The sequence below is a fragment of the Rana temporaria genome, chromosome 2, assembly GCF_905171775.1.
Source record: "Rana temporaria chromosome 2, aRanTem1.1, whole genome shotgun sequence".
Lineage (NCBI taxonomy): Eukaryota > Metazoa > Chordata > Amphibia > Anura > Ranidae > Rana > Rana temporaria.
In genome coordinates, this window is record NC_053490.1 from 1,936,589 (window position 1) to 2,008,677 (window position 72,089).

The window sequence follows — 72,089 nt, forward strand, 5'->3', positions numbered from 1 at the left end:
GGGTTAACACTAGGGGGCGGGGAAAGGGTTAAGTATGCCTGGGTGTGTTCTTACTGTGGGGGGGGGGGTGGCCTCACTAGGGGAAACACTGATCCTCGGTTCATACATTGTATGAACCGAAGATCAGCATTTCCCCTGCTGACAGGACCGAGAGCTGTGTGTTTACACACACAGCTCCCGGTCCCCGCTCTGTAACGAGCGATCGCGTGTGCCCGGCAGCGATCGCGCCCGCCGGGCACACGCACGGGAGTCGGGGGCGAGCGGGGGGCGCACACGCGCCCCTAGTGGCAGCTGGGAGAGAGGACGTTATACTACGTGCTCTCGCCCAGCCGAGCCAACTTGCCGACGTATAACGGCGGTGGGCGGTCGGCTAGTGGTTAAGGTGTATGTGGATACATATCTTTACTCATTCATATCACCCATCTTGGCATCATACAAATATGCTAATCTGACAATCTGATAACACTCTATCTCTTCCCTGGGGTGATCTTCCTCAGTTCTAATTGTCATTGTAGTACTAATTGTATTTTTACAATAATAGAACATTTGTGATACTTAAAAGGTACAGCCATGAGAGGAATACTAATGGTGGAGGGGTGTAATTTACTACATATCCAACATTTTTCATATCCTGATTTCTGTGCATAGGCATATTTAAACTTCAATAATAACATTTTATCTGTAAAACTTTCTGAGTTTTAATTTCTCTTGTGTCTGACATGTGTATTATTCATATTATTCTGTTGTGGAGTGTTAGAAGCTCCGCAAATGCTCTTTATGTGTCCCAAATCTTCAGGATGATAAATACAGTTAGTTGTCAGCCAAATTGACAGGAATACGATCAGGGCAGCCCAGAATAAGAGGCACAAGGCTTTCCCAGAAGTCTGTGGTGAAATAAGCGACATCATCTTCAGAGACTTTTTTCCACCTGCTTCACTCACTGTTCGAGGATTTGTATCACCTTCTTCACCTCCTTTATCTTTGGCTTGCTTCTTAGGTGTTTGGTTCACCTTCTTCACACGACTCGAAGCTCATCCCTAATCTTCAGTGTGAATCCTCTGGTGTGTCATAAGGTGTGACTTACGTGTAAAAGTTTTGCTACATTCAGAACACTGATATGGTTTTTCTCCAGTGTGAATCCTCTGGTGTGTCATAAGGTGTGACTTACGTGTAAAAGCTTTGCCACATTCAGAACACTGATATGGTTTCTCTTCAGTGTGAATCCTCTCGTGTGTCATAAGGTTTGACTTCTGTGTAAAAGCTTGGCCACATTCAGAACACTGATATGGCTTCTCTTCAGTGTGAATCCTCTCGTGTGTCATAAGGTGTGACTTCTGTGTAAAAGCTTTGCCACATTCAGAACACTGATATGGTTTCTCTTCAGTGTGAACCCTCTGATGTATAATAAGATAATTTTTGGTTGTACAAGCTTTGTCACATTCAGAACATTGATATGTATTTTCTCCAGTGTGAACCCTCTGGTGTATCATAAGGTATGACTTCTGTGTAAAAGCTTTGCCACATTCAGAACACTGATATGGTTTCTCTCCAGTGTGAACCCTCTGGTGTATGATAAGATCATTTTTGGTTGTAAAAGCATTGTCACATTCAGAACATTGATATGTCTTCTCTCCAGTGTGAACCCTCTGGTGTATGATAAGATGAGACTTAAATGTAAAAACGTTGTCACATTCAGAACACTGATATGGTTTCTCTTCAGTGTGAATCCTCTTGTGTGTCATAAGGTTTGACTTACGTGTAAAAGCTTTGCCACATTCAGAACACAGATATGGTTTCTCTCCAGTGTGAACCCTCTGGTGTATGATAAGATCATTTTTGGTTGTAAAAGCGTTGTCACATTCAGAACATTGATATGGCTTCTCTCCAGTGTGTACCCTCTGGTGTATGATAAGACGAGACTTAAATGTAAAAACGTTGTCACATTCAGAACATTGATATGGTTTCTCTTCAGTGTGAATCCTCTCGTGTGTCATAAGGTTTGACTTACGTGTAAAAGCTTTGCCACATTCAGAACACTGATATGGTTTCTCTCCAGTGTGAACCCTCTGGTGTATGATAAGATCATTTTTGGTTGTAAAAGCGTTGTCACATTCAGAACATTGATATGGCTTCTCTCCAGTGTGATACCTCTGGTGTATGATAAGATGAGACTTAGATGTAAAAACTTTGTCACATTCAGAACACTGATATGACTTCACTCCATTATAACCCTTCTGGTGATTGATACGTTTTGCCTCCATTGTAAATCTTTATCACATTCCAACCAAGAAATATCTTCTGAAATGACTCCTCTTATGTATACATGGGTTGGACTTTATTGTAAAGCCATTGTCACTTCCAGAACACTGAAATGACTTCTCTCCTGTTGTCCTCTGAGGCGGGATCGATGTTGAAGAGGATTCAGAACAACATTTAGAACACGTATATGACTTGTGTCCTGTGTGAATCCTCCAGTGAATTGTGATAAAGACTTTCAGTGACTTCAGACACCCATATGGCTTCACTTCCCATGTGACTTTGTTGTATTGATGAAGTCCAACATGACAGAAAACTTGGTTCATCAATCCACCTGTACAGAAAAAAATAAAAAGTCAGAATTCTATAAAAAGAGCTGAATAAAGTTGTTTTCTTTTATAACATTCATTATTAAATGTATCTAATATATAGAAACAATATATACAATATTATTTTACAGAGGACAATATATTATTCCCATTGGCTGATAAAATGTACATTTTATTACAATTTCCAGCGGGAGAATCTCATTCAGAGAAATGTGCTGCATAGTGACGGAGGAATGTTCTTGGGTTCAGATTTGTGGGGACTTTAGGCAAGACGTCTAAAGATCCAAAACATTGCAGAAATTAAATGCAAACCTCATTGAAATCAATAGGAGGCGAATCTTGAAAGTCAATTCTCTGCATTTTCAAAGCAATTAATTATTCCTAATGATCTTCCTCGCCCTTCAGAGATGTGGTGAGATCTTCCTTTCCTTTGATCTCAGTAACCCTGGAAATCCACAGAGACATTTCAGTGGAATAGAAGATCTCACCACGTTTATAAGGTGAATGAGTAGTGATATTTTATATAAAGCTTTAGAAAGGAGGGTCATGTGTAGAGGAAAAGCCGAATAGTCATCTCTCAGGTGTATTCTGGGTAGAGGTTTGGTAAGTCTTTAAATTTCTCTCCACAAAGGGAACAGCAGATATTATATTATATATATATATATATATATATATATATATATATAGTAATATTGGGGGTGTTTAGCTCAAGTGGGATATGCGATTTTAAGCGATTCACGCCAGTCCGGAACTATGTTTAAGGGCTTGTTGGCCCACTTTTATTGAAAAGGCAAAAATAAACAAAAATCCAAACATAGGTTTTCCACGCAGGGGGTTTTCACTGTCCACACAGAATGGTACCTTCAGCCTCCTGGCTTACACGTGCAAAAGAAAATACCGAGCCACCTGGCTCTTGTCAGCAGTAGCACAACTGCTCAGGCTCCAGCATGGAGCTCTCCTGACTCCTGTCAGCAACCTTAGACTCAGGTCTCTGGGGTTTCACACTGCACACCTGCACTCTCCAGCTCTCTAGCTACTTCCGTGCACACCTACACTCTCTGGGTTCTCCCTTCCAAGCCTGGACTCCTCGGGAGGGTGGAGCCCAGAATGCTGGTCCTGAGTCTCCTATCAGGCCCAAACACACACCTGCACAATCAGTGTGCTGATCTATCTGAAAATCTGGACCCAGGACTGGGGATTTCATCCCACCCAGATCGCTACGAAATCCCCGGCTCCAGGTCCCAAAGTGGACTTTAATAACAATTGAGGCAACTGAAATGCCAGTTTCCTCTGTAAACTGCAAGCTTTCTGGAGCCCCTCAACCAGTCCAATTGAAAACCCTGGGTCACCACACCCCTGGGGTACCACACTACTACATATCCCCCCCCCTTGTTTCGACCCCGAAGGGGGCGGAACACCAGCACACGTCATCAGGGTTGGGACACCTCTGTGCCTTTTCCCTTTATTTAATTTGTAAGGGATCAGATTTTTAAACCCTTGTTTAGCGGAAAGCAGGGGCTCTTTTATTGGGGTGACACTGGTCCCTCTCTGAGCTCCAAGTACGGGCACCCACTTACTGTCCAAACTTGGCGTCACTTGTTTCCCCATGTACACTGCATGCTTCATTCTGTCAGTTTCATCACTAAAACCCTCATAAGACTGCAGCCTCGTCCTAGTCTCCCTCTGAAGCACATCTTGACTGTCTTGTCACTCTGAGATTTCTAAGTCATGTGACACCTTGCTAAGCTTTGGGCTATTTCCCTCCAACCATGGTTTACCAGGATCCTTCTCAGATCCTAGACGTTCCTCGAACCTCAGGAAACCTTCCCCAGAATTACCCTTCTGAACCTGTAGGGGACCTAATTCTGCTTTACCCTTTACCCCTGTGTCAAACCTATCATTTCCTGTCTCACTACAATTTTCAGGGTTTGCTACAACCAGATCAACTTGACCAAGACCATCAGGTCTACCATTATTTTTGTTGTCACCCAGAGTAACCAAACCATTAACAATTGCAGATAAGCTGCATTCTCTATCATGATCAGAAATATCAATGCATTTGTCATATTTCATTTCACCCATGTTTGGCAGGGCAGTATCTGGGGAGGAACTGCACCCAGCGGTGTGGTTGTCTATGGCAGCTTCAGTATACACCAACTCCACTGGCATGAGATCCTCTGCCAGCCATTGTCCTGACCTCTGAACATTTTTGCATAACACAACATTTGGACCTTTGACTACAATCACTTCATTTATTGCTGTGCCATCTGGCACTTCCACCAACATTAGCTCATTTGGCACGGCATCATCCATTACCACATCATTAGAACCTGTGTGGATCACAGACATGACCTCTTCTGTGCGTTCGCCATTACTTGGCGCTTCCATCTTGTGAGCAACATCTGCAGCAGCAAATGCACCATTGCATACGAGTCGCTCTGCAGGTCCTTCATCTGGCACTGCAGAAATCATGTCTGCTCCACTTTTACCAACAGAGGCCTTTTCCAACAAAGCCAACAGGCTTTTTGCCCATCTGTCCCAGTCTATTATTTCTGCGCTATCAGAGGGATAGAGTGGCTCAGTAACAGACACCTTGCAGACGTCACTTTTGTTTAAACCAGACTGTGGTAATACATTTTGAACCAGAGCAGACTGCAATACCACACTCTCACCTTCTGGTGGCGCTTCATTAAATGCATGAAGACCTTCACACCTGTCATTGCCAGACTGCATTAACCCATTTCCATCATGAGTGTTTCCAAACATATTAGTTTTAGCATTTAACATTTCATTATTACTATGTTCAGTTACCGTCTTATCCTTCAGAGTGGCACCATGACAGGAATAGTACCACTGGATTGGCGTAGAGCCAATGTGGTGCCTATATTTAAAAAGGGAACAAAGTCTTTACCAAGTAACTATAGCAACAAAAACCTGGGGAATGCCCAGGGAAAAACCAAGCCTACTTACCGACCAGCTTGCAGAAAACCAATTAACCTGTCTACAGTATGCGTTAAAAACAGGGGTTCAGTCCGCACGCATTTGCAAACGCATGCGTGAGCCACAGAGCCGCGCCAAGGCACCCTGCAATATCTGTGGTCCTAACACTAAACAATGAGTGTCCCCACAGTGGAGGCACATGCATTTTAATGGATAGACAGGGGCAGGTGAACTGAAGGGAAGCCACCCCTCCTTTAAAGGAACAAGAGCACACCAAGCACCCAGCATATAGCACAATGGCTGCAAAGGTGTTGGTGCACTGATGGACCAATATAAACACCACAGGTGAAGCATAAACATGTCCACTGCCCCCGTCTATAGCTGGCCATAACAGTAAGTAGCATTGGAAGGCTAAAGCAGATAACAACAAAAACCTGGGGAATGCCCAGGGAAAAACCAAGCCTACTTACCGACCAGCTTGCAGAAAACCAATTAACCTGTCTACAGTATGCGTTAAAAACAGGGGTTCAGTCCGCACGCATTTGCAAACGCATGCGTGAGCCACAGAGTAACTATAGACCTGTTAGTCTAACTTCTATAGTTGGGAAGATACTGGAACGTTTAATAAAAGACCACATGGATGAGTTCTTGCAGGAAAAAAAACTATTTAAGCAGCAGACAACATGGATTCATGAAAGACAGAAGTTGTCAGACAAACCTGATTTCCTTTTATGAAGAGGTAAGTAAAACCCTGGACAGAGGCGTGGCTGTGGACGTGATATATTTGGATTTTGCAAAAGCGTTCGATACAGTTCCGCACACACGGCTCATGTGTAAGGTAAGGTCTACAGGATTGGATATATCAGTTTGTAAATGGATAGAAAATTGGCTGAAAGACAGAATTCAGAGAGTCGTGGTTAATGATTCTTACTCTGAATGGTCCAATGTTATCAGTGGTGTACCCCAAGGTTCAGTGTTATCAGTGGTGTACCCCAAGGTTCAGTGCTGGGACCCTTACTTTTCAATATATTTATAAATGATATTGGGTCTGAGATCAAAAGTAACATTTCTGTCTTTGCAGATGACACCAAGCTATGCAGTGGAATAACGTCCTTGCAGGATGTCGCCAATTTACAAGCCGACCTCAATGCTCTGTCTAATTGGGCGACTGAGTGGCAGATGAGGTTTAATGTTGATAAATGTAAAGTTATGCACTTGGGGGCTAAGAATATGCATGCATCATACATACTAGGGGGAGTACAACTGGGGGGGTCTGTAGTGGAGAAGGATCTGGGGGTTTTAGTTGATCATAAGCTCAATAATGGCATGCAATGCCAAGCTGCGGTTTCCAAAGCGAGGAAAGTCCTTTCTTGTATTAAGAGAGGTATGGACTCCAGAGACAGAGATATAATTTTGCCCCTGTACAAATCATTAGTAAGACCTCATCTGGAATATGCAGTTCAGTTTTGGGCACCAGTTCTCAAAAAGGATATCAGAGAACTGGAGAAAGTGCAGAGAAGGGCAACCAAACTGATAAGAGGCATGGAGGAGCTCAGCTATGAGGAAAGATTAGAGGAACTGAATTTATTCTCTCCTGAGAAGAGGAGAATTAGGGGGAATATAATCAACATGTACAAATATATAAGAGGTCCATACAGTGAACTTGGTGTTGAGTTAATTACTTTACGGTCATCACTGAGGACAAGGGGGCGCTCTTTACATCTAGAGGAAAAGAGATTTCACCTCCAAATACGGAAAGGTTTTTTCACAGTAAGAGCTGTGAAAATGTGGAACAGACTCCCTCCAGAGGTGGATCTGGCCAGCTCAGTAGATTGCTTTAGGAAAGGCCTGGATTATTTCCTAAATGTACATAAAATAACTGAGTACTAAGATTTGTAGGTAAAGTTGATCCAGGGTAAATCCGATTGGCTCTCGGGGGATCAGGAGGGAATTTTTTCCCCTGCTGTAGCAAATTGGATCATGCTCTGCTGGGGTTTTTTGCCTTCCTCTGGATCAACTGTGGGTATGGAGTTGGGTGTATGGGATTGTATTGTGTTTTTTATTTTGTTTATTTTTTTGTGGTTGAACTGGATGGACTTGTGTCTTTTTTCAACCTGACTAACTATGTAACTATGTAACTATGTAACTATGTAACCATAGCTGTCCCAGGCAACCTCCGGCTCCAAAACGCAGAGCCCCATGGGGGTTTCTAGGGACACCTCTATAACCTTTGTCTCAGTTGCTAGGGGAGATAGCACATCTTTAACTGCATTCATAGCAACATTGTTATCTCTAGTGAGCTGCACTAGCCCATTAGCAACTGGACCATCAACTTTAGAAAACACAATATTATCAGTTTTACCCATCACACTGTCACATTCAACTTTACCACTTGCCTCCCCATTGAACAGGGCACTGCAGCAAGGCAAGTCCTTTTCCACACAGACAGTGGATCTCCCATTTGGGGTCACTGCAACTGCAGTGTGCACATTCACATAGTCATTTTTCATGCCATTACCAGCAACAGTTTTACCGATCACTGTAACAGGGGTTGTCATGTTCATTTGAGTACGTTGTCCATCCTTTATCGCACTTTCACTGGCCAACTCTCCCTGGTGGCCATGGGATGAAATTACAGCAGCCATTTCTGACTCCTTAGCACCCCCTGCAGGCACAACAGAAAACTCCTCCTTGTTGCCAGGGGTGACGGCAAATATATTTTCACAGGAAACTGGCTCAGCCTCATTACCTCCAGGTGCACCCCAGAATCTAGGGCAAGACAACATTTCATGCCCCAGCTGGCCACATTCCAGGCATGGTACATTTTTACACAAATCTTTAATGGGACGCCTCTCTACATCTCCACAGTAGCTCCTCCTTCCGGTTGACATTTGATCTCTTGTTGCTAAGGGAGATGGCACTCTTCCAGCTGTACATTGCTGACTCTCCCAAACGCAGCGACTTTGCGATCATTGAAACATTGTTGCTTTCAACTTGCCACGATCCTTTGTCGGCAATACGTTTCTCATGTGGTTTGCAGACTTGATATCTCCACCGTTGCTACAGGCAACCACATACCTCTCAAACTTCTGATCCGCCTTTTGGACACTCCTGGCACTCAAATCAGGTTTTCCAAACATTGTCGCAGGCCTTTGTTGGGCCATGTCACCTTGTCTTGGAGACTGAGACAAAGGGCACTTGGAGAGAACATGCCCCCACTCTCTGCACCGCAAACAGCGCTCTTGCCTCAGAGCCTTAGCAGGACTTCCCCAACTGCATCCCCTTTCAAACTTAGGACTTTGCACATTAACAGCTGGCCTGCTTGTACTAGCGTTACCAGGGGCGACCACATGCACTTCCCCTTTAACTGGAGTTAGATTAGCAAAAAACAGTGTGCAATGCTCTCCAGCAGGCTCAAACCCTTGCATCATCTTTGCAGTCACTCCACCAAACTTCGTCCAGCAAAAAAAAATGAAGCACTGTCACTTTAAAGCAAGTTGCTTTTCACTTCTTGCAAGCTTTACTCAGCTGCACACACAGATTGTGTTGTCTCAAGCACACAAACACAGTTCATAAAAAAGATGAACTTACATTTACAGGGATCTCCAGTTCTGCCAAGGATTCTCCTTTCACAGGTACAGAACCTGCAACATGCAATGCCTTTCGCCTGGCTGCACTTCCACACACAGCCAACAGTTCCTGACGTGAATTTACTGTGGAGCAAGGACCCGGATTCCACCGTCTTGTTGCCCGCTGAATCCACCACTTGTAATATTGGGGGTGTTTAGCACAAGTGGCATATGCGATTTTAAGCGATTCACGCCAGTCCGGAACTATGTTTAAGGGCTTGTTGGCCCACTTTTATTGAAAAGGCAAAAATAAACAAAAATACAAACATAAGTTTCCCACGCAGGGGGTTTTCACTGTCCACACAAAATGGTACCTTCAGCCTCCTGGCTTACACGTGCAAAAGAAAATACCGAGCCACCTGCCTCTTGTCAGCAGTAGCACAACTGCTCAGGCTCCAGCATGGAGCTCTCATGACTCCTGTCAGCAACCTTAGACTCAGGTCTCTGGGGTTTCACAGTGCAACCTGCACTCTCCAGCTTCTCTAGCTACTTCCTTGCACACCTGCACTCTCTGGGTTCTCCCTTCCAAGCCTGGACTCCTCGGGAGGGTGGAGCCCAGAATGCTGGTCCTGAGTCTCCTATCAGGCCCACACACACCTGCACAATCAGTGTGCTGATCTATCTGAAAATCTGGATCCAGGACTGTGAATTTCATCCCACCCAGATCTCTACGAAATCCCCGGGCTCCAGGTCCCAAAGTGGACTTTACTAACAATTGAGGCAACTGAAATGCCAGTTTCCTCTGTAAACTGCAAGCTTTCTGGAGCCCCTCAACCAGTCCAATTGAAAACCCTGGGTCACCACACCCCTGGGGTACCACACTACTACAATATGTACACTCCACTCTAAAAAAAAAAGAGTTCTGAAGCTTTTTTGGGGTGATTGTTGCACATAGGGCAGCCCAGTCAAATGAATGGTCTACCCTATGCGTGACGAGTGAAAATGCTTCAGAATGATAAAAAACCTCATGGGGGGAATGCGAGTTCCCACTACGCAGAGATATGAATGCGCGTGAAAGCTGAGTGACTCCATCACCTCCATCTTATGTACTTATTTAAAGCTGGCCATATACCATGCAATCTGATTGTACAATGTCCTTTAGGTGTACCAGGTTGTATAGTGTATGGTGATCATTACAGAACCCAGGACACACTTCTCCAAATTGCAATATTACAGCTCTATCCACATCAACTGTTATCTGATCGCTCAGCTCCTGCACACTCTGCCAAATAAACGATCTATAGCTGTGTATTTAGTGAGAATGGTGATCACTGATTGCATAGAAAAAACGTGCACCTGATGAGGTGGGTGGAAGGGGGAGGGTAGATGGTGCAGGGTGTGTCCAGGAAGTAAAGGAGAAGTGATTATCCACTTAAGGACCAAGCTTCTTTCTGAGATTTGGTGTTTACATGTTAAAAACAATTTTTTACTAGAAAATCAATTAGAACCCCCAAACATTATTAAAAAAATAAAAATTCTAACACCCTAGAGAATAAAATGGCGGTCATTGTAATACTTTATGTCACACCGTATTAGCACAGCGGTCTTACAAGCGCAATTTGTTGGAAAAAATTTAACTTTTTTTAGTTAAAAAATAAGACAACAGTAAAGTTAGCCCATTTTTTGTATAATGTGAAAGATAATGTTACACCAAGTAAATTGATACCCAACATGTCACGCTTCAAAATTGCACCCGCTTGTGGAATGGCAACAAACTTTTACCCTTAAAAATCTCCATAGGTGACGTTTAAAAAATTCTACAGGTTGCATGTTTTGAGTTACAGAGGAGGACTAGAACTAGAATTATTGCTCTCACTCCAACCATCACGGCGATACCTCACATGTGTGGTTTGAACACCGTTTTCATATTTGGGCGCTGCTCACGTATGCGTTTGCTTCTGCACACAAGCTCGGCGGGACCGGGCGCATTTAATTTTTATTTCTTTATTTTTTACACTGTTCTTTAACCAGTTCCCGACCCCCGCATGTATATGTACGTCCACAATATGGCACGTACAGGCACATGGGCGTACTTGTACGTCCTTGCCTTCTAGCGGGTGGGGGGTCCGATCGGGACCCCCCCCGCTACATGCGGCGGTCGGGTTCGCTCGGGGAGCGATCCGGGACGACGGCGCGGCTATTTGTTTATAGCCGCTCCGTCGCGATCGCTCCCCGGAGCTGAAGAACGGGGTGAGCCGTGTGTAAACACGGCTTCCCCGTGCTTCACTGTGGCGGGGCATCGATCGAGTGATCCGTTTTATAGGGAGACTCGATCGATGACGTCAGTCCTACAGCCACACCCCCCTACAGTAGTAAACACACACTAGGTGAACCCTAACTCCTACAGCGCCCCCTGTGGTTAACTCCCAAACTGCAACTGTCATTTTCACAATAAAGAATGCAATTTAAATGCATTTTTTGCTGTGAAAATGACAATGGTCCCAAAAATGTGTCAAAATTGTCCGAAGTGTCCGCCATAATGTCGCAGTCACGAAAAAAAACGCTGATCGCCGCCATTAGTAGTAAAAAAAAAATAATTAATAAAAATGCAATAAAACTATCCCCTATTTTGTAAACGCTATAAATTTAGCGCAAACCAATCGATAAACGCTTATTGCGATTTTTTTTACTAAAAATAGGTTGAAGAATACGTATCGGCCTAAACTGAGGGAAAAAAATGTTTTTATATATGTTTTTGGGGGATATTTATTATAACAAAAAGTAAAAAATATTGCATTTTTTTCAAAATTGTCGCTTTATTTTTGTTTATAGCGCAAAAAATAAAAACCGCAGAGGTGATCAAATACCACCAAAAGAAAGCTCTATTTGTGGGGGAAAAAAGGACGCCAATTTTGTTTGGGGGCCACGTCGCACGACCGCGCAATTGTCTGTTAAAGCGATGCAGTCCCGAACTGTAAAAACACCTTGGGTCTTTAGACAGCATTTTGGTCCGGGGCTTAAGTGGTTAAAAAAAAGTGTCACTTGTATTCCTATTACAAGGAATGTAAATATCCCTTGTAATGGAAAAAAAAGCATGACAGGTCCACTTACATATGAGATCTGGGGGTCAAAAAAAGTCACATCTCATATGAATTGACATAAAAATGTAATATAAAATACAATTGTCATTTTAAAAGAAATACAAACAAATTTCCCTTTAAGATCTATGGGCGGAAGTGATGTTTTGACGTGGCTTCCACCCTGCTATGGTATGGAGAAGGGTGGGGGCATCTTCCCCTCACTCATCTCCATACCCAGCCAGCAGAAGGATGTGATTGCCCCCACCGCTACTGACAGCTCCGGTTAGCTGCAGAGGGCACGGGAGAGTGGCGGGAGGGGGAGGGCCCTCTCCCGCCACCGATAAAAGTGATCTCGCTGCGAATCTGCCGCAGAGACCACCATTATCAGAAACCGGACCCCCGGCGAAGAGGAGGATACCGGGGTTATAGAAGCTAGCTGCTGCCATAACAGAGATATCCCTCTTCAAACAGCCGATGTATATCGGAGTGCGGAGGTCCGGAAGTGATTATACAGCCAAGTGGGCACAGGTGGGGGGTGTAAGATAAATAGAAATAAGTACATTAATGGTATATTGGTACATAGGGGGGGGCTGGGATTTAGGTGGGGAGGGGAACTTATCCTTGAAGTCAGCAATGTGAGGGGGTGCAATGTTTGGAATGCACAGTGTTTATAGATTAGTGAGGGGTGAAAGGGCACAGTGAGGTGCTGGGACAATAAAAACCGCTCTTGGACAGATTGTCTGGTGAGGTCTAATGACCACAAAGCTACAATATAAAATGTCCCAGAAGGGGGCGCTCTGTCGGGGGGGGTAGAGAAGAGTGATCTGGAGATCTGACCTCGGAACCATGGAGGGAACAGTAATGGGAGGTGACAGGACAGCATGGCCCGAGGGGCCCGACACCCCGTGTTTTCCAGAACAGATAACAGATTCAGAGCATAGAAGATAGGAAAAAGAGTGTGTCCAAGGGCACATGAAGGTCAGTAGATGGAGGAAGAAAAAGGGGGGGTAGAAAGGGGGGGAATATGGAGCACAAAGAAGGGGGGGAAGGGGAGGGGGGAACTCGCGAGCACAGCTCCACGCCGCCTTCCCAAAGCTGTTGTTCTTCACGTCAGACAGTCCAAGGGGGGGTCCTCACATCCCAGTGAATGAATCGTCAGTTGGTTTGGTCAACCCCCCTGAGGGCCTGGCCCTCCGCTGAAAATGTAAAGATGTTCCATAGTTGCCACGTCTTGGAGTAGGATTACTCCTATATTGGCTTGTGAGAATAAAGTCTTCCATCTGGTTGATGTCATCAACCTTTTGAGCCACGTGGGCGATGGTCGGTGCGCATTGAGACTTCCACAGGAGTGGGATGCAGGCCTTTGCTGCGTCTAGTAGGTGTCTGAAGACTGATTTTTTTGTAAATACCGGCCGGGATGTCAGTGGAGTGCAGGACGAAGTATGCCGGGTTGTCCGGGACCTGTCAGTCTGTGAATTTTTGGACTATTCTGTGGACCTCTCTCCAGTATGTCTGTATCCCTGGGCAAGTCCAGAAAATTTGGAGCAAAGTGCCTCTTTCTTTTTGGCATCGCCAACAAATATCTGTAGCCTCAGGGAAAAATGTATGTAATAGTGCCGGAGTCCTGTACCAGCACGTAAGAATTTTGTAATTAGTCTCCTGTATTTTGGAGCACAAGGAAGAAAATGTGTAAATTTAAGGATGTGTTGTCGTTTGCTGGCAGAGAGGTGGCAGTCTAGATCTCGCTCCCATTTGACAAGGCTCGGAAGTTGGAAAGCCTCAGTCGGTGTTATGAGCATGTTATACATCAATGAAAGTGCGCGTGGTAGTACCGCATGTGCCTGTGCAGAGTTCCTCTAGTGTCGTAACAGGGTGAGTATCTGGAGTCAGGGGTGTCAGACGTTTAAGGAAGTGACTAAGTTGAAGTGCCCTCAGAAAGTCCAGTCGGTACTGTCCGTCCGGGTCCGAGAGCTCCCCAGTCGTTTTCCACCTACCCCTGTTGCTGAAATACGAGGCTTGGCAAAGTCCCGCCCTCCACAGGTCTCGGAATTTCTTGTCGCTGATGCCCGGTTCAAATTGGGGGTTCCCTAAAATAGGGCGTAGAATGGAGTGTTGGGAGAAAAGGAAGGGTTGGATATTAGTTGTGCGCAAATCTTCACAGTGGTACCTATCAGCGGGTGTCGTTTGAGGCTGGAGGGTAGGGCCATGAAACACCAAGGTGCCCCTTGGAGGTGAACTTCAGTCTGTGGCTGCTCCAGCTGTGACCAAAGTTTGGTGTCTTTGTGATGACACCAGTCTAAGAGCCTGTTCAGATGGACAGAGTTATAATAAGAATGGATGTCCGGCATTGCCAGGCCCCCGTATTGCTTAGGTAGTGAAAGTATTTTCTTTTGTATGCGGGGTCTTTTCCCTGCCCATAAGAATTTTATAAAGGTCGAGTGTATTTGTCTGAAGAAGTCTGCAGGTATTTGGATAGGGAGGGCTTGGAGCATGTAAAGAAATTTGGGCAGGACCGACATTTTAAGAATGTTGCAGCGGCCAAACCAAGAGTGCAGGCCGCTGCCCCATTGGTCCAGAAGTTTTTGGACAGTTTTCAGGGGGGGGGAATTGAGTTGGAAGAGTTGGGTGAATTTGGGAGGGATGTGCGTACCCAGGTATTTTAGGGCCGTGTCAGTCCATTTTAAGTTGAAGCTACCCCAGAGGTGTGAGAGCTGTGGTTGTGGGATGCCCACCCCCATCGCCACTGATTTGGTAAAGTTTATTTTAAGGTTAGAGAGCCGACCGTATACGTCAAACTCCCGCATCAGGTTGGGGAGTGAGACGGTTGGTTTGGTGTGGGAGAATGATAGGTCATCCGCGTACGCTGACACCTTGTGTTGTAATTTGTCTTACACCAGGCCAGAGATATTCGGGTTCAGTCTAACATGGCACAGGAAGGGTTCTAAGGACAGTGCGAAAAGTAATGGCAATAATGGACAGCCCTGTCTGGGCCCATTAGTAATCTGGAATGGTTCGGAAAGTACTCCATTCGCCCTCACCCTTGCCGACGGGGTGGAGTAGGCCGCAGATATCCAGTGTAGCATGTTGTGTCCTACTCCTATATGGTCCAGTGTCGCAAATATGAATTTCCAGCTCATCCGGTCAAACGTTTTCTCAGTGTCCGTTCCAAGAAACACACACAGTGTTTTATTGCTATTAACTATGTGCAGTAGGTTCAGCACCTTGGTGGTGTTGTCCCTAGCCTCCCTGGCCGAGACAAACCCTACTTGGTGGATTAGATGCGTCAGGTGTAGAGTTGAGCGGACACCTGGATGTTCGGGTTCGGACCCGAACCTGGACTTTGAAAAAAAGTTTGGGTTCGGGACATAACCCGAACCCGGACTTTGACCCGGACCCGAACCCCATTGAAGTCAATGGGGACCCGGACTTTTGACTACAAAAATGTCTCTAAAAAACTAAGGGAAATGGCAGCAAAATGTCGGGAAGAGCATGGCAAGTACTCTGAAAATAAATGTGGATAGGGAAATAACTCAAAATGGCATAAAAAAATAAAAATTAAAAAAAATTCAAATTTTGCAAAATGTCGGGAAGAGCATGGCAAGTACTCTGAAAATAAATGTGGATAGGGAAATAACTCAAAATAACAAACAAAAATCATTTTGCAAAATGTCGGGAACAGCATGGCAAGTACTCTGAAAATAAATGTGGATAGGGAAATAACTCAAAATAACAAAAAAAAAAAAAATTGCAAAATGTCAGGAACAGCATGGCAAGTACTCTTAAAATAAATGTGCATAGGGAAATAACTCAAAATAACATAAAATAAAAATAAAAAATAAAATCATTTTGACCTAGGAGGACGAGGTCCATATGTATTAGGAGGTTGAGGTGAATGTGGCGGTGTAGGTGGAAGCGGCGGTGGAGGAGGAGGAGGAGGAGGAGGAGGAGGTAGCCAACACAGCAGGTTTTGGTTTTTAATGTATGTATTTTTTAAATTAGGGTAAACCCCAAAAGAGTGAGAAAGATCTAGGGTTGCTACCTTATCCCTTTAAACCTGAACACAGAGTTACACAGGTTCTGGGGCTAATTTAATGTCGATAAGGCACCAAGTGAGTTTAATTAGCAGCACCTTAATCAGCCAGAGAACCCGTGTAATTAATATGTTTTGCTTTGAAAGTGATGAGATGGCAACCCTAGAAAGATCAGAAAAAAACAATGGCTGGGTAAGGCCGGCCCGGTGTCTATTCTGCACAAGGTACGGACAACTCCTCTGGGATCCATGCCTGGTTCATTTTAATGAACGTGAGCTTGTCCACATTGTCTCTGGACAGGCGGCTGCGCTTGTCTGTGATAACGCCCCCTGCCGTGCTAAATACACGTTCAGACAATACACTGGCCGCAGGGCAGGCCAGCACCTCCAAGGCGTAAAGGGCAAGCTCAGGCCATGTGCCCAATTTGGAGACCCAGAAGTTTAAGGAGGCATAGCCGTCATTCAGTACGTGTAGGCGTGTGCACACATACTGCTCCACCATGTTGCTGAAATGCTGCCTCCTGCTAAAACGTTCCATATCAGCTGGTGGTGCTGTTTGTTGTGGCGTGCTGACAAAGCTTTTCCACATTTTGTGTAAATGGGGGGGTGTAGTAGCGCTTGCAAATATAGAACTAAATAGTAATAAATTATTAAACACAGCAACGTGTGATGATGGACCAGTATTCAATAAATTATGTTCCACTCCTACTTCCTCCAAGACTCCTCTCACATCAATTGTGATGTGAAGGATGGAAATAGTGAATATTGATGAAAGTGAAATCCAACAATTTATGACTCAAACAAAAATGTAAGTCATATAAATAATGTGTGAAACAATTATATCGACAAGTGATATACAATAAATATTAAATAAACACCGATTGAAATTAAAAGGTGTAGGTGAAAAATGAATAAATAGTCCAAAAGACATGCATAAAAAATTGCACCTCTATTAGTGCCAGTAAATGTGAAAATAATGTTCAGGTAAAACAATAATGTTCAAGACAAAAAACTTTGTGTTTAAAAGTGAAAAAATAAATAAATAAATATATTCATAAAGTGCTTGATGAAATAAGGTGCTTAATGAAATAATTTCCAACAAAGTGCAATAGTGCTTGATCGATGCTGCAATCCAATTCACGATCCTTCCGTGTAGTAGTGCAGATCAAACTTAGAGAAATCCTAGCCTCTCACCTCAAGGAAGGCTATTCAAGCCTAAATGTAGTAAAAATGGAGACCAGCAGGTATAGCTATGGATCCCGGACAGCCCAGCTTGTTTCCAGCACCCGTCCACAGACCATCCAGACCATCAATAAAAGCAAAAAGCAAACTCTATGGTGTAGTATATACGGGTAGGGTTTAATAAACAAAACAGTATCACTCACAGTTAAAATCTCTGTAAACAGCAGGTGGTTACAGGAGGCGTAGTAACAAACAGCTGATCTCCGCTCTCGGCCGCGAGTGGAGATGACGTCACCGACGGCACTTCTCTATCCCCTGACGCGTTGCGCGGCTGATCGACGCCGCTTAATCATACCTATGATTAAGCGGCGTCGATCAGCCGTGCAACGCGTCAGGGGATAGAGAAGTGCCGTCGGTGACGTCATCTCCGCTCGCGGCAGAGAGCGGAGATCAGCTGTAATCAGCACCTGTCATAATGTGCGAAACACGCCGGTCGTTGCGGAGACACTGCAGCATGTAATTGCTCATTGCTGCCCAGAGGCAACGAAAAGCTGTCCCCTGTGGGAGGTGTATCATCTGTGTCCTCTGTATCCCCCCAGCCACGCACCAGTAATGGCCATGAGCTGGTCTGGATGCCATCCTGCTGTGAACATGGTTCCTCCTCCTTCTCCATGTCTTCCTCCTCCTCATCCTCCACCGCGTCATCCTCCAGAACTGTGCCCTTGCTAGACAATTGTGTACCTGGCCTTTGTTGGTGCACGAACCCACCCTCGGAGCCACTTGTGAATGACTGCCCTGAAAGCCTTGGAAATGATCCCGATTACTCCTCCTCCTCCTCCTCCTGTGCCACATCCTGTTCCATCATCGCCCGTAGCGTTTTTTTAAGGAGACATAGTACTGGGATAGTCACGCTGAGAGCGGCGTCATTGGCACTGGCCATGTTGGAGGAGTACTCAAAACAGCGCAACAAGGCACACAGGTCTCGCATGGAGGCCCAGTTATTGGTGGTAAAGTGGTTCTGTTCAGCAGAGCGACTCACGCGTGCGTGCTGCAGCTGGAACTCCACTATCGCCTGCTGCTGCTCGCACAGTCTGGCCAGCATGTGAAAGGTGGAGTTCTACCTTGTGGGCACATCACATATGAGGCGGTGAGCGGGAAGGCCGAAGTTACGCTGCAGTGCTGCCAGGCGAGCAGCAGCAGGGTGAGAACGCCAAAAGTGCGCACAGACAGCCTGCACTTTCTGCAGCAGCTGTGGCATATTGGGGTATGTTCTCAGGAAACTCTGCACCACCAAATTCAGCACATGTGCCAGGCAAGGAATGTGCGTCAAATCGGCTAGGCCCAGAGCTGCTACGAAATTTCGCCCGTTATCGCACACCACCAGGCCCGGCTTGAGGCTCACTGATGCCAACCACTCATCGGTCTGTTGTTCCATGTCCCTCCACAACTCCTGCACGGTGTGTGTTTTTTCCCCCAAACAGGAAAGTTTTAAAACTGCCTGCTGGCGTTTACCCATGGCTGTGCTGAAGTTGGTGGTGAATTTGTTACGCTGACTGGATGAGGAGGCGGTAGAGGATGAGGAAGCGGAGTAGAAGGAGTTAGGAACAGGAGACAAACTGAAGCGCCCTGCAATCCTCGGTGGTGGAAGGACATGCGCCAAACTGCTATCCGCCTCAGGCCCAGCCGCCACTGCATTTACCCAGTGCGCTGTTAGGGAGATATAACGTCCCGGACCGTGCTTGCTGGTCCATGTATCCGTAGTTAGGTGGACCTTGGCACAGATGGCGTTGCGCAGTGCACACCTGATTTTGTCCTCCACTTGGTTGTGCAGGGAAGGGATGGCTCGCCTGGAAAAGTAGTGGCGGCTGGGCACGACATACTGTGGGACAGCCAATGCCATCAGGCTTTTAAAACTCTGCGTCTCCACCAGACGGAATGACAGCATTTCAAAGGCCAGTAATTTTGAAATGCTGGCATTCAGGGCCAGGGATCGCGGGTGGGTAGGGGGGTACTTCCTCTTCCGCTCCAGTGTTTGGGAGATAGAGAGCTGAATGCTTCCATGGGACATTGTGGAGATGTTTGGTGACCCAGGTGGTAGTGTTGCTTGCCGGTCCGCTAATTGAGGGATGGCAGGTGGCACTGTCACTACAGAGGTGGACGAAGAGGCAGAGACTGATGCAGAAGAGGAAGCAGGAGGAGCCAGAGACCTTTCTGGGTTTTTGAGGTGTCTACTCCACTGCAGCTCGTGCTTTGCACTTAGATGCCTGGTCATGCAGGTTGTGCTCAGGTTGAGAACGTTTATGCCTCGCTTCAGGCTCTGATTGCACAACATGCAAACCACGCGTGTCTTGTCATCAGCACATTGTGTGAAGAACTGCCACGCTAGGGAACTCCTTGGACCTGGCTTTGGTGTGCTCGGTCCCTTGCTGCATTGGGCAGTAGCAGGCGTACTGTCTAGGGGACGGACGCTCCGCTTTGGCACCCTGCTCCCTCTACTGCTGTGCTGGTGGCTCTGTGCGAAAACCGCCTCTTCCTCCGAACTACACGGGTCACCTGCATGAGATTGATTCCATGTCGGGTCGAGGACCTCATCGTCCTCCACATCATCTTCCACCCAGTCTTCACCACTGCCCTCCTTGTCGGTCTGCACAATTGCAAAAGCACCAGCAGTTGGCAACTGTGTTTCATCATCATCCAAGACGTGCTGTGATGGTCCCCCCATGTACTCATCCTGAAATATAAGTGGTTGGGCATCAGTGCACTCAATCTCTTCCCCTTCTGGGGCTGGGCTAGGTGGATGGCCCTGGGAACACATGCTAACAGACTCATCAAAAAGAAGAAGAGACTGCTGCATGCTTTGGGGCTCAGACTGTTTGGCTGAATTGCAAAGGGGTGAGGTGAAAGACTGATGGTGGACATCGGCTGCAGGCGCCAACTCTGAGCTTTCAGCACAAGACTGGTTGGAAAACAATGTGAAGGAACTGGAGGCACTGTCAGCAACCCAATCTACTACCGCCTGTTCTGCTCCTGGCCTCAACATTCGTAGAGCTGGATTAGGCCCAACCGAATACCGCTGCAGGCTCTGTCGGCTACTCGCACCTGAGAAAGGTGTTTCACTTGTGCTTGTAGCTGGCACAGATCGACCACGTCCTCTCCCTGTAACAGGAGCTCCACCAGCAGCACCACGACCGCGGCCACGTCCCTTATTTGACGTTTTCCTCATATTTCTCAAATTTAGGGTCTTGCCCTAATTTTGAGAAATTTTAAATACAAAAATAGTGTAATATGGTGAAATAGGTAGAGATTCACCTATATATTTCTCTACCTATAGCAAGAAGCAGGAACCTAGCCCTAAACAATGTACTGCACAGACAGTATATCACAGGGGACAGGTAGAGTGCTGGTGAAATATACAGTCACCTATAGATTGCTGTCCCTATAGGAAAATGTCTGGAACCTGTCCCTCAACTATGTACTGGACACAAACACAGTGTATCACAGGTGCACAGGTGGTGGCAGGTGCAGTGCTGTTGAAATATACAGAGTCACCTATAGATTGCTGACTGTCCCTATAGGAAAATTTCTGGAACCTGTCCCTGAACTATGTACTGGACACAAACACAGTATATCACAGGTGGTGGCAGATGCAGTGCTGTTGAAATATACAGAGTCACCTATAGATTGCTGTCCCTATAGCTGAACAAAATTCCTAAACTATATGAAGCACAGCAGATGTCACAGGAATAAATAGTGCTTGTTTAGATTTCTGAAGCAGGATACACCTCTCTGACACTGTCCCTAAGCAGCAGCAGCAGCCTCTCCCTATCATAACTAAAGCAGAGTGACAATCTGTGCTGTGTGCCTCTATCTAATATAGAGGCTGGTCACATGCTGGGTCACATGCTGCACTGGCCAATCACAGCCATGCCATAAGTAGGCATGGCTGTGATCAGTTCCCAGTCACAGTAGTAAAATGAATGGCGATTGGCTGCCGTGCAGCGCGCCAAAAAGAACCCGAACCCAAACTTTTTCCAATTATTCGGGTTCGGGAAAAACCCAAAGTCCGTACCGAACCCGAACTTTACAGTTCGGGTTCGCTCAACCCTAGTGCTCGGATAAGGGTCTGGTATGGAATTTGGGGGACCCCCACACATTTTTTTTGCCGTTTTTTTCAATGACTTTTATCTGTATTGCTGGAACCCGACAATTCATTATAGCTGCGATCAGTTTTAAATGACTTTTTTTCCTTTAGAAATGTCATTTTGTGCAGGGACTGTTCTAAACACGGGAAACATGCGCTACTTCACAGACATATTATAGACACCCCCAGGTACGAAATTTAAAGGAATATTTCATTTTTATTGTTTCACTTTAAGCATTTTTAAAATCACTGCTCCCGAAAAAACGGCAGTTTTTAAAACTTTTTTTTAGAGGTGCACCGAAATGGAAATTTCAGAACCGAAATAAAAAAGAATGTCAGGCCGAAACCGAAACTGACTTTTCTTTTTTTTTATAATTGTATGTTAAAACACCACCACCACCTCCTCCCACAATCACCTCTGCCGATTGGCTAACTGACATTGATTGACAGCATCAGGAGCCAATGGCACCGCTACTGTGTCTCATCAAATCAGGAGAGAGAGTCTCAGACAGCAAAGAGACTCGTGGACATCGCTGGATAAAGATAGGGCTCAGGTAAGTAGTGGGGGGCTGAGGGGGGAGGGGCACACAGAAGGATTTGTATCTTTATGCATAGAATGCACCTTCTGCCTTTATAACGCCTTTCATTGTATCTTCCGATATTTTACACTTACCTGGCGGCACTTTTATTGGCTGTTCCTGGAAAGTGACATCTCTGTGTTCAGAGGGGAAATCTTCCCTCCACTGCTGTCTGCACATCACCAAGAGACCCCCCCTCCCCCGTCCTCCCACCACTGGACACACCCCCCCGACCAACACACCAATCAGGAAGAGTCCTCCACCTTCTTCTACATTTCACAGGGAAGTCTGACTCCCCAAGATAAGGAAAAGCTTCTCCTAGGACAGCGCCCTCTCCAGATAACACCCTCCATGGGGAGGGGCACCTTCATACACACCGGGGGGGGGGACACAGACAAGAATCACCCCCACTCTATAATATACAATGTATACAGGACATGCTGGGACTTGTAGTCCTCCGGTGTATAATATACAATGTATACAGGGCATGCTGGGACTTGTAGTCCTCCTGTGTATAATATACAATGTATACAGGACATGCTGGGACTTGTAGTCCTCCTGTGTATAATATACAATGTATACAGGACATGCTGCGACTTGTAGTCCTCCGGTGTATAATATACAATGTATACCGGACATGCTGGGACTTGTAGTCCTCCTGCGTATAATATAAAATGTATACAGGACATGCTGGGACTTGTAGTCCTCCACTCTATAATATACAATGTATACAGGACATGCTGGGACTTGTAGTCCTCCTGCGTATAATATAAAATGTATACAGGACATGCTGGGACTTGTAGTCCTCCACATGCATACACACATACTCATAATACTAAGATGAGAAGTGTAACAAGACCCTTGCTCGCTCGCTTCCGCTCTCCCGACACTCCTCTGCTACTATTGAGTCAGCTTGCAGATTGCAACGTCTGAGGGTTCGGTCATCCAAGGCTCCGGGATCCGAACTACAGCTATGTGCCGTTTGGTATCCATTAGAGCAAACACCAGGCAGGCTGTATGTAAGTTCAAAACAGGAAGTCCTTTATTGGAAGCACACAACACACTTTTATACAGAATTTGGAACATCCCGCCCCCAACAACCGCTTTCCTATTGGTCAATTGTAAAGTACATGGAGTCCTCCTTCAGGTCCTCGTAGCCATGCAAATGGGGACTTGAAAATGAGTCAGCAGGGATTGGTCCGATAGCTTGATTAAAAGGACTGTTATGTGTAATGAGACAGAAGCCCCAGGGGGCAATAAATGTACACAATAGCCAGACACAGAACAATGGAGCCGTCTGGAGCCTTAAGACAGAGCAGAAGACCCCCCACTGTGTAACAGATTTCAAGGAGGAACACTTCCGCATTCCAAGGTCCATGACAAAGAGATATACATAATGTTTCCTCCTAATGATGTTACAAAGATGATAAGACAGGTCCTAAATCCAACCTTTGTCTTCTCTTTATGTTCCATGTTGTTGGTACATCGGAGTGGTGACACCCATGTGGGCGGTACCCGGGCTGTCTTCTCATGGCCGTTATTAGCAGTTGGGTCCCCACATAACATACAGGTTCCAGGGCCCCCTGAGGTTCTCAGCCCAGTACTGCCCCCTACATGAATGGAGGTCTATCCTTCCCATCCTCCGGATTGTGTATGGTTAACCCCGTCTCTCCCAGGAGTACTCACACATATCACATCCAAGCACCGAATTCCAGGACTCTGCAGTCCGGGTTCCACCAACCCTCACGTCTCTCCTTCCCCTCCAGGCAACGGCTGTAATGATCGGCACTTCTCTCCTAAATACTCACACCGAGGTCAGATCTTACAGAAAATCTTCTTTACGTGTTTTATAAGATCTTATTCTGTGAATAGTAACCCCAGAGAGACACATCGGTGTCCGTAGTCTCCTTCCATTCTCCGTCTCACAAATCATTATATAGACTGCTGGAGAGGAAAGTCAGTTTTACTAAAAGGAAATATTCGAGGATCTCAGAAGAAGCAGGAACTGGTGAAGACGTGAACAGGAACTTGCGGTTTAACAGACAGCTACTGGTATAAGCCGAGGAGATCAACGGATCTCTATTACAACTGTCTCAGGCGTTCATACATAACAATCCATATATTGGCACAGAGAGTAACGGCCAAACTCATGGCTAAGATCGTAAATCATTACTTCATGCCGGAGAACCTTGTATGTCTAGTGAACAATTAGTCTGATTCTTCTTTTGCTCTCCATATGTCCTCTAGATTCACTATTCTCCTTTCCCTGGAGGTGAAAACCAAGAGAAACACCGGCTCCTGGCCTAGTCTGAACCAAGAGAAACGCCGGCTCCTGGCCTAGTCTGAACCAAGAGAAACACTGGCTCCTGGCCCACTCTGAACCAAGGGAAACACCAGCTCTATAACCAGTCTGAACAAATAGAAACATCATCTCCCATCCCAGCATGAACCAACGGTAATATCAGCCTCTATCCCAGTCTGAACCAAGAGAAACACCAGCTCTATAACCAGTCTGAACCAAGGGAAACATGAGCTTGTGGTCCAATCTGAACCAGGAAAAACACCAGTTCTTGGCCCAGTCTGAACCAATGGAATTACCAGCTGCTGGTCCAGTCTGAACAAATAGAAACATCATCTCCCATCCCAGCATGAACCAACTGTAATATCAGCCTCTATCCCAGTCTGAACCAAGGGAAACACCAAATCCTAACCCAGTAAAAACAAAGGGAAACACTAACTCCTGGTCCTGTCTGAACCAAAGGTAATATCAGCCTCTGTCCAAATGATGGCAGAGATAGTAAATAGTTACTTCATGCTGGAGAACCTTGTACATCTAGTGAATAATTAGTCTGATTCTTACTTTGCTCTCCATATGTTGATTAGCTTCATTATTCACCTCTCTCTGGAGGGGAAAACTAAATGAAACACCAGCTCGCGGCCCAGTCTGAACCAAGGCAACACATGCTCATTGCCCACTTGTAGGGTGACCAAGTGTCCCGGATTGCCCGGGACAGTCCGCATTTTGCAGGTCTGTCCCGGGCACATTCATTCCAGGACAATACAGTGTTCCGGAATGAAACTGACACAGCCACCCCCCCGGGGCCGATCTGATGGCCCCAAAAAAGGCTGCCACATCACTGCTTTACTCACTGACAGTACTTGTCCTGGCCGGGGATGCCTGGAGGAGCACATTCCCCGCCCCCTGCTTGTGATTGGAGAAATCATAAATCCCGCCTCTTGTGTCAAATGACTGTGCTGTGTTACAGCACTAAGGATGATCTCCAGTGTGTTCGCATAGTACACGTGCAGAGCCCGCCAGGAAGTTTGCACGGCGCTGTGCTAATCACAGGCAAGGAGACATTGTCCCGATGCTCGGCTGCAAAGATCGAGAAATGTCTCCCTGCCTGTGATTAGTGCAGTGCCGTGTGGACTTCCTGGCGGACTCTGCATGTGTACCATGTGAACACGCTGGAGCTCATCCTTTGTCACAATCAGGCATCGGGCGCGAAGGCCAATTGCTACAGCAGTTGCAGAGCAGGCATCAGGCAATAGAGTAGTACAGGAACAGGCCGAGGGTCAAACACTGGTGGTTGCAGGTTGGGATCAGGCATCAGAGTAGTACAGGAACAGGCCGAGGGTCAAACACAGGTAGTTGCAGATACAAATGGCAGAAGCGCAGACAAATCACAAGGCACTGGCTGGGAAGGCACAATAACCTGGCAAAGAGGAAGTGCTGAGACAAGGCTTTTATAGGAAGTCTGTGGGAGGAGCAAAGAGTTCAAGGTTCAGTTGCAATCAAGACACCAAGCAGAGTAGTCTAATGGATCAGATAGGTTTATCCAGCAGATCAGGCAGGGAACTGTCCAGCATCTCATATAGCTCAGTGGGAAAAGACAATGCCGGACAGAGAAGAGGTCCCAGGTTCAAGTCCAGGTCCTGACATCCTTATACAGCACAAGCTGAATTTTGGGAAAGGGGGAGGTGTCCCTGAATGGTAGTTTGGAAATGTGGTCACCCTAGTCACTAGGCAGAACAGGGGAATAGCCTGTTTAGAAAGATATTCCCCTGTTCTGCCTTTGCCGACCACAATCGCGGGCCACCCGGGAACATTGAGTTCCCGGGACCTCTAGCACACTCACGAGGCACATGACGCGCGCTGGGAGACAAAATTAAAGGGACGTACAGATACACCCATTTGCCTACCCATGTAATTGTGTCGACGTATATTTGTGTTCGGCAGTCGGCAAGTGGTTACACTCCCTTCCGCGAAAAAGTTTTATCCCTATTGTGGGGTCACCAGTCCGGTATTTGTAAATTGAAATCATATCCCCTCTCATCGTCTCTTCTCCAGAGAGAATACGTTCATTGCTCACAACTTTTCCTCATCACTAATATCCTCCATTCCTCCTCCAGACCCTTTATTAGCTTTGTTGCCCTTCTTTGTACTCTCTCCATTTCCAGTACATCCTTCCTGAGGACTAGTGCCCAGAACTGGACGGCATACTCCAGGTGCGTCCGGACCAGAGTCCAATTTGCATGTATGTGAACACAGCCTTAATGTCCAGCAATGAAGAGAACACTGATACCGAGAAGTAGATTCAGAAGTCCCAGATCAGCACAAAAGTTCCATCAATGTTTACAGAGAGTGGTGACCTTCTTTATCAGGGTGACCGACAGAGACAAAGGCCAGGATTCAGATACATTGGCGCATATTTATGCCGGCGTAGCGTATCTTTTTTACACTATGCCGGAGCAGCGTGGAGAGGCATGCAGTGTATTCAGAAAGCCATTACTCACCAAGATGCGCCAGCGTAACATATTTTCGAAGGCATAGGCCAGCGTAAGTGGGCGTCACCCCATGCAAATGATGGTCCGAGCTTGTCGCAGTGGTTTACGTCAGGCGTATCTTAACTGGCACATGTGCTGTGACGTGGACGTCTGGCCTGCACCCCTCTGCACATGCTCACAACTACGCCCGGCATAACCCCTAAGATACGCCGGCCCACCGCCTATGCCCAGTGCATAAATACACCCGGACATGCGCCCGTTGAGCGCAAAAGTACACCAGCAGTTTTTGGTGTTAGTACTTTTATCTTTGGAGTCATGTCTGCAACAGTGACTGGGAGGGAGAGGAGGAAGAAAAATTATAGTCCTGAGGAGAAGGCAATTGTCATCGATGCCACCTCCAAGTACAATGCATGCCTCCATGGGGCACAGAGTGGCACGACCAGCAAGATACAGAAGGACAAAAGGTGAAATTCAGTGCCAAAAAAATATATATATATATATATATATATATGTATAAGGAATACAAATAAATTACAAAGAAAAATTAAAAAAGCTGCACCTCATGAACAATACTGATTGTAATGAATGAAAATTTAGATAGAGGGCGCTAGACCACTCAGTGATAAATTACTAATAGATAAATAAAGTGATCCTGTAAAAGAAGATTTTACCATAAATAAATACAAAATCTAAAATAAATTGCAAAACATCATAAATGTCTCTATGTCATGAGCACATGACATTAAGTCCCAATCTTGTGTCAAATATTGTGTCACGAAAGTTGGTGTCACAAAAAGGTGAAAGGAATTCTTCTTAGTTGATTTAAATTGCTTTTTAGTGAGAAAAGGAAAATACCACCACCACATTCCAGTCTTCTTAAACACCCATTATCTGTGCTGATGAGAAAAGGATGCGCTTACCAGAGGAGATAGACTAGTTTAGTTAAAAAAGCTAGTCAAATGAGCCTATGCAGGATTGTGCCTGTATACACATCGAACAGGAGACAGATCTTAGCCTCGTCCCAGGAAATTCCAGTTAGGATATGAAAAAAAGGCAATGGAGGTGCCAATAGTGTGATATTGCTTTGATAAAATTGATTAAAATACAAAATAGAAAAAACAAACAAACAGCCAAATTGGCCTCTTACTGTAGGGGTGCCTACCCGGCACTGGGACTGCAAGCGTGTCACCGCTAGCTTGCGGTACGATTGGTGTGTGGGTCGTTCGATTCTAATGCTACCACCGTAGCATAGCCTGGCGTCCCAGCTAACAGCTCCACGAGCAGGGGGGCAGGGGGGGCACGTCACGTGACCGGGTCCGCCTCCGACGTACGTTTCGTTTGGTAGAACGTCTTCAGGGGGGCGTGCCCGATCACTGGTGCATGATGTGGTGGGACATGATTAAGCACTAGCTCAGTGTGAAACGCGTCGGCTGTTCCCCTGTTCCTTTGCTGTGACCTTGTGAAGTGATGCATTTGCTGTTCGTTTGAATAAAAATACAACCTTTTTGGTTATTGGAGTGCGGCTATCCATTTCCTCTCTTCGTATCTCATGCATGGTGGGACATGTGTCTGAGGATTGCGGGGACAACCTGGTGCACACATCTGCTCATGGTGGATTGTGACATCCCAGCCACGACTCCACTTATACGCTGAAAAGATCCACTGGCAAGGAAATGCAGTGTTGCCAGGACCTTGACCAGTGGCTGCACTGCATGTACGCGGCGTGTCTTGCTGGTGATGTCATCATGCAGGGTTGTGGCTAATTCCAGGATGGCAGCAGGGCTTAATCTGAAGATGCGATACACCTCCGAATCCCCCATGCCAAAGACATTCATGCGCGTTCGGTAGATCCTCTCCCGTGCCCTCCTCCGTGCCTGTAGACGCAGTAGTGCTATGACCACCGCTGCCCCTGGCATGTTGGCATACGGATGTGTTGCCCTGCAAGTGTGGTTGCTCAGCTCGTCCGTAACGGTGCTGCTGCAGCTGCTCTCCAGCTGACCTGTGCAAGTGTGGTGCAGAGTTACCCCTGCTTTATGAGGGGTAACTTCAGGCCAGACGTACAACGTACGCGCACCGCGCGTAGCCTGCGCCGGGCGCACGTACATTTCTGAATCGCCGTATCTCCCTCATTTGCATATTTGAATAGGAAATCAATGGGAGCGCCAGATGCGTCCAGCGTAAATATGTACCCACGATACGCCGGCGTAGGAACGTTACGTTGGTCGGAAGAAGCCTATTTTCTGGCGTATCTAGGTTTGTGGGTACGGCGCAAAGATACGACGGCGCATCCATGGACTTACGCGACGTATCAGTAGATACGTCGGCGTAAGTTCTTTCTGAATCCCGGCCAATGTGTGGAAATACTCTCGCTATATATATATATATATATATATATATATATATATATATATATATATATATATATATGATTGAAATGTCTATAGAGCAGTGTTTCTCAACTCCAGTCCTCAAGGCGCCCCAACAGGTCATGTTTTCAGGATTTACCTCAGATGAAATGGCTGTGGTAATTACTAAGGCAGTGAAACTGATCAAATCACCTGTGCAAAATAATGGAAAGCCTGAAAACATGACCTGTTGGGGAGCCTTGAGGACTGGAGTTGAGAAACACTGCTATAGAGGGACAGGAGCCCTGTACCATGAATAGGATATATACCTGACTTACCTGTGTGGTGTGATATGGAGAAAATCTCATGCTGGTGGCTGTGTGTTCAAGATGGAGACTGAGAAGCTGTTGAACTTCCTGGAACCAGATCTAAAATGGCTGAAAACTGGAAAAAAATACACAACGTTACATTTGGTACACGCCCACACTGGTATTTCCTGTATTTCTCTCATAGGGAGGATCACTAAAGTAACAGCACTGATCATTACAGAGGGTGCAGTATGGAGAGCAGACACCAGATGGCGCTGTGTCTAAATCGCTGAAAAGTATAAAACAACACAAAAAAGATAAAAGAAACAAAAAGCAGATAAACAAAAAAGGGAAAAGAAGAAGAGAAGTGTAAAAGACCCCAGTAAAAGGACAAAGCACATTAATAGTTGGGAATCCATTCGAACAACTAAAACAGAAACAAATGGTGAAAGAATAATACATTATATATATAAAAATATTTAATAAAAAATAAATAAGAAAAACAATTGGACTGTGAGCCGAGGCAGCCGTGCCAAATGGAAAAAATTGCCATTGATAAGCACTGTATGCGATCAGTACATTGCGACTAGAGAAGTGAGACTACATAACACATAACTGAGATCTCTGGATGAGACTGTCTCCTTAGATCTGAAGGATCCGTACTTCTACATTCCTATAGACCAACACTTTCAAAAGTTTTTGAGGTTTGCAGCAGGTCAACTCTATTTCATCTCCCTGCCATTCAGGGTAACAATATCACCCGGGGTCTTTTCCAAGGTACTGTTGGCACTAATCGCCCAGTAGAGGAAATTAGGATTTTTCCGTCATACTTACCTGTAAAATTATTTTCTTGGAGTACATCACGGGACTATTGGCAGCTGGTGCTCAAAATTTTGGGGGGCAATCAAACTGACAAAAAAATCATCAATCGCAGCCACTGTGCCCATCAAACGCAGACACTGTGCCCATCAAACGCAGACACTGTGCCATCAAACGCAGCCACTGTGCCCATCAAACGCAGACACTGTGCCCATCAAACCCAGCTACTGTGCCCATCAAACGCAGACACTGTGCCCATCAAACGCAGACACTGTGCCATCAAACGCAGCCACTGTGCCCATCAAACGCAGACACTGTGCCCATCAAACCCAGCTACTGTGCCCATCAAATGCAGCCACTGTGCCCATCAAACGCAGACACTGTGCCCATCAAACGCAGCCACTGTGCCCATCAAACGCAGACACTGTGCCCATCAAACGCAGACACTGTGCCATCAAACGCAGACACTGTGCCCATCAAACACAGCCACTGTGCCCATCAAACGCAGCTACTGTGCCCATCAAATGCAGCCACTGTGCCCATCAAACACAGCCACTGTGCCATCAAATGCAGCTACTGTGCCCATCAAACGCAGACACTGTGCCATAAAACGCAGACACTGTGCCCATCAAACACAGCCACTGTGCCCATCAAACACAGTCACTGTGCCATCAAACACAGCCACTGTACCCATAAATTGGTGCCACTATGCCATCAAACACAGCTACTGTACCCATCAATTGCTGTCACTGTGCCCATCAATTGCCGCTAATGTGCCCATCAATTGCTGCCAGTGTGCCCATCAATTGTTGATACTGTGCCCCGCCTGCCCGGCACTTACCTGTCTTGGTGGGGCAGTGGGTCAGGGGGGTGGCAAATAAGCCGCCCGCCCGCCATCCCGTTCCATGAGGCTAATGCACACCAAGGTGTGTAGGTTTAGTGTGGATGCAGGGGTGGCACCGCGCCCCCCTTCTTCCCCGCCCACTGCAGAGGAGAGAGGAGCAGGGAGAGGTGCATCAGGATGTCAGTACTTTCGGTAGCACCCCCTGATTCTCAATCCGCGGGGAAGAGAAGGGGGGGAGAGGAGAGATGTTAACACTGCACTGGTCACGGCCTCCATCCTGGTAAGCTCACCCTCTCTCAGGCAGGCTTTGGTGAACAGAGACCCCCTTTACACCAGAGTCCACAGCATGCCCCCTTAAATCAAGTTTCCCAGAACACCCCTTACATCAGATTCCCCCTTAAATCAGAGTTCCCATTTACATTAGAGTCCACAGAGCTCCCCTTACAGTGCAAGTGGAAATTCTGTGTGGACTCTGATGTAAGGGGGCCTGTGTGCGGACTCTGATGTAAGGGGGCTCTCTGTGCAGACTCTGATGTAAGGGGGCCTGTGTGCGGACTCTGATGTAAGGGAGGCCTGTGTGTGGACTCTGATGTAAGGGGGCTCTCTGTGCAGACTCTGATGTAAAGGGGGCCTCTGTGTGGACTCTGATGTAAAGGGGGGCCTCTGTTCGGACTCTGATGTAATGGGGGGCCTCTGTGCCAACTCTGATGACTGTAAAGGGGGCCTCTGTGCAGTCTTTGATGTAAAGGGGGCCTCTGTGCGGACTCTGATGTAATGGGGGCCTCTGTGCAGACTCTGATGTAATGGGGGCTCTGTGCAGACTCTGATGTAATGGGGGCCTCTGTGCAGACTCTGATGTAATGGGGGCCTCTGTGCAGACTCTGATGTAATGGGGGCTCTGTGCAGACTCTGATGTAATGGGGGCCTCTGTGCAGACTCTGATGTAATGGGGGCCTCTGTGCAGACTCTGATGTAAAGGGGGCCTCTGTGCAGACTCTGATGTAATGGGGGGCCTCTGTGAGGACTCTGATGTAATGGGGGCCTCTGTGCGGACTTTGATGTAAAGGGGGCCTCTGTGCAGATTCTAAATTAATGGGGGGCCTCTGTGCAGACTCTGATGTAATGGGGGGCCTTTGTGCGGACTCTGATGTAATGGGGGGCCTCTGTGCGGACTCTGATGTAATGGGGGCCTCTGTGCGGACTTTGATGTAAAGGGGGCCTCTGTGCAGATTCTAAAGTAATGGGGGGCCTCTGTGCGGACTCTGATGTAATGGGGGGGCCTCTGTGCGGACTCTGATGTAATGGGGGGCCTCTGTGCGGACTCTGATGTAATGGGGGCCTCTGTGCAGACTCTGATGTAAGGGGGCCTCTGTGCAGACTCTGATGCGTAAATAATAATGTACCAAAAGATGCCAGTCAGCCCCTGCCAGGGGCTCTGGAGGACCACATTGTCCTCCCCCACTCTTGTGATCATGAAGAATCTAGGACTGTTTTCCTCGATCCATCACTTTCCCACGCTCTAAGGGCCACTTGACTGGACTTGCCCCCCAGGCCTAAGGCTGCCAGGGGAGGTGAGAAGTCACTAGGACTTTCGGCAGCACCCCCCCCCCCCCCTCAGCCTCCGCTGCAGAGAAGGAGGGAGAGGTGATATGTCAGGACTTTCGGCAGCACATCCCCCCCTCCCACGCTTCTCAATCAGCGGCATTGGGGCAGCAAAGGGTGTAAATCCGGGCCTGACTGTGAGGCAAATTGACGCCTGCCCGCTCCTCCCGCTCCGCTCCCCAGGTGAGTAGCCTAGCAGCGGCATTCTGAACAAGCTGGAACTTGTGTAAGATGTTCTTAGACACACCCATATACAGGGCATTGCAGTAATCAAGTTGACTATCAACCATTGCATTGACCATGGAGATTTTATCAGAGTCATCGATAAAGCGAAACGTAGATCTCAGGAGTCTCGAGTGGAAGTGGCATGAACTTACCACCTGATTTACCTGGCTACGCAGTGTCAACTTAGAATCAGAGATGACCCCCCAGGTCCCTGACCTTGGTGACTGGTACCGGGCTCGGTTTAAAAGAGTCAGGCCAGTCGGGCATCTTACTAGGGCAATCATGGTTACTGAAGATCATATTTTCAGTTTTGGAGCCTTTAAGTTTGAGATAGTTGGCTCCCATCCAGGTTCTAATCTCCTCCAAACAAGAGGCAAGATCCACTTTCCTCTCGTTGGTCCTGGGAAGGCGAAAGTATATCTGGGTGTCGTCAGCGTAGACGTGGAAAAGGAGGTTGTGGCGACGTATGATGTACAACAATGGTCTCATGTAGATGTTAAATAGGATGGGTGATAATGCCGACCCCTGAGGGACCCCACAGGAGAGAGAGCTATCAGCAGAGTAATACGGTCCCAATCTTACCCGCTGAACTCTCTCCTGCAGAAATGAGGCCATCCATGCCAATGCAGTACCATCAGTGCCAGCCACAGCCCCTAGTCTTTCCAACAGTCTGATGTGATCGATGGTATCAAAAGCTGCCGACAGATCCAGAAGTACTAAGACCGAGGTGTCATTCCTATCCAAGGACCAGAGGAGATCATCCTGAACTTTAACCAAGGCCGTTTCAGAGCCTCTGCCAGGTCGGAATCCTGACTGGAGGTCATCAAAGATGTTGTTAGATTCCAAGTGAGGCTGATACTGCCATACCGCTGCTCTTTCCATGATCTTGGCAAGGAACGGTAAGGTGGAAATAGGTCGATTGTTACTGAGCATGGAGCGCGGCAAGTTAGATTTCTTAAGCAGGGGTATAACCACCGCCTGCTTCAGAATACTTGGCACCACTCCAGATGAAAAAGATGTGCTTACAATGTCTGTTATAAAAGGGGCCAGGGTCTCACAGGCGTCCTTCATCGGCTGTGCAATGCAGGGATCAAGCGCAGAGGACGATGCCCTGAGAGACACAGGTATAGATTCAGAGTAATTCATATTTTCAATATTATCTCTGATACTCTGAATCTTATAGAGCCATGACAGGTCCTCTTTATACTCTTATATACATGTATAGAGCCATAACAGGTCCTCTTTATACTCCTATATACATGTATAGAGCCATGACAGGTCCTCTTTATACTTCTATATACATGTATAGAGCCATGACAGGTCCTCTTTATACTCCTTTATACATGTATAGAGCCATAACAGGTCCTCTTTATACTCCTACATACATCTATAGAGCCATGCCAGGCCCTCGTTATACTCCTATATGCATCTATAGAGCCATGACAGGTCCTCTTTATACTCTTATATACATGTATAGAGCCATAACAGGTCCTCTTTATACTCCTATATACATGTATAGAGCCATGACAGGTCCTCTTTATACTCCTATATACATGTATAGAGCCATGACAGGTCCCCTTTATACTCCTATATACATGTATAGAGACATGACAGGCCCTCTTTATACTCCTATATACATGTATAGAGCCATGACAGGTCCTCTTTATACTCCTATATACATGTATAGAGCCATGACAGGTCCTCTTTATATTCCTATACATGTATAGAGCCATGACAGGTCCTCTTTATACTCCTATATACATGTATAGAGCCATGACAGGTCCTCTTTATACTCCTATATACATGTATAGAGCCATGACAGGTCCTCTTTATACTCCTATATACATGTATAGAGCCATGACAGGTCCTCTTTATACTCCTATATACATGTATAGAGCCATGACAGGTCCTCTTTATACTCCTATATACATGTATAGAGCCATGACAGGTCCTCTTTATACTCCTATATACATGTATAGGGCCATGACAGGTCCTCTTTATACTCCTCTATACATGTATAGAGCCATGACAGGTCCTCTTTATACTCTTATATACATGTATAGAGCCATGACAGGTCCTCTTTATACTCCTATATACATGTATAGGGCCATGACAGGTCCTCTTTATACTCCTATACATGTATAGAGCTGTAGCGCCTGGTTACTTTATAGTACTGGTGTTAGTTAAATTCAGAGGTAGATCAGAGAGTAGTTAAACTCTGATCCAAATTGTTGTGTGCAAAACAGAGTCTCTGTCTCAGCTTGGCTGTGCTGTGGGGTTATTCTGTTGCACTGGGGTGTTCTTCCCACCCCTGTGCAGTAGGTGGCAGCAGTGGAGTCAAGGTTTGGGTGCTCTTCCCCAGCAGCCAGACAGGAGGGTTTGGCCTCGCTGTGCATGCTGGGGGAGGGTATTTATGGGGCAGATGCCATTGGTTCTGGGTTCTTCTTTCGTCCAGTGTGGCACCCACCTTTAGGATGGCCACATCACGGCGCCCCGGCGTTATGACCTACCTGGCCGGGGCATGCGTGCCACGCGGTGTTCCTAGTTTACGGGACCATGTTGGCCTGGAACATTTGAGCAGCGACGTGGACCCAGTGGGTGACTAAGTTCCCACCTTTGAAGATCCTAAGGCCCCGTACACACGACCAAACATGTATGCTGAAACTGGTCTGCGGACCAGTTTCAGCATACATGTTCGGTCGTGTGTAGGCACGAGCGGGCCGAATTCCAGCAAACATTTGCCCGCCGGGCCTTTTCCCAGCAGACAAATATTCCTGGACTTGTTTTAAAACCGTCCCCTGGAATCCTGCCCGCTCGGACATGTACGGTCGTCAGTACAGACCTACCGTACATGTCCGAGCGACGCATGCGTGGAAGCCTTTAAATGGCAGGCCCGCCCACGTCGCCGCGTCATCGCCGTGTCATCGTCGCGGCGACGACGCGGACACGCCCCGCGTATTGTTTAGGCGCGGACTTCTGTACGATGGTTAGTACAACCATCGTACAGAAGCCCTCTGGCAGGCATGTACGGTGAAAACGGTCCGACGGACCGCTTTCATCGTACATGTTTGCTCGTGTGTACCGGGCCTAAGCGTTACAGATGTTCGTGGGGAGTCCTTCTGAGGAGCGCCATTGAGAGGCTGGCGGTCCAAAAGGGCCTGGACAGACCACCGGGGATCAAGGTAGCCAGACACTGAGGGATTGATCACCTGTATCACAATGTACCCCATTACTCATTCACATGGGGGGGCAGGATCTGGGGGTCCCCTTTGTTAAAGATGTCTTCCAGATTCTGATAAGCCCCCCAGCCCGCAGACCCCCACAACCACCGGCCAGGGTTGTGGGGATGAGGCCCGTGTCCCCATCAACATGGGGACATCCTTGTTTCCCTAAATCTAATTGTAAAGACCGGTCTTTCAGGGTCTTTCCCAGTGACGTACGAGGGTGCGTCAGAGGGGGCGGGGTCACGTGACGGGTGGCCGCTTCCCCTATATAAGAAATGTCACAGCTCCAGCGCGTCATTCCGCTGGGCTGTGTCCAGCGGAGAGAGGAGCTCCCCTGCTGCACTCTGGACGGATGGATCTTCTCATCGCTGGACTGGGCCGCTGATCACCCGTCGCTGGAGAGATCATCCGTCGCTGGATAGAAGACAACGTTGGAGCGGGGGCCGGGCCGAGAGTGGATTCACATCGTTGGATTTTTTTTTTATTATTATTATTAAAGGATTTTTTTATACGGTGTTTGTGTGTTTTTTTTTAACTATTTACACTTCCTTCGTGAAATGGTAGAGGTACAGTGTACCCCATTACCAATTCACATAGGGGGGGCAGGATCTGGGGGTCCCCTTTGTTAAAGGGGTCTTCCAGATTCTGATAAGCCCCCCCGCCCGCAGACCCCCACAACCACCGGGCAAGGGTTGTGGGGATGAGGCCCTTGTCCCCATCAACATGGGGACATCCTCCCCATGTTGAGGGCATGTGGCCTGGTGCGGTTCAGGAGAGGGGGGGCCGCACTCTGTCCCCCCCTCTTTTCTGCGGCCGGCCAGGTTAACGTGCTCGGATAAGGGTCTGGTGTGGATTTTTAGGGGAACTCCACACCATTTTTTCCCATTAAAATCCACACCAGACCTGAAGGGCCTGGTATGGATATTTGCGGGGAACCCTACGTCATTTTTTTTTTTTTTACGGCGGGGTTCCCCTTAATATCCATTCCAGACCTGAAGGGCCTGGTAATTTAATTTGGGGGAACCCCCACACACTTTTTTTTTTTCTTTATGAATTAATCCTGTCAGAATTGTAAGAGCCGACAATTCATTATAGCCGCAAAGCCGGTTTTAAATCTTTCAGAAATGACACTTTGTGCAGGGACAGTTCAATGTACGGGAAACATGCGCTATTTCACATGCTGACTTTACACCCCCCCTAGGTACAAAATTTAAAGGAATATTTCACTTTTATTGTTTCACTTTTAGCATTATTAAAATCACTGCTCCTGAAAAAACTGCCATTTTTAAAACTTTTTTTTGCATTGATACATGTCCCCTGGGACAGGACCCGGGTCCCCAAACACTCCCCCTGGGACAGGACCCAGGTCCCCAAACACTTTTTAGGACAACAACTTGCATATTAGCCTTTAAAATTAACACTTTAGATTTCTCCCATAGACTTTAACAGGGTGTTCCGCGGCTTTTCGAATTTGCCGCGAACACCCCAAATTGTTCGTTGTTCGCCGAACAGGCAATGTTCGAGTCGAACATGAGTTCGACTTGAACTCGAAGTTCATCCCTACCAATCACCCCGATGTCCAAAATGACAACCCATCCCGCCTTATCAGCTGGCTTCAATGTTATATCTCACCTTGCTGCTAATGATGGCAATGCCCCTTTCTCTTCAATGGTTACATTATTAGGAGAGGACCCCATAGTTCCTGATTATATCCTGTAATACTTTCCCATCTTTATCCTCCAAATGAAGAGACATTTCTGCTGCTGCATATGTAGTGGGCGGTGGAAACTTCTATTGTGTCTGTAAACCTAAGACAGACCTACTCAGTGGTGTTACTACAGATGATCCCTCAATATCGCCTCTCGGAGAATAATCTACCTTCAATCTATCAATATTCCTAAAATATCTCTACAAGTCCGGTGCCAACAAAAACGTCTTCATTAGAACTTTAGAGCTAAAGGCCAAACCTTTCCCCAGAAGGTCCATCTTACCCGATGTCAGTTCAGCGGAGGAGAAGGTGAGAATTGCGTCTCTTTCTGGTGATGAGGAATCCTCTGTTGGGAAGGTTGGCTGAGTGGCAGATGACTTGTTGTAGAGTTGATGTTTCCTATCTCCTCTGTGGCCGTATCTCTGCTGTTTCCTTCATTCCGATGTAGAAAACCAGGCCGGTGTTGTCCCTCTATAGATCCTAATAAAGTGCCTCTAGCAGAGGAGGGAAGTGATGGGTCAGAGTCTGTAGAAGAAGTTCTAGTGACCCGTCTAGATGGACGAGGTGAGAATGTTGTGTAGGTGACGCTCCAAGAGTACGTCTGATTAGTAGACGTTTAGACTTCAGACATTTTACCTTTAACTCTTTCAGCTTCTCCGCTGACACCCGTGTGATCTGTAGAGCCGGAGCCGATTGTTCCTCCTGGAGGAAGGAAAGAGTTAAAGCTCTGAGATGAATGGAGCCGTGTATAAAACTTGTACAAACAGACCTTTGTCCCCGTTATGTGGAAACTTAGTAACAGTTTAACTTGCAGGGCCCCTTGGAACACTCTGTGCTTTATAATATTCAGCTAAAGTCATGCCATGGAATCCCAATGACACTTCTCTTTTTAGTACCTTCTTGAGGCCCCATACACACGATAGAATCCATCCGCGGATAAATCCGCGCAAATGGGTTTCAGCGGATATATTCTATGGTGTGTACACTCCAGCGGATCTGTTTCCGCGGATATTTCTCCGTCGAATGGCTTTTCAGCAGATCGAATATTTGTTGAGATGTTAAACAAATCTATCCGCTGCGAATCTATCCGACGGATAGATCCGTTGGTTAGTACACATTATCCGCGGATAAGAACCACGCGCATGCTCAGACAAAATAAGGGGATGGGAGCACTCGTTCAGGTAAAACTCTCGTTTGTTTGTGATATGGCACATTCGTCATTTTAACTATATAGTGTGTCGTTTATTTCCTCTTGTTTTTTCCGCGTTCTCTTGCTAGAATAAACCCGTTCTCTTGCTGATGCCATCTATCCAGATGTTTGAACTTTTTTTTTTGCATCCACATGTGAATGTCTTTGTTTTTCTTTTCCAATTTATGTCCCCATTCTTTTTCCTTGCCCATTTTTTACCCTTTTTTTTTGGTTTAGTAAATTATTTTCCCCATTCTTTTCCCTTGGCCATTTTTTTACCCTTTTTTTTATGTTTAGTAAATTATTTTCCCCATTCTTTTCCCTTGGCCATTTTTTTACCCTTTTTTTATGTTTAGCTAATTATGTCCCCATTCTTTTTTCTTGGCCATTTTTTTACCCTTTTTTTTATGTTTAGTAAATTATTTTCCCCATTCTTTTCCCTTGGCCATTTTTTTACCCTTTTTTTTATGTTTAGCTAATTATGTCCCCATTCTTTTTTCTTGGCCATTTTTTTACCCTTTTTTTTATGTTTAGCTAATTATGTCCCCATTCTTTTTTCTTGGCCATTTTTTTACCCTTTTTTTTATGTTTAGCTAATTATGTCCCCATTCTTTTCCCTTGGCCATTTTTTTACCCTTTTTTTTTATGTTTAGTAAATTATTTTCCCCATTCTTTTCCCTTGGCCATTTTTTTACCCTTTTTTTATGTTTAGCTAATTATGTCCCCATTCTTTTTTCTTGGCCATTTTTTTACCCTTTTTTTTATGTTTAGTAAATTATTTTCCCCATTCTTTTCCCTTGGCCATTTTTTTACCCTTTTTTTTATGTTTAGCTAATTATGTCCCCATTCTTTTCCCTTGGCCATTTTTTTACCCTTTTTTTGGGGTTTTGTTTTGGTAAAGTTATGTCACCATTTTATGTAGGCGTGTGTTTTTCCTCTTTTGTTTTCCCAAGTTGGTACGCCAAATTTCCCCCCCCCCCCCCCAAGGAGTTGGTGTCCTTTCTAAATGACACATATTATTTGCTAAAATGTTTCATGCCTAATCACCACAGTATTAAAACACAATAGACAAGGTCTTTCAGTAAATCAAATAACCATTTATTTGGTACATAAACAAAATTAAATTACCAAGAAGGGCAGCACTTGCTGAGATAGCAACATACATGCAGACTTGTGTTCCAGACTGCACAGGCAACATAGTCAAGGACAAAATGAATAACCTTGAGGACCGCATACCGAGAACAAAAAAAGAACAACAAAAACAAAAACCAGGAGCAGCAGCAAGTGAGCCAATGGAGCCCAGGCTGTGGTACTCCAAAAAACATGAAGTTTTTGGGGGATCAAATAGAAGGCCGGCAATCATCGTCTCCTGTTCCTTGGAACACTCCTTGCAGCAGATCTTCCACGGACCCGTCCACGGCCCCTTGCAGGTCGGGATGATGTGGCAGCAGGAGGAGTTAGCAGGTGTTGTGCAGGATAGGCCGGGTCACTCAGCTCAGTGTCATCGGTCAGCCAGCCCTGGTGCAGCCATAAAAGCACCTGGTTCATGAGGTTCCTGGCACGCCTCTGACCGTCCTCCCCCGCTTGGGACAATTCATGGGCCACATAGGCACTGTAGGCCTCAGTGGGGTTGAGGGGGGCCCTCATTAAGGCGCTAGCTTCCCTAATCATTCGGAGGCTCTCATCCTCCACCTGCCTCCTGCGCCTCATTAGGCCAGTTTGCCTGACCCTGGGGGGAGGGAGTTGCCTGGTGGGGCTGACCGTGGGCCTGGGGCCCTCCTGGCTGGTGCTGGGCCCGGCCTCCTCCTCCTGGCTGACAATGACCCCTTCCTCCTGGCTGGCAGGCAGCTCAGCATCATGAGCCAATCTTTCCTGGTTGCTCCCTTCTTCCTGTGTAAAAAAAAGTGACATGTTTAAAAATTTGGCACAAGCAAATCACACACATTTTCATGCTCTAGACTGGTTTGTTTTATCTTACTTTAAACTTGAATAGACTCTCCTTCTGATCCCTGTACTTGGCATCCATCACCCCTATTTTTATGACCATGACTTTTCAAGTCCATTTTTTTGTTTGGGATTACAATATCAACTCAATAAACAAACAAGAATTAGCAGGCCAAAAACATTTTTTAAAATACTCTACCTCATCAGAAGTGGAGAGTCGCAGATTATCCGGCCTGCCAGCCAGCCCCTCACCGTCCTCCTCCTGGCTGGGGTGATCTGTGGAAGGTCTGCTGCCCTGCTGTCTGGGTGGAAGGCTTGACATTGATTGCCGGCCCTCTATTTGATCCCCCAAAAACTCCATCTCCTGGTAGTACCACAGACTTGGCAACGTGGACTGTCTTGCTGCTGCTCCTGATCTTTGCTCCCGAAGTTCTCTTCTTTTTGCTCTGTATGCGGCCCTCAGGTTATTCATTTTGTTCTTCACCATGTTGCCTGTGCAGCCGGGAACCCATGTCTGCATATATCTAGCTATTTCAGCAAGTGCTGCCTTTCGTTGGTCCCGGTTTGAATAATGAGGATGTTTTGAATCCCAAAGTAGGGGCATTTCCCTAAACTTCTCTATTAGCCTAGAAATTATCTCCTTTCCCACGATATTTTCCATTTGTGAGTTTTCGAAGGTAAATTTCTGATGAACACTGTTAAACCAAAAATTTAAAAAATTAAAAAATGCACATCATTCACATTGTATTCATATGTGGCCCCAGATTGATCTTGTACTATGCAAACACAGTGTCTCCTGCAGCCAAAATGCTGGCCAGCTCTGCCCCATTGTTGTGACCCAAAATTAGTTCACATGCAGACCCTTTTTAAAATCATTTTGCTAAATACGTGTAATCTAGACCCATCCACAAATTTACAGATTGAGACCTTTCATGAAGGCAGTATTTAATGTGTACTTAGCCTGCCACTCATCATTCCTGAAATCTAAATACACTTCCTAATAACCTCTGGCCAACCAACACAGAACAATACTTGCATGATCACAATACACCTGGCAAAAAGTAAAACTAGGTAGAGCATTCTTCACATCTAGATTTAAGTGATGTGTAAAAGCATTGTGAGAATTTAATTCAGTTTGGGGGGACACAATAAACATACTAATTTGCGTTAAAAGGCTGCAAACAACAGACAAAACCACAATCCCATGGCTCTCAAGTTTCTAGGCCTCTGCTGATCCCATGTTTCAAGTTTGTACCTTATCTCTAGCTCCTCGTGCAGCTCAATGAAATAATCTCCGCGTAAGCAACGTAATCACGTCGGTTCCCTTTTATAGACTCCGCGTGTGCGTGACACATCGTCACCATTGCCATGCCCCCTAATCAATCTTAATTCTCAAAATCTGGCGTTAACTGTGTTACTGCTGTCAAATGTTCTACAAATCTCCGCGTAAGCAACGTAATCACGTCGGTTCCCTTTAAAAGACTCCGCGTGTGCGTGACACATCGTCACCATTGCCATGCCCCCTAATCAATCTTAATTCTCAAAATCTGGCGTTAACTGTGTTACTGCTGTCAAATGTTCTACAAATCTCCGCGTAAGCAACGTAATCACGTAGGTTCCCTTTAAAAGACTCCGCGTGTGCGTGACACATCGTCACCATTGCCATGCCCCCTAATCAATGTTAATTCTCAAAATCTGGCGTTAACTGTGTTACTGCTGTCAAATGTTCTACAAATCTCCGCGTAAGCAACGTAATCACGTAGGTTCCCTTTAAAAGACTCCGCGTGTGCGTGACACATCGTCACCATTGCCATGCCCCCTAATCAATGTTAATTCTCAAAATCTGGCGTTAACTGTGTTACTGCTGTCAAATGTTCTACAAATCTCCGCGTAAGCAACGTAATCACGTAGGTTCCCTTTAAAAGACTCCGCGTGTGCGTGACACATCGTCACCATTGCCATGCCCCCTAATCAATCTTAATTCTCAAAATCTGGCGTTAACTGTGTTACTGCTGTCAAATGTTTTACTAATCTCCGCGTAAGCAACTGAGCAGAAACGGGCGCATAATCTCCGCGTAACCTACGTAATCACGTCGGTTCACTTTTATTGACTCCGCGTGTGCGTGACACCTCGTCATGCCCCCTACTCAATGTTAATTCTGTAAATCTGGCGTTAACTGTGTTACTTGCAGTCAAATGTTTTACTAATCTCCGCGTAAGCAACTGAGCAGAAACGGGCGCATTATCTCCGCGTAACCTACGTAATCACGTCTTATTCATTCTCTAGACTCCGCGTATGTAGTACCCGCCGCCCTGGTCCCCGCCCATGACGGGACATTTCCAGATTTCCACGCCCCTAATCTCTGTGGGGATGAAAGATGGCGATGACAGGCGAGCATGCACGGAGCTCTCAGGCCAGAAGTGAGGGGACAGAGGCAGGAACGTCCCGATCCCGGCCTAAACGTTATAAGGCAACTAATATGTCCTTTGACGAAATGGTGGAGCTGGTAGACATTATGCGGAGGAAGGACTATGATGGGCAATATGGCCCATACAAGACCCCCAACCGCAGGAAGGGGAAAATTATGGAGAAGGTGGCACGTAAAATGCAGAGGATGTTTGGCATCGCAAGGTCCAAGGAGCAGCTACGGAAGCGGTGGTCCGACTTAAAGCTTCGTGAGCCACATCAACTAAAGAAAATAAAAAAAATACTCAAAAAACGTAAGTTATTTTTTGTTTTGAGGGGTGGGGACAATTTTATTCTTTGAATGTTTGGTCAGGTACATTTCTACATCTGTATCCTTGGCCTGGTTGTACTTCTGAAAATATGTTTAAATAATTGTATTTCTCAAAATCTCATTTGCTTGGCCAACGACTGTTAATAGGAAACCTTGTTCACATCAGGTTGCTTCGCAAAAATACGATGTTGGCCCAGGAACAACACACCTGGACATGCCTCTCTTGCCAAAAACATTGTTTGTAAACATTGTGGTCAAATTTATTAATTGAACAATTAAATCCAAGAATGGGAAATGCAAACAGTGCTACTAAGCAGGTGTTTCCATATCTGTAATCCATAGCACCTGTGTCTCCCTCAAAATCTTACCAGAAAATTTGGATGGTCTCTGCTCTAAATTATAAGGGGGGGACATCCATGTGTGTCACTTTGCTAAAAATGGAATTAATCAGAGCTTGGCCTAGAAGTCATCCTAAAATATAGGTTTGTGTTCATAAGACAACTAAATATTTTTCCAAAAAGCCTCTAAACCTCTATGCAATGTGTGCGATTTATGCTCTACAATATCTTTTGTTTTGTTTTTTTTTCTAGGGGAAAGAAGACGCCAGCAATTTGAGGAGGCAGAGAGGGCCAGACATGCCCGGGATCTGCCATCTGGCCATGTGGAGGAGGAGGAAGGAATAGAGGAGGATGTTGAGGAGGAGGTGGAAGGAAGAGATGAGGATGTTGAGGAGGAGGTGGAAGGAAGAGAGGAGGATGTTGAGGAGGAGGTGGAAGGAAGAGAGGAGGATGTGGAGGAGGAGGAGGAGGAAGGAAGAGAGGATGATGGCGTAATTTTAGATCTGGTAGTTGTTGAGGAGGAAGATGAAATTGAAGAAGAAGATTTAGCAGATTTTGAAGATGGTGGATTGGTGGAAGAAGAAGAAGGAGGAGTTATTGAAGATGGAGAAGTGGTGGAGGAGGAGGAAATCAACACGACATCAGGTCAGTGTCATCCCAGCTTGATAGGGCAAAACAGATGTAGATAGGGTTGCCACCTCATCCCTTTAATCCAGAACACATATGGATTACACATGTTCTGTGGCTAATGTAATGCTGATATGGCACCAGGTGAGTAAAATTACCACCTTTTAATCAGCCACAGAACCTGTGTAATTAATATGTGTTCTGGTTTAAAGTGATGAGCTGGCAACCCTAGATGTATCTCGGCCGGTCAAATGTCTAATTTTAGATTTTTTACTAATTTTGTAGGGGATGAAGATGCTGTTCCCCATTTTTCTCGGGCAAGTGCGGGAATTATAATCCAGCAAGTAATGGAGTGCAGCAGCGAAATGGAAAATATGCGGCAACAGATGGTTCAGATGGAACAGAATGTGCGCAATATAATAGTCGACTGCTGTGCCGAGCTGGACACTATGAGGCAACGAATGGTGGTTATAGAGCAAAACTATAAGAACATCATTGACATGATGGGCCGTGTGAAAGACTAAACCAACCCCCCCCGCCCATCCCCCAACCTGTTTTTATGTCTGACTCAGCAACACGCCAAAATTTGAAGATGCACACACAGTGTGTCAACATGTGCTATCTGCCATCACAGAATATAGAATATCTGTGCTTTGTGGGTACAACCCCCTCCTCGATTATTAAATAATTTTCGAGGAAAGGTTTGCTCCCACAAAACCCAGACATTGTTCACCCATGATGGCAGATAGCACATGTCGCCTTTTTAAAGTCTTTTGTTGTGGTATAACTGACATTTGGCGAAAAGCACTGAATGTGTGCATCTTCAAATTTTGGCGTGTTCCGGTGTGACCTCACACCATGACTGTTTTTGGGAATGCAAAAGTGACACATTTGGGTTTGTATTTTTTGGGACATGTTTTCTATTGTATAGTTTAAAAATGGCTTCCATTCAACAAGCCATACAAAACAGAAAAAGTAAACAAAAATTAAAAAAATAATGTAAAAAAATCAAAAAAATTAAACCAAAAATTTAAAAAAAAGATTGGTTAACACATCGATCCCAAAAATATGATCAATATTTTTAATTGATTTCCAAAAAACACAACACCCAAAAAAAAAAAAAAAAATATATTGTTATAAAATATTTCCCCAAAAAAAATAATAACGATTATTTGGTGAACAAATATGTTTAAAAAATTTTGAAAATATTTTTAGACACAATTACGAGAAAAAATATTGAAGAAATTGTTTGGAACCCAAAAAAAAAAAAAAAGGATACTTACTAAAAAAAATAAAATAAAATAATCAACGTGAAACGTAAAAATGTTGGCATGTTTAAGAGCCAAAAAAAAACCTTTTGGCAAAAAAACAGAAAAAAACTGACAATAAAAAAAGTTGGTTTTAAAACATTACAAGGAGTGGCTTGATTATTTAAGATGCTGAATACCCAGTTTGGAGATGAGTGAATAATGTGCAATTGTGTTTATTTACTAAAACCTGAACCCTACATTTGGCACTAGAAGTGCACTATTTTTTGGGCTAACCAGGAAGACAGAAAAAAATACAAAAAGCAGGAATGACAAACAACTGTATAAAGTCCAATGGTCTAATTATTTATTATTTCTGTGAATATTCCTTTCTTTGGGGGGCCAAATTAGAAAGAAATATGATCTGGCATAGCAATGGCCCCCCGACCCATGAAGTACTCAACATATTTGTCGCGTACCTCACGAGCAGATTGGGTGCCAGTGCCAGCGCGACCAGTGACCAGCCCAGGGAGAGGATCTGAGAGTAGTCTTGCCTCAGAAACGCTGTCTGATAGGTACGTCTGGGAATGCCTGCGTAAAAAGTTGTGCAAAATGCAGCAGGCAAATACAACGGTGTTCAATTTATATTCCGCCAAATGTATCGATGTCAGGAACAGGCGGAACCGGTTGCTGAGGATCCCAAAGGCATTCTCGACTACCCTCCGAGCCCTGGACAACCGATAATTAAACACACTCCTCTCTGAGGTGAGGGTCCTCTGGGGAAAAGGCCGCATTAGGTGAGGTCCAAGCCCGAAAGCCTCGTCCGCTAGGAACACAAACGGAAGTCCTTCCACATTGTCTTCATCTGGTGGCAGTGCCAGATCACCAGTTTGGAGACGATCGTAGAATTCAGTCCGTGAGAACACTCCCCCATCAGACATCCGGCCGTTCTTCCCCACGTCCACATATAGAAACTCATACTGTGCCGACACCACCGCCATCAACACAATACTATGATAACCCTTGTAGTTAAAATAGTAGGACCCCGAGTGGCGTGGGGGCACAATGCGGACGTGTTTCCCATCTATTGCTCCACCGCAGTTAGGAAAATCCCACCGCTGGGCAAATTGGGAAGCCACAGACTGCCATTCCTGTGGGGTGGAGGGTAGCTGTGGGGACAAACAAAAAATGAGATTTACTACTTTGGCACATAAACATTGCAAACATAATCGAAAATCCATCATTGTGCAACATCAACAACAGGATTCACATTTCACACAAGCATTGTGAATTGTTTTTTTTTTTGAAAAAATATAGACCCACTTAATTATCAGACTCCACATCCCTCTGATGATAGAGCAAGAAACTATTTTGGGGGGGGGGAGGGGCAGAGCTACAATTGATTATCCTAAAAATAACCGAGAATTTAGGCTAGGTGGGTTTGGGCCTAGGAAAGCATGCTGGACAGGTTTATGGTGGGTAAGGACAAAATATGCAGCTAGGCCCAAAACAAACATGTAAAGGTTAACAACATGCCTGGGGAGAAAAGGGAACATCCCACACACAGCAGATTACAATCTCATGGTTATTAGGGAAGAAAAAAAAAAAGACTTTCTCACACATTTAAAAAAACAAAATTGTGTTGTTCAAATTAGGGAACTTACCTTAAGATACTCCTCCTGCAGAACATGTATGATGGCAGTACACGTCTCCGGTATGATGACCCCAAGTGACTGGGGAGAGATGCCTGTCGAGAACTTGAGGTCCTGCAGGCTCCTCCCAGTCGCCAGGTACCGCAACGTGGCAATAAGCCTCTGCTCGGCCGTGATGGCATCGCGCATCACAGTGTCCTGCCTCGTGATATAGGGGGACAGAAGTTCCAGCAGACGGTTGAATACGGGGTCCGTCATGCGGAGAAAATTCCGAAAATCATCCGGATTATTCTCCTGGAGTTCCCTAAGCAGAGGCATATGAGAAAAATGGTCACGCTGGCGCAACCAATTCTTGGCCCAGAAACGCCTCCTCCCACTGTTCCTGGCCAAACAACTGATTCGCTGGACATGGCCATAAGCAATCCCATAACCAGCACCAATTCGCGAGAATCGACGCTGCTGCTCCATCATGGATTCAAACCGGCCGGCTGGTCAGTCAAGAACACACTCCAACAGAAAGCACTCGCAAATCCAGCACAACCTGCTAAGCCCGCACGACACACAGATACGAGCGCACAGTACGCGGAAACGTGCTGAAAGCCTGTGCCCGAATGCCAACTGCAAACCCGCAAGCAAACGCACTGAACCCGAGAATACCTACTGTCAAAACGCGGAGAATGAAAAGCACGAATCGGCTCTAACCAAACCTTCACTAGCACGCGGTCACATGGAACTAGCAAAAGCGGAACAGAGGGCGGCGCCGTTGACTTTGGTCTTCCCCTTTATAGTGACGTTTTACGTGGTTTACGTTGCATACGTTCTGGTTCGCGGAGATTTTTGGGCGCTAGTGTGTACGTTCCAGCGGATCAACAGATAAATCCGTCGATCCGCTGAAACCGATCCGCGGATAAATTTCAGCGGATGGATTCTATCGTGTGTATGGGGCCTGAGAGATGATTTCTTCCTATCTGGTGTTATTTCACAAATACTGTCTGGATCCTTGTGTCTCCGCTGTGATATTCAAGTAGTAAATAAGTGATATTGTGCTAAGTGCATATAGAGTAAAGTTATATGATGTAAGTGACGCGGTTGATCCGTGACCGACAGCAGCTCTCACACCAATATACACTTCATAACAACAATTGTAATAAAAAACGTGTAGCGCTGTCCAACCATGACCTTAATGATTACAGTGCAAAAAAAACATCTAATATAATGTAATAAATGTGAAAATGTGAAAAAATGAAAAAGGGAAAAATAACAATTATTAACCACTTGCCCACCAGGCCAATTCTGACATTTCTCTCCTACATGTAAAAAACATATTTTTTTGCTATAAAATTACATAGAACCTCCAAACATTATATATGTTTTTTTTTTAGCAGAGACCCTAGAGAATACAATGGCGGTCATTACAACTTTTTATCTTGCACGGTATTTGCGCAGCAATTATTCAAATGCTTTCAAATGTTTTGTGCTTTAAAAAGATGAAGTTGCTTCTGTGAGCACACGGGGACAGGGTCACTTTAAAAAATGTATTTTCTTTTTTATTGTTAATATTACAAAAAAAAGGAATATGACATGACAGGACCTCTTTACAGTGATATCTGGGGACCCCATATCTCACCTCTAGGCTGGGAAGCCTAAAATCCCCCAAAACAAAAAAAAAAAGATCACGGCTTGTCAGCCAAAACAGCCAAAACAGGACCGGTTTTTAGAATGCAGAAGCTGGGCGTGACGCCATAACATCGTGCCCAGCCTCCGACGATCATAGAGACTCCAGCGACCACCAGATATCTCTATAGTGGACATCCGGGGCCCGGCGGGTCTGTTCTCTGACTCATCGATCGCAGCAGTGAGTTGGTAGAAGCAACGGAGGGCGGCAGGACGAGGGACGTCCCCTCTCGCCGCCCTTAAGAAAAATCAACCGACTGACCAGCCGCTATGATCATCCTTATGGTGTAGGGAATCACCGTCTGAAAACTGCAATATCTGAACGATGCCTGAAGCTGCACCCATCATTCAGATATCACCGCACAAAGCCGAGGACATCTTTAGACGTCCAGCCATCAGCAAGTGGTTAATAGTCCAAATATCCCAATTCCACATCCATAGAGTGAACTCAGAACGAGTGCTGATCCGATGTCCAATTTGTGAAGACACCCGGTGCTCCCCACAGGATAGACGGGGGAAGTATATTGGCTTACCAGATTTGAAGACCCTCCAGGGTCTATCTTCACATTAGTGAGCTTTCACCCCTCACTATGGGCTCAACCACATCCACTACCCAGCCTGCTTAATTGGATTCCACAGGTGTGTATTCCACAGTTATCATCAGTTAAGGAAACTTCAGAGTCCAGTCACACATTCATCATATGAAAGAGGAAGATAAACTCATTGCGCAACTGTCACAATCAGATGTCGGGATCGAAGACCAATTGCTATACCAGTTGCAGGACTACCACTGACCAGCAGGATATGTATACAGGCAGTCACCCTGGCAAATTGTCCAAAGGATCCGACAAGGCACTGTCCAGCATCTCAGATAGCTCAGTGAGAAGATTCATTGCCAGACACAGCTGAGGTTCCAGTTCCTGACAGCAACATTCTTTTAAAAGCACACAGGAGTTTATTAAAAGTTGTACTTACAACAAAAATGATAAAATTTGGTTTAAAATGGAAACATTAGTTTGCCCAGCACCCTCCATGAGTGTTTGGACGTCACCGCTGCTCCGTGCCTATCCTGACGTACGTATGCCTTACTGCCTCACAGAATAAGTCCCAGTGGACGAAACGTATGTCAGGCTAGGCACGGAGCAGCAGTGACATCTGAACAGTCGTGGAGGGTGTTGGAAGAACAAATGTTTCCATTTTGAGCCTAATTTTATTGTTTTTGTTGCAAGTACAACTTTTAGTAAACTCCTGTGTGCTTTTATAAGAATGTTGTGCAATGAGTTTATGTTCCTCTTTCATATGATGAATGTGTGACCGGACACTGGAGTTTCCTTAACTGATGATAACTGTGGAATATACACCCGTGGAATACAATTAAGCAGGCTGGTTGGTGGATGAGGTTGAGCCCATAGTGAGGGGTGAAAGCTCACTAATGTGCAGATAGACCCTGGAGGGCCTTCAAATCTGGTAAGCCAATATACTTCCCCCGTCTATCCCGTGGGGAGCACCGGGTGTCTTCACAAATTGGACATCGGATCAGAACACGTTCTGAGTTCACTTTATGGATGTGGAATTGGGACATTTGGACTATTAATAATATTTTTTATTTTTCCCTTTTTCATTTTTTCAAATTTTCACCTTATTGCATTACATTAGTTTTTTTTTTTTGCACTTTAACCACTTTGTACCGGGTGGACGTCCTTGACTTTAAGCCGGGATATCTGAATGACAGGTGCAGCTACAGGCATCATTCAGATATTATCTTTTAGAGCCAGTGATTCTGTGCACCGTAAGAATGTACATAGCGGCAGTCCCGCCGCTTGATCGTTCTTGCGGGCGTTGAGAGGGGACAACCCCCCTCCCACCACCCTTCGGTGCTTCTTTTTTTTTTTTTTTTTTTTTATTTTTTTTTTTTCTTTTATTTTTTTCCACTTCAGACTCAACCTCATATAGTGTGCATTATATGCTCATGTTCTGCGTACCAGCCCATTGCATCTCTATATTGGTTTTGCATCATAAGTGTCTCTTCTTTTGTGTGGAAGTTTGCTTTTTTCCTCCCTCTTTTTTTTTTTTTTTCCCTTTAAATATAAGTATATATATGTTATTTATTTAATATCATTCCTCGTGCTTAAGAGGCGCTAAGTATTTGTGATTATAATTATCCCCCCCCAATCCTTCCCCCCCGTCCCCCCCTATCTCACCTTAAACAATCTCTTATATCTCTAGTTCTTTCTAATTTTCTTCTAATGCCTCTTTTAAGTATCTATCCTTAATTTTTCTGCGTAACTCCACGATTTCTTAAAAGTCCTCCATTTATTCCATTTCGTGATTTGTAAAATGTTATTGCCTTCTATAGCCTCTTTTAGTTCTTCCATTTTGTATGTTTCTTCAACCGCATCTATCCATTCCCAGATTAAGGGGCACTCCACCTCTTGCCACTTCCTTGGTATAAGTCTCTTAGCGGCGTTGAGTAGGTGCGGTACAAGCGATTTCCTATAGCTCTTTATACCTTCCTCCCCCCCATGGAATAGGATGACCCATGGGTCCATCTTTATCTTTTTCCCCGTGATCTCTTCCACACAGGTCAAAATTTGTTCCCAATACTTCTTGATCTTAGGGCATCCCCACCAGAGATGTGCCATATTTCCTGATGTTTTACATCCCCTCCAGCACTCTCCTGTCTGTTCTTCATTATACTTTTTTATCTTATCTGGGGTCATGTACCATCCGGATATACATTTAAAGCACATCTCCGCAGTACGGCTATCTACCGCTGAGGAGTGTGTCAGAGCCAACATTTTATCTATTGTGCCCCTATCCCGCTGTGTTCCCAGTTCCCTTTCCCATTTTCTAATGAATGGGGGTATATTCTGCTCATCTATCTTCAATAGAATTCTGTATAACTTTGAGGTAGTTCCTTTAGATCTTTCCGTGGAACATATTTTTTCTAAGTCTGTTAACTGGTCTCCCGTTCTCAGTGGTCCTGGGAGATCCTGAACAAAATGTTTAAGCTGCTGATACCTCCATTCATTGATTTCCATTAAATTATTTTTAAATTTTAACTCTTGTAGTGTTATTATATGGCCGTCCTTCGTTATATCCCTTAGTTGTACAGTGTCCTGTTTAATCCAATTACCCCCCACTTGTGTTTTACCTGGTGCAAAATAATCATTATTTTTTAGTGCTATAAAAGGTGAATTATATTCCTTCTGAATTTTTTTATACACCTTGTCCCATATTTTAAGTGCATTTTTTGTTATTTCATGTGCGTTTTTATCTAGTGTCCTAAATTGGGGAGGGTTCCAAATTATCTTGTCCAACCTCACCTGTGCTAATTCATTTTCTAATCTTACCCACCTTTTTTCTTTATTGGCTCTGGCCCACTCCACCACCCTTGTTATAACCACCGCGTCATAGTATCCTTTAACATCCGGTACCGCTAAACCCCCCTTTTTTTTTGGTTGTTTTAGGGTCTGGAGTGATATCCTATGTTTCTTATTTTTCCATATGTAATTCATAATTAATTTTTTTAATACTGAGAATAGTGTTCTCGGGAGGGCTATGGGAATCATCTGAAATTTATATATGATTTTAGGTATAATAACCATTTTGCAATAATTGATTCGTCCTATCCATGATATTGCTCTATTTTCCACTCTTTTTGTTTCTGTCTTGATTTCATTTAATAGGGGGATGAAGTTTATTTTATACATTTTTTTAGTAGAATTTGCTAAGAGTATCCCTAGGTATTTAAGTTCTTTGACCCAGGCGAAATGGTACTTCACTTTCAAGAGTTGCTCTTCCCATTTACTTATATTTATACTCATAATCTCCGTTTTGGTGAGGTTTATTTTGAAGTTCGCAATTTCCCCGTACTCTCTGCATAGGTTTAATAGGTTTGGTATTGATGTTTTGGGTTTATCTAAATAGAACAGGACGTCGTCTGCAAATGCAGAAAGTTTGTATTCCTCCTCTCCTATTTTAACCCCTTTTATTTCTTGGCAGTTCCGGATCCTGACCAATAGAGGCTCCAATGAGAGCACAAACAGGAGCGGCGACAGAGGACACCCCTGCCTTGTACCATTTTTCATTGAGAAAGTTTGGGATAAACTTCCGTTTATCTTTATTTTGGCTGTGGGCGACACATAAAGTGCTGCAATCCAATCTATCATTCTCTGTCCGAACCCCATGTCCTTCAGGGTAAGCAACATAAATCCCCAGTCTACTCTGTCGAACGCTTTTTCTGCATCGATCGACAGAAGTAGACCTGGGGACCCTACCGCCTTCATTCTCTGGAGTATCAAGAGTGTTTTTACTCCATTGTCTCTACCCTCTCTACCTTGGACAAAGCCCGTTTGGTCCGGGTGTACCAATTTTGTCATTTCCTGTCTTACTCTTCCGGCCAGTACCTTTGCGTACAGTTTTATATCAGTGTTTAAGAGAGATATCGGCCTGTACCCTGAGCAGCTTCCCGTGTCTTTACCTTCCTTTGGAATAACCGTGATGGTTGCCTCTGATGCTTCTTTACTTAATTTATACTCTCTTCCAAGGCCATTAAAATACTGGCATAGTTTTGGGAGGAGAATCTCCTTGTATTTTTTGTAATACATCACAGTGAAGCCGTCAGGGCCCGGGCTTTTACCGGCTTCTGTACTTGTTAATGCTAGTTTAATTTCATTTTCCGTAATGGGCCTATCCATCTCTTCTGCCTCCATTTGTCCAATTTTCGCTATTTCTGCTTCCTTTAAGAATGTAGCGATCTTATTTTCTTTTTCCCCTTTTTGCCAGTTCTTTTGTTCTACCGAGTATAATTTTTCATAGTATACTCTGAATGTTTCTGCAATATCTTTTGTTGTATGTGAAACCTCACCTTTTTCGTTTTTGATTTTATCTATATAATTCCTAGATTTCTTTTTTTGTACCATCCGAGCTAGATGTTTGCTTGTTTTATTCCCCCACCTGTATCTTTCCCTTGCTATCAAGTTAAATTCCCTTTTTATATCCTGATCTAAAAGTTCTTTAAGGTCATTTCGCTTATTTACTAGGTTTAGATATAGGTTTCGTTGTTTTCCCATTTTCTTATGTTTCTGTTCAAGATTAAAGATCTCCTCTATTAGTTTTTCCCTTTTACTATTCTCCTCTTTCTTCCTCCTTGCTCCTTCAGAGATCAAGATCCCTCTTATCACCGCCTTGTGAGCATCCCATAGGGTTGCTTTAGAAATTCCTTCTATCTCATTTGTTTTAAAATACTCTTCTAATTCTTTTTTAACCCTCAGGGAACTTTTCTCTTTGATTATTAGCTCCTCATTAAGTCTCCAGTTTTGATAGGGCTTTTGATTCCCTGAGATTTTTATGGATATGCTGATAGGGGCGTGATCCGAGATCGTCATGGTTTCTATTCTTGTCTCGACCACCATTTCCAGTATTCTATGGTCTACCAGTATGTGGTCAATCCGAGAGTAGCTCCCGTGGACCGGGGAATAGAACGTGTAATCTCGTTGGCTTGGGTTAAAGATCCTCCATGTATCTACTAATTGATTTCTATATAAACTTTCCTTAACCTTTCTTAGTTGTTTGTCTTGGGTTTCTGTTGTCTGGTGAGTCTTGTCTACTTTCGGGTCCATACAAAAATTTAAGTCTCCTCCCAATATTAACTTTCCCCTCCTAAAATCTTTTAATTTCCCTAGTATTTCCAACAGGTATTTCATCGGGGAGGTATTTGGGGCATATATATTTACAAGGGTGTATTCCTCCTCCTCCAGATTTCCCCTTAAAAAGAGGAATCTCCCTTCCGGGTCTGTCATTCTATCCGTTAGGACGAACCTAGTTCCCTTCGCTATTCCGATTGCTATCCCTCTGGCTCTTTTGGAAATGGTATCTCCATAGTACCATCTGGGAAAGTCGGGGGAGTATATCTTTGTATTTGACCCCAGTGTAAGATGGGTTTCTTGTAAGAAGGCAATGTCTGTCCTATACCTTTTCAGCTCCTTTAATATCTTATGTCTCTTAGTTGGGCTGTTAAGGCCTTTTACATTATAAGACAGACATTTAATCACTGGCATCTTTGTTTACCTTTCTTCGGGTTACTGTCTCTTCTGATTGTTTTGGTGAGATAGGGTTTCTTCCCTCCCTGCTTCCCATGCCTCCCCCCCTCCCTCCAACCCACCCAATCCTCCCCCTCCCTCCCATCCCCTCTTCCCACCCTACCCAACCCTCCCTCCCTCCCTCCCTCCCATCCCCTCCCCCTTCCCTCCTTCCTCCCTCCTACCCCCCCATCTGGCCTATTGAAGACCTTTGAACCATCTTCCATGTCATGGTTCAGATCATTCCGGGTGGGGTCTGGGACCACCCCCCCCTCCGGTTCTCCACCCAGGAGGGGGGGGGAGGAAGGGACCTGTCCCAAGCCGGGAGTCAGAGGGGAGACCAAGAAGAAAAAAAAAAAAACAGGAAAGGGATAACTGGGAACTTCTACCGCAGTCCAGAAGAGAAAAAGGTACTACCAGAAGGGGAGCTGAGGAAAAGAGGACGGGGGGGAGTTCCCACTCTCCTCCCCTCCTCCTCCCATCTCCCCCTCCCCCCTACCCCCAGCCCGGCAGGTCAGGGACCTGAATATCCAACTTCCTACAGAATTCATTTAAGTCCTCGGGGAATCTTAGTGTCGCCGATCTCCCCTCTTTTGTTCCAATTAGGCAAGCAGGGAAACCCCAATTATACTTGATCTTCAGATCTGTCATCTGTTTTAAGAGTGGTTTTAATGTCCATCTCCTTGCCAGGGTTTCTGGGGCCACGTCGGTGAATATCTGCAGCTCCGTCCCTTCGAACACTACCGGGGGTTGTCCCCTCAGCTTTTTCCAAATTGCTTCTTTATCTTCATAAAATCCGAACCTTATTATGACATCTCTTGTTCGCTCGGTAGTCGCTCTTTTCGGATTTCCTACCCGATGTACCCTTTCAATCCTAATTGGGTTGTCTATTGTTCTTTCTAGTAGTGGATTAAATATCGTCTGTGTTATTATCCTGAGGTCCTCTCCCCTCTTCTCTGGTATCGACCTTATCCTTAAGTTTTGTCTCCGGCTTCTATTTTCCTGATCCTCCAATTTATAGAGAATATGTCTCTGTTGAAGTTGAATCTGATCCATCTGGGCTTTTAGTGTATTTGATTCCTGTTCTTGTTTCTCTATTTGTTCCTCAACTGTTTCTATTCTGGAGAGCATGTGACCGAAGTCTGTCCTTAAGTTCTGTATTTCACTTTTTATCACGTTTTCCAATCTTAACAGCATCTCCGCCATTTCTCCCTTTGAGGGGGCCTGAGTGTCCGTGCTTCGTTCATCCATCCTGCTGCTTTCTAATACGCTTCCGGTGGGCCCCTCCTCTCTTAGTTCTATAGATGTTTCTCTGGACATATCACTCTGGGGTTTCTTATTTTCAACTTTTTTTGTTTTGTTCACTTGTTGTTGCTTTGTTGCACCCTGGGCTCCAGGGACACGCGGACTTTCCCCTCTAGTTACGAATGGCCTTATTGAGCTTGTTGCTGTTGTGTTGCTTGGAGTAGTTGGGGGTCCCCCTTTTGTTGATCTACTCGTCATTCTGCTCATATTAGTCTCCTTCTTTCTTATTCTCTTCCCCAGCTTGACCTCTTAATTCCCCAATTGATACAAAAACCAATATAAAGGGAGGGACCGATATAGAGTGCTGTGCTGGGTTGTGCCAGAGGTCTACTTTGTAGGGATTCGCTATTTTGATTTTATTTTCTCCCCCTCTACCCCCTTTTTTTTTTTTTGCTCTTAACCTACTAGTATTATTTCAGCAGTTCTGACAGTTTAAGCGATGCTTATCAATATACCAATATATCCGCTCTTGATCAATTACAACAAATAGTATTTGTATATGTAGGGAATATGGGTAGACAGAGTTCCCCTATTTACCATTCGGTTATAGTGCGTTAAAGAGGGGGGCAGGGTACCTCCCCAGATCTTTCCCTTTTCCTGCTGTTTAAGGTCCGGGGAATTTGGAAGATTCCAGAAAAAAAGGAGTAAAGATAAAGGTCCCACACCAGAGGTGCCTGAAAATTCCCCAAAAGATTTGGGGCGTATAAGTTCCCCTCAATCAAATGCAAGGAAACAAAGTTAAATAAATAAATAATTTAGAGAATACGAATGGACAGGCTTCAAGCAGAACATGCAGGTAAAATTTTGAGTATAGAAGGTATAGAAGGTATATGCCAGTTTTACCTATTTTAGGAAGTTCATATGTAAAATTAATAGTCCCCCCCAATCGAGTAGTATAAGAAAGTGCTGTAACAATCAGTTATTCATAGTGACATCTCTTATCCACCTCTCTATATAACTTCGCTTAGCATACACAGCTGGTTATCTCGGGGTTCCTGTTAGCTTCCCTTATTGGTCTTCTATTCTCTTGTGTTCAAATGTGATAAATTGTTCTACATCATATCATGCAATGCAGCTCTTAATTTAATTTCTCGGGGAAAGAAAACAAAGAATACCTCTCTCCTCTCCATGGATCTGCATTAAATTGCTGTTTTCAAACATTCCAATTTTTCTTCACGATTTAATTGTTAGCATTGAATGTACCTCATTGTCTGGATCGGCTGAGAGGAGGGATGCAGATGATATCCTTCCATCCAGGCTCAGCATACACGCTGTCTCGGCATACTCACTCTTGTGTTGGCTGGAGCCGTTGCAGTCGACAGGTGCCGTCCTCCCACTACTTACCCCACGTCCTGTATCTGTTTACCGGTGCTGCGGCGCGGCACGATACTTCACCGCCCGCAGCCCTTAGCGTCACAAGGAACGAGTGGGTCCGGTGGTTCAGTGGAGAGCCGATGGGCAGCATGTGCGGCGTAAGGAAGTTGCTGTCTCCCCCTCTCGTCCGGCTCAGTCCGTCCCTCCTCCTCCTAGCGGTCCCATCGCTCTTCGCTCCCCCGCCCGTGAATGCATCGCGTCATCACGTCCTCACGTCCCTCCGGTGCTTCTACCGACTATCCGCTGCGATTGGTGAGTCTGAGAACAGATCCGCCGGCCTCCGGGTTCCTATCATAGAGAACCAGTTGGTTGCCGGAGTCTCTATGCTCTTCGGAGGCCGGGCGCGATGTTATGACGTCATGTCCAGCTTCTGCATTCAAAAAAATTGCGCCGCTTTGGCTTGGAAGCGGTAAACTTTTTTTTTATTATTATTTCAGGCTTCGCAGCCAGAGGTGAGATGTGAGGTCTTATTGACCCCCCTCCCCCATATCTCACTGTAAAGAGGACCTGTCATGCTTATTCTTATTACAAGGGATGTTTACATTCCTTGTAATAGGAATAAAAGTGATAATTTTTTTTAAGTATCAAAGTAAAAAGTCTAAATGAAAATTAACATTAATTTTTTTTTTAAAGTGAACAGTATATCCTGCCCACACATGAAAACTGTGTTCAGACCACACATGTGAGGTGTCGCCGCGAACCCTGTAACTTAAAACATGTAACCAGTAAAAAAAATTAAAGCGTCGCCCATGAGGATTTTTAGGTACGGAAGTTTGGCACCATTCCACGAGCATGCGCAATTTTGAAGGGTGACATGTTAGGTATCTATTTACTCGGCGTTACTTCATCTTTCACATTATGCAAAAAAATTGGGCTAACTTTACTGTTTTGTTATTTTTTAATTCATTAAACCGTTTTTTTTTTTTTACAAAAAAGAGGCGTTTGAAAAATTATTGCACAAATACTGTGGGAGATTCCTTAAGGTGTCTGCTAAAAAAAACATATAATGAGCTAGATTCACAAAGACTTTACGTTGGCGTATCTATTGATACGCCGCGTAAGTTGAAAGATGCGCCGTCGTATCTATGCACGCTATTCAGGGAACTAGATACGCCTGAATTCCTGCTTCATCCGACCGACGTAAGTCTTAGTACGCCGTCGTATCTAGGGTGCATATTTACGCTGGCCGCTAGGGGCGCTTCCATAGATTTACGCGTAGAATATGTAAATGAGCTAGATACGCCGATTCACAAACGTAGTTGCGCCCGCTACGCTGTTTACGTAAGGCTTACGTCCGCCATACAGTTATCACTGCTATAAGAGGCGCAGCCAATGTTAAGGTATGGACGTCGGAACAGCCGCCGAATTTTACGTCGTTTACGTAAGTGGTACGTGAATGGGGCTGTGCGTAGGTTACATTCACGTCGAAAGCATTGAGCCAACGTTTCTTAGGGAGTATTTGCGACGTGATTCTAAGCATGTGCTCGCATGCGCCAAACGAACGGCCATTCATTTACATGGGGTCATGGCTAATTTAAATGAAGCATGCCCACTACCTGCCTAGTTTGAATTAGGCAGGCTTACGCCGGCCTATTTACACTACGCCGGCGCAGCGTACGGCTCCAGATCTTTGAGAATACTGGTCTGGGCTCCCTGTTTTACGTTGGCGTAGCGCATATGAGATGCACTACGCCAGCCAAAAGAAGCGCCGAGCTACCTGAATCTAGCTCATAGTGTTTGAGGGTTCTGAGTAATTTTCTAGCAAAAATAAATATGATTTTTGCATGTAGAAGAGGGGTGCCAGGATAGGCCCGGTAAGGAAATGGTTAATCATTAAGGTCATGGTTGGACAGCGCTACACGTTTTTTATTTGAATTGTTGTTATGAAGTGTATATTGGTGTGAGAGCTGCTGTCGGTCACGGATCATCCGTGTCACTTACATCATATAACTTTACTCTATATGCACTTAGCACAATATCACTTACTTACTACTTGAATATCACAGCGGAGACACAAGGATCCAGACAGTATTTGTGAAATAACACCAGATAGGAAGAAATCATCTCTTAAGAAGGTACTAAAAAGAGAAGTGTCATTGGGATTCCATGGCATGACTTTATCTGAATATTATAAAGCACAGAGTTTTCCAAGGGGACCTACAAGTTAACCACTTGCCGTCGCCGCACCGTCATAATACGTCCACAAGGTGGCTCTCCTAGGCGAGATCACGTATTATGACGTCCTGCCTTTTAGCCGCCACTAGGGGCGCACCCCCGCTCGCCCCCCGCTCGCCCCCGACTCCCGTGCGTGTGCCCGGCGGGCGCGATCGCCGCCGGGCACACGCGATCGCTCGGTACAGAGCAGGGAACGGGAGCTGTGTGTGTAAACACACAGCTCTCGTTCCTGTCAGCAGGGGAAATGCTGATTTTCTGTTCATACAATGTATGAACAGAAGATCAGTGTTTCCCCTAGTGAGGCCACCCCCCCCCCCCACAGTAAGAACACACCCAGGCATACTTAACCCCTTCCCCGCCCCCTAGTGTTAACCCCTTCACTGCCAGTGGCATTTTTATAGTAATCGAATGCATTTTTATAGCACTGATCGCTATAAAAATGCCAATGGTCCCAAAAATGTGTCAAAAATGTCCGAAGTGTCCGCCATAATGTCGCAATACCGAAAAAAAAAACGCTGATCGCCGCCATTACTAGTAAAAAAAAATATTAATAAAAATGCCATAAAAATACCCCCTATTTTGTAAACGCTATAACTTTTGCGCAAACCAATCAATAAACGCTTATTGCGATTTTTTTTTATGAAAAATATGTAGAAGAATACGTATCGGCCTAAACTGAGGAAAAAAAATGTTTTTTTATATATTTTTGGGGGATATTTATTACAGCAAAAAGTAAAAAATATTCATTTTTTTCAAAATTGTCGCTCTATTTTTGTTTATAGCGCAAAAAATAAAAAACGCAGAGATGATCAAATACCACCAAAAGAAAGCTCTATTTGTGGGAAAAAAAGGACGCCAATTTTGTTTGGGAGCCACGTCGCACGACCGCGCAATTGTCTGTTAAAGCGACGCAGTCCCGAATCGCAAAAAGTACTCTGGTCTTTGGGCAGCAATATGGTCCGGGGGGGTAAGTGGTTAAACTGTTACTAAGTTTGCAGACAACGGGGTGCAAAGGTCTGTTTGTACAAGTTCTATACACGTCTCCATTCATTTCAGAGCTTTAACTCTTTCCGTCCTCCAGAAGGAACAATCGGCTCCGGCTGTACAGATCACACGGGCAGAGGTGTCTCTAGCTTTCATATTTAGGGGGGCACATGGGGGAACAAGGACAAAAGTAGGGGGGGCAACCATAAAACGCAAATTATATATATATACAAAAAAGGCTGGGATTCACGTAGCACTTACGCCAACGTATCTCGAGATACGCCGCGTAAGTGTAAATGTGCGCCGTCGTATCTATGCGCTGTAACCATAGAACTAGATACGTCTGAAAATAGGCTTCCTCCGACCGACGTAACTTTCCTACGCTGGTGTATCTTGGGCGTATATTTACGCTGGCCACCTCATTGCAAATATGCAAATGAGTGAGATACGGCGATTCACGAATGTACTTGCGCCCGGCGCATTAATATATGTGGTTTACATAAGCCGTACGTCCGGGCGTAAAGTTAAGCCTCATAAAGCAGGTGTAAGTCATGTTAAGGTATGGACCAAGGAACAGCCGTCGTATTTTACGTTGTTTATGTAAGTCGTACGTGAATGGGGCTGGGCGTAGGCATTGAGCCGTTGTATCTTGGGGAGTATATTCGACGTGATTCTGAGCATGCGCGCGCATGCGCCGTTCGTTTGGCCCATCATTTGCATGGGGTCACGCTTCATTCAAATGTATCACGCCCACTTCCACCTACTTTGAATTAGGCCGGCTTACGCCTATAAAATTACGTTACGCCGGCGCAACGTTGGGAGCAAGTGCTTTGTGAATACTGTACTTGCCTCTCTGTGTTACGTCGGCGTAGCGCATATGAGATGCGCTACGCTGGCAGAAAGATGCGCCGATGTATGTGAATCCTGGCCTTTGTATCTACAATGTTGTGTAGTGAGTGTACAGCTTGTATAACAGTGTAAATTTTCTGTCCCCTCAAAATAACTCAACACACAGCCATTAATGCCTAAACCGCTGGCAACACAAGTGAGGACACCCCCTATTAGCCATTTTCCCTCCCCGGTGTCATGTGACTCGTTAGTGTTACAAGGTCTCAGGTGTGAATGGGGAGCAGGTGTGTTAAATTTGGTGTTATCGCTCTCACTCTCTCATACTGGTCACTGGAAGTACAACATGGCACCTCATGGCAAAGAACTCTCTGAGGATCTGAAAAAAAAAAAAAGAATTGTGTCTCTACATAAATATGACCTATGCTATAAGAAGATGGCCAAGACCCTGAAACTGGGCTCCAGCACAGTGGCCAAGACCATCCAGCGGTATAACAGGACGGGTTCCCCTCAGAACAGGCCTTGCCATGGTCCACCAAAGAAGTTGAGGTCACGTGCTCAGCGTCATATCCAGAGGTTGTCTTTGGGAAATATACGTATGAGTGCTGCCAGCATTGTTGCAGAGGGTGAAGGGGTAGGGGAGGGGTCAGCCTGTCAGTGCTCAGACCATACGCCGCACACTGCATCAAATTGGGCTGCATGACTGTCGTCACAGAAAAATGGCGTGGAGTTCGCTCCAAAATCCATACCAGACCCTTTAATCCAAGCATGCAACCTGGCAGGCCGCAGGAAAAGAGGGGGGACGAATATCCATTCCAGACCCTTCAGGTCTGGTATGGATTTTAAGGGAACTCCACCTCAAATTTAGAAAAAAATGGGGTGGAGTTCCCCCCAAAAGGGTTGTGGGGATGAGGCCCTTGTCCCGATCAACATGGGGACATGGTGCTTTGAGGGGTCACAAACCCCCAAAGCATCCTCCCAATGTTGAGGGCATGTGGCCTGGTACAGTTCAGGAGGGGGGCGCTCTCTCGTCCCCCCCTCTTTTCCTGTGGCCTGCTAGGTTGCGTTCTTGGATAAGGGTCTGGTATGGATTTTTGGGGGGAACTCCACGCCATTTTTTATTTTTTTTTGACACAGGGTTCCCCTCCATAGCACACCTGAAGGGCTTGGTAATTGAATTTGGGTGGACCCCACACTTTTTTTTTTTATGAATGACTTCTCTCTGTATTGCCGGGAGCCGAGTGATTTTAAATGACTTTTTTTCCTTCAGAAATTCAATTTTGTGCAGGGACAGTTCTAAGCATGGGAAACAAGCGATACTTCACAGGCATGCTATACACCCCCCCCCCCCCCAGGTACGAAATTTAAAGTAATATTTAAGTTTTATTGTTTCACTTTAAGCATTATTAAAATCACTGCTCCCGAAAAAAAATGCAGTTTTTAAATCTTTTTTTTTGCATTGATACATGTCCCCTGGGGCAGGACCCAGGTCCCCAGACACTTTTTAGGACAATAACTTGCATATTAGCCTTTAAAATTAGCACTTTAGATTTCTCTCATAGACTTTTACAGAGTGTTCCGTGGCTTTTCGAATTTGCCGCGAACACCCCTAATTGTTTGCTGTTCGCCAAACAGGCAATGTTCGAGTCGAACATGAGTTTGACTCAAACTCGAAGCTCATCCCTACTCCTGATCCCACACCATTCAAAATGGACTCTTACCAGAACCAATGGAGCCCCATTACAGAGTCACTAGTGTCTGATCCATGAATTCCATCTGGAAGTGTAGGACCATTGAAAAATCTTTAAACCATCTCCAGGATGTCTCAGGTGGATAACATATTGTAGGGTAGTCCTTGCTGCAGTGCTTCTCTCCCCCGATTCTTTTCACATGTGTGGTCTGGCTGTGCTCACCTAATACCTAATAAACCTCATAGGTGAGCACAAGCCAGACCACACGTGAAATGAATCGGGGTAGAGAAGCACAATATGTTATCCACCTGAGACATCCTGGGACGGTTTAAAGATTTTTCAATGGCCCTACACTTCCGGATGGAATTCCTGGATCAGGCACTAGTGACTCTGTAATGGGGTCCATTGGTTCTGGTAAGAGTCCATTTTGAATGGTGTGGGATCACGAGGTAGAATCTGAAAAATCAGTACAATTCTCTCACACATGGCGAAATTTGAAATGGGAGTTCTAAGATTACCAGGATATACATCTGGACTATATTTGGACAGTTGTTCCTGTGTATCACCAATAATGCTACAAAACTTGTTGTAGAAATATATTATTATATGACAGCGGTGTGTAAACCAAATACTCTACATTTTTACTTTGTTTTTCTCAATTTCCCAAAAATGTGATCTTCAAAAGACTTGTCATGTCTCTATTTATTACAGTGAAAGGTCTTCTTTGTAAAAGTTGGCATTTTGTAGATGTTGCTCCTGTCCGGACACTCCAGGGCCTCAATAAACATGATAAGTAGTCAGGATAGTAGATGCAAAATATACGCACTTTGAAGATGCCAAAGGTGCTCCTTGGATTTTGGGCCTCTCTATGCATCTAAGTGAGAAAAACATTTCACACATGTGGTATCCCCGTACTCAGGAGGAATAGAAGAATGTATTTTTGGGGTGTAATTGTAAGGATTCCTGTGCCGTGTGTGGGAAATAATTTGGTAAAGTGACAACTTTGTTAAATAAAATCAAATTTTATTTACTTTATCCATTTCCCAAAAATTGTGGCAAAAGATTACAAATTCAAATAAAATCCTCATACTTCTTACTGAAGAGCTTGGACTGTCTACTTTCCATTTCGGTGATATTTGTAAAGTCCTGGAATTTTAGAACCTCAATAAAATGAGATAGACAATCAGAACATCGGGGATGTTACATTTCATATATACTCACCATAGTCTGTAGACTCGATAACTCTCACACAGAATACATAATAGACACTGATTTGTTTTTTTGAGTAAATAAATGCAGCAGAATATATTTTGGCCTAAATTTATGAAGAAAGATTTTATAGCAGAAACTAAAAAGCCTCGTACACACAACCGTTTTTCCGACGGGAAAACTCAGCTGAGAGCTTTTGGCCGGTAAATCCCAGCCGTGTGTATGCTCCATCGGAGTTTTTCCGACGGGAAAACTGCCGAAAAAAAAAAAAGAGCAGGATCTCTCTATTTTCCCCATCAGGAAAAAGTACTATATGTTGCTGATAGAAAGCTCTACTATTGTAAATTGAGTGACGATGATTTTCCAATCCTGTACTCATTTACATTCTCTCCTATCGTGATTGTACACTGCACAACGTCTATTACTGTGCAACTTTCTTACTGTGTAAAGTTTAAAAACTTGTTTCACTAAAAATTATCTGATTAAAAATAATATATGGGGTGCACAAATTATGTAAATGCTGCTTTGTAATTAATTACTGAAAACACATATATTTTTTAATGTATTCCCAAGAAAAACCCAGGAAAAAAACATATATATCTAAATTTCCTATTAAAGGGACCAGCTGCCGACCTCCTGAAGTACATATACTGGGGGTGGGAAACACCTATAGGCTAAGTATCGCCTGTATCCTGCATCGCTTAGCACATTCACACTGGCGTGTTCCCTGGGGCATTCAGGTCGCCGATACAGCGGCCGGTGTGTCCGCAAGACAAAGCATATTTCATCTGCCAGTAACCATCCGCTTTGATAGGCCCGGGGGTCATGTGGGATCCATCGCTATGTGATCACAAGATCACAATGTAAACAAAGCTGTTATGAAGGAATTCTATTCCTAACAGCTGTGATTTATGCAGTGATGCTGTGATTGGCCCACAGCTTTCACATGGTACCTGGGAAAACTCACTGCACCCTGTACCACGTGATAACCGTGGGCCAATCACAGCACACAATAGACATGTGCACACTGAAATATTCTGTTTCAGAATTTAGTTTTGGTCCAAAAAATACAATTATTTAGTTACTTCCGAAATACTTTTTTATTTATTTTGTTTTGTTAAAAAATGCATTCATCCAAAAATCCGAATGAATTAAGGTGGAATCTGTCATTAAAGGCTTATGGTGTCTGTGGGATGTTCTAAGAAGATTTGACGAAGCATCTATACTGTACGACGCCGCAATCGTACATTTCAGGTCGAATGTTCCGCCCACAAGCTATGGTAGAATTCTAATGTTATATGACACTAGTAATAATTATATTTATTAATTATTATTACTAGTCAACCAACATTAGAATTCTTCCATAGCCTATGGGCGGAGCATTTGACCATAAATGTCCGCTGGAGGCAATCGTATGTTTTTAGCTGCTTCGTCAAATCTTCATGTCTCTATAATGTCAAATATTTTCGCTCTACGTTGAATCTTTTCTCTCTATATCCACTGTTTTCTCTCTGAGTCGAATCTTTCCTCTCTATGTAGAATAATCTTGGACTATGAATAGAGTTAAGGTTAGACACATTCAACCGCAGGTTCGATAGACACAGATCGCTATTGTCACCATCATGTCGAATCGTCTATCTATATCCAACTGTTGTCGCAACAAAACGAATATAAAGCATTTTTTATGTTGGATCTTTTGGATTTCGGATTCTGCGCATTCGCTATTGTTTGTTTAAACGAATGTGAAAATATCAGAAATGTGGACGAAATTGCATTCGTACAAAAAAAAATGCACATGTCTAGCACACAATAGTTATGCATGTAACCCATTCATGACAGCGCAAGACATTTCTGTTAGGCCCCGTACACACGACCGAACATGTCTGCTGAAACTGGTCAGCGGAGCAGTTTCAGCAGACATGTTCGGTTGTGTGTATGGCTGACAGGATTCCAGCAGACATTTGTCCAGCCAACCGTTTTGCAGCGGACAAATGTTTCTTAGCATGCTAAGAAACATGTCCGCTGGAAGCCTGTCCATCGGACATGTTCGGTCGTCTGTACAGACTCACCGGACATGTCTGATCGTCCGCCATCCCTCGCATGCGTCAAATCACTTCGACGCATGCGTGGAAGCATTGAACTTCCAGGGCCGCGCACGTCGCCGCATCATCGTCGCGGCCTCGTCACCAGGTATCGTGTACGCGCGGATTTCTGTCTGATGGTGTGTACAACCATCAGACAGAAATCTCCGGGCGGACATGTCCGCTGAAAACTGTCCGGCGGACCGTTTTCAGCGAACAGTCCGTCCGTCTGTACGAGGCCTTACAGTGGCCATCACTGCAGCAGCAAACTAAAGTGTCAAAAAAGAAAAGAAAATCCCTGATCAAATCCCCACCCCCTCCCTCAGAGTAGTACAGTGTCACTAAACTACTCTGATGAAAGAATGTGGGAAAAAGGTAAAAAAAATATTATTTAAAATATTTTAAAAAAATGTAATTATATTTATTTATTTAATACTGTCACCAGTCAGTATCCCTGATCACTGCCACATCAGTCATATGATGACGCTGTACTGCACCGGTGACAGGATGTAAAAACAAAATTGTGAAAAAAAAAATCTTAATTTTCCAAAAAATTGTGATGAAAAATTACAACTTCAAAAAACTCACCATGCCTCTTACGAAAAATACCTCAGACTGTCTACTTTCCAAAAAGGGGTCATTTGGGAGGTATTTGTATTGTCCTGACTTTTGAGGGGTCCCAAAAAATGAAATAGGCCAACAGTACATCAGAATATATACAGTACTTATTGGAATTTTGTTTTTGTTTTTTGTTTAGAAGAATACATTTTGACCAAAATATATGAAGAAATGTGGTTCTTTTATTCTTATTTTATTTTTAGATAATCAAAAGTAAAAAATATTGTTGTTTTTTTTCAAAATTTTTTTTTTTTCATTATATATATAAACAGTGGTGACCAAATAACACCAAAAGAAAGCTCTATTTGTATGAAACAAATCATATCAATTTCAGTGGAGTAAAGCGTTGCATGACAGAGAATTGCCAGTTAAAATAACGCAGTGCTGAAAATGCCCTGGACACAAAAGGGGTAAAACCTTCCGGAGCTCAGGTGGGTAAAGCCCAGAAAATCTGTTGATCTATAATACATTTGGGTAGACTACAAATTCTAAAGATATATAGCTGGATTCAGGTAGATCTGCGCATTTTTACGGCGGCGTAGCGTATCGTATTTACGCTACGCCGCCGTAAGTTAGAGAGGCAAGTGCTGTATTCACAAAGCAATTGCCTCCTAACTTACGGCGGCGTAGCGTAAATGGGGCCGGCGTAAGCGCGCCTAATTTAAATGAGGATGAGGGGGGCGTGTTTTATGTTAATGATTTTTGACCCTACGTGATTGACGTTTTTACGAACGGCGCATGTGCCGTCCGTGGACATATCCCAGTGTGCATTGCTCCAAAGTACGCCGCAAGGACGTATTGGTTTTGACGTGAACGTAAATTACGTCCAGCCCTATTCACGGACGACTTACGCAAACGACGTACAATTTTCAAATTTCAACGCGGGAACGACGGCCATACTTAACATTGGCTACGCCACCTAGGGGGCAGCTTTATCTTTACATGGCGTACCTCTTACGGAAACGGCGTATCTTTACTACGACGGGCAAGCGTATGTTCGAGAATCGGCGTATCTAGTCATTTACATATTCTAAGCCGAAATCAACGGAAGCGCCACCTAGCGACTAGCATAAAAATTGCACCCTAAGATACGTCGGCACAGGCCGTCGTATCTTAGCTAGGTTTAAGGCCCTGTACACATGACCGGTTTTCTCGGCAGAATCCAGCAAGAAACTCGATGGGAGACGTATTCTGACGAGAAAAACGGTTGTGTGTACACTTTTTGCCGAGAAACCCGTCGGGAAACTCGTCGAGCCAAATAGAGAGCATGTTCTCTATTTCCTCGTTGGGCAATGGGAAAATTTGGCTCGACGAGTTTTCTGACAGCCGAACAAGGAACTCGACAAGCAAAACGATGTGTTTTGCCCATCGAGTTTCTTGGCCGTGTGTACGGGGCCTTAGTGTATCTCAGTTTGAGCATACACTTAAACTTACGACGGGCTTAGATTCTGAGTTACGTCGGCGTATCTACTGATACGTCGGCGTAACTCTTTGTGAATCCGGGCCATAATGTGCAGAACTGAGACATTGAAAAAAAGAAAACGCTCTGTGACTCGGTGGGTTTAGGGGGAGAAAGTCTCGGGGAATAAAATGGTTAATGACAGATTGCACCATTTATGTCATCATTGATTTTGCCCATAGTTATACTTAACATCACACAATGCTTCTAGGGTCAAAAAAATGTTTTCACAAAAAAAAATTCTACCAAAAAATAAAAGATCTTTTCACTCAATAAAGAGAACCCCAATCAGGGAAATTTCAGTCCCCCAGATGAAGTTGTAGGGATATGACCACATACTCTTTGTGAGATCAGAATTCTTGTAGCTGTACTGTATGATTGGTCTATGGAGGTGACCAATAGACGGACAGGAAAACTAGATAATAAGGAGATCCAATCTTCACCTGATGGAATCCTATAGACTTTCATCAGAACTGAATAAAACACAAGTAGCCAGCTGGGATAAAGTTGCTTTCTCATGGAATGGAGACTTTGGCATGGTTGGTGTCCCTGTCTGCAAAGTTGTCATCCATGAGAGGAGGTGGAAGATGGACAGGAGGCCTTGATCATGAGAAGGGAGGAATAAAATGTATAAGATGGGCTTAGTTGGAGCCCTCATGATTGGCAGGTATAGCAATTGTCAGCAGAACCTGGAAAGGATTCTCCCACTGAGGCTTCAGAGTCTGGGCAAGATGTCGCTTGACTGCTACCCAGTCTCCCTGTACTGAGGCAGTGTTGGTCATGTATTGGCTCAGGATCAGGCAATTAGGAAAACACTTGAGAATACAGCTCAGTTAGCGAATCATACAAATGCATTACATGTTCAGACAAAGCCACATAAAAAGGTACAGATGAGAATCATAAGGAATAAGGTTCATTGTTGCCCGCCCCAAAAAATTGTCAAAATGTAGAATAGTCTAGGTTGTGCCCGATAGACATAAATACTAAAGTGTCCATCCATCACATTCCTGTTTGCTCACTTATTTTATTTATTATTTCACAATAGCAATATACTTTGAGTATCTGTGAGATGACATGAGCTGTGAAATTAATAAAACACCCTGAAGTCTTTCATTGCAGCTTAGCTCCTCCCCCTTCTTCCAGAGTTTCTTTACTGCAGCTGAAGCGTGTGAATCCTCTGGTGATGGATTAGCCCGGCATTATTCGTAAAAGCTTTGTCACATTCAGAACATTGATATGGCTTCTCTCCAGTGTGAACCCTCTGGTGTGTGGTAAGGCTTGTCTTCACTATAAAAGCTTTATCACATTCTGAACACTGATACAGCTTCTCTCCAGTGTGAATCTTCTGGTGTGTGATAAGATATGACTTACATGCAAAAGCTTTGCCACATTCAGAACATTTATATGGCTTCTCTCTGGTGTGGACCCTTGTATGTCGGAAAAGGGTGTGCCTCTCTGTAAAAGCTTTATCACATTCAGAACACTGATACAGCTTCTCTCCAGTGTGAATTCTCCGGTGTCTGATGAGACATGACTTCTGTGTAAAAGCTTTGTCACATTCAGAACACTCATATGGCTTCTCTTCAATGTGAATTTTCTGATGTCTGTTAAGCCCTTTCTTGTCTGTATAAGCTTTGTCACATTCAGAACACTCATAGGGCCTCTCTCCAGTGTGAATCATCTGGTGACTGATAAGTTCTCTCTTCTCTGCGAAAGCTTTTTTACATTCAGAACACTCATACCGCTTCTTTCCCGTGTGATTCATCTGGTGAAAGATAAGGTTTGACTTTGTTTTATAAGCTTTGTTACATTCAGAACACTGATACGGCCTCTCTCCAGTGTGAACCCTCTGGTGTGTGATAAGCTCTCTCTTTGTTGTAAAAGCTTTGCCACATTCAGAACACTGATATGACTTCTCTCCAGTGTGAATCTTCTGGTGTCTGATAAGATATGACTTAGATGTAAAAGCTTTGTCACATTCTGAACATTGATATGGCTTCTCTCCAGTGTGAGTCATCTTGTGTACAATAAAATGATCTTTCTGTATAAAAGCTTTGTCACATTCTGAACACTGATATGGCCTCTTTCCAGTGTGAATCATCTTGTGTGTGTTAAGGCCACCCTTCTGTGTAAATGTTTTGCCACATTCAGAACACCGAAAAGGTTTCTCTCCAGTGTGAACCCTCTCGTGTATGATAAGCTCTCCTTTGGTTGAAAAAGTTTTGTCACATTCAGAACACTGATATGGCTTCTTTCCAGTGTGAACCTTCTGGTGTGTGATACGTTTTGCCTCCATTGTAAAACCTTTATTACATTCCAAACATTAAATATCTTCTGAAATTACTCCTCTTATGTATACATGGGTTGGACTTTACTGTAAAGCCATTGTCACTTCCAGAACACTGAAATGACTTCTCTCTTGTTGTCCTCTGAGGATCGATCAATGTTGAAGAGGATCCAAAACACTTAAAACATTTAGACCATGGATATGTCTTGAATCCTGTGTGAATCCTCCAGTGAATTGCAAAAAATACTTTCCGTCACTTAAGACACTCATATGGCTCGTTTCTCATCTGACTTATGTTTTTTTATGACAAGTCTGACCAAAAACTTGAATGGATTGCATCTGCTGTATATAGAAAAAAATAAAAAAAGTCAGAATTATATATAAAGGGTTAAAGTTGTGTTCTATGTTTTACATGTATTATTAAATATATCTTATAGAAGGAATATGTACAATATTATACATGTTTAAATATTTGTATTCTATTTTATTGGGGACAATCTATTATTCCTATTGGCTGGTAAAATTTACAATTTATTAAAATTTCCTGCAGGAGAATCTAATTTCTTTGTTCTAATTTACTGCATTGTGCTGCATAGTGAT

The 72,089-nt window shown here is 44.8% G+C and overlaps 2 protein-coding genes across 3 annotated transcripts in view; both read right to left on the reverse strand.

Moving 5' to 3' along the window:
* Window positions 1-678: 678 nt before the first annotated feature.
* Window positions 679-38,686, reverse strand: LOC120928777 (zinc finger protein 605-like). The gene is made up of 3 exons (XM_040339767.1): window positions 38,252-38,686; window positions 29,577-29,675; window positions 679-2,590 (listed from the first exon to the last, which is right to left on the reverse strand). The coding sequence occupies exon 3, from the start codon at window positions 2,259-2,261 to the stop codon at window positions 1,038-1,040; it is 1,224 nt and encodes a 407-aa protein (XP_040195701.1). The 5' UTR covers window positions 2,262-2,590; window positions 29,577-29,675; window positions 38,252-38,686; the 3' UTR covers window positions 679-1,037.
* Window positions 38,687-69,225: 30,539 nt separating this feature from the next.
* The window catches only part of LOC120928402 (zinc finger protein 84-like), a 48,842-nt gene continuing 45,978 nt past the window's right edge, over window positions 69,226-72,089 (reverse strand). For both annotated transcript variants that reach the window (XM_040339502.1, XM_040339503.1), the window contains exon 2: window positions 69,226-71,831. In XM_040339502.1, coding sequence (XP_040195436.1) covers window positions 70,353-71,498 — 1,146 coding nt within the window. In that variant the 5' untranslated portion in view covers window positions 71,499-71,831 and the 3' untranslated portion in view covers window positions 69,226-70,352. The remainder of the gene's footprint in view (window positions 71,832-72,089) is intronic.

Coding starts and splice junctions, on each gene's coding strand:
- LOC120928777 (XM_040339767.1), bottom strand. CDS start 2,261: ATGGAGGCAAAACGTATCAATCACCAGAAGGGTTATAATGGAGTGAAG.